This window comes from Quercus lobata, chromosome 3 (assembly GCF_001633185.2).
Source record: "Quercus lobata isolate SW786 chromosome 3, ValleyOak3.0 Primary Assembly, whole genome shotgun sequence".
Lineage (NCBI taxonomy): Eukaryota > Viridiplantae > Streptophyta > Magnoliopsida > Fagales > Fagaceae > Quercus > Quercus lobata.
This window is the reverse complement of record NC_044906.1, coordinates 70,366,265-70,438,353: the sequence shown is the minus strand read 5'-3', so window position 1 is coordinate 70,438,353 and position 72,089 is coordinate 70,366,265. Positions and strand designations below refer to the sequence as shown.

Genomic DNA, 72,089 nt, shown 5'->3' with positions numbered 1-72,089 from the left:
ATGAAATATGTGGTAGCCAAATCGAGACTCAACCTTGGGCTTGGAAATGCCACCCAAAGTCTTTTGGTATAATGATAGGCCTATCCAAGCGAGGAATGAAGGTTGCACCTTAGCAAGAACAACATTAAAGCCCAAGGAAACATTAATTGATACAAAAGTAGATCTATTAGAACAATGCAAACAAATAAATTTCTCCAACGGTAGGGTAAACTTAAACTGATGACCCACAGTCAATTATTGAACAAATTCAAGTAAGTGTTCACATCAAAAAATCCTTATGTGTCTCGATCAAAATGATCCAGGGTACTTTCTGCTACTACAACATCAATGTGAGGAAAAAACTCCATTATTACAAAAACATTATTTTTTTAAATGGAAAAGCAAAAATTAAAGACCAAAGGTTCCATGGTAAGAAAAATAGGTTATTTGGCATGATATATGGGGAGAGAGAGATTCCATCTCAGTGCAGTAAATGTTCAACCAAGATTCTTATGAAGTATATATACATAAGGGATATATATGGGATATTAAAGGCTACTTTCAGGTGAATGGGTGAGCAAGTTTGTGGTGAAATGGAGGAAAACAATGAGAAGACTCAACTATATTAAGTCTTTTGTAGGGGGGAAGGTCACTTATAACTGATTAGGGAACATTTATGGAGCTAGGATTTGTTGAAAAGGGAAAGGAATGTTTGAGGGAAGGTGAGCATGGCTTTTATGGATTGAGAGAGCTTATTCATGAGCTGGGGAACTGATTTACAGTTTGTGGCTTCTCTTTTATGAAATAAGGATCAAAATAACAAGAATGACATAATTTTTTAGGAGGGTTGGTGTGTATTGGTAGAGCTAATGGGATTTGATGTAGGGACATCTAATAAGGAAGGCACATTCTACGATAGCAATCTTCGAGATTTGGCACTTAGGGTATGTTTAGTTGGGTGGATTTTAGGGAGGATGGAAAGAAACAAAGGAGAGAACATTTTTTGTAACTGTTTGGTTGGAGGGAGGGGAGGGAAAAAAAATTAGTGGGGCTCAAGTGTTTTCTCCCTAGGCCCACCAAGAATATTTTCTCCCCAAAATGGGGAGAAAACTGGGTGGGGTTGCATTTTTGCTTGTTTGACAAAAATGCCTATGTGCTTCATCCAGTTGGCTCACCCTTTTTTTTTCCTAGGGCGGATAGTTGTTTTGTTTTTTGGTTTAACTGGACATGATTTTTTTTAGTACATAATTTTAATTTTTTTAATAAATTTGGGTGATTACTTTTTTTTTTTTTTGATAACTTTTTTGTTTTAATTTGGCATCATTTTTTAACAAGGGTATATGAATAAATTTATATAAACTCACTTTTTTCATCCCTCCACTTTTTCACTTCCAACCAAACAAAAAGGAGAGAAATTAAAATCTTTTCTATCCTCCCATTTTTCCATTCTCTCACCATTTTCTATCCTCTCACTTTGATGGGAACAACTATGCCTATTGGAAAGTAAGAATGAAAGCATTCCTGAAATCTATTGATGAGAGAGTGTGGAACTCCATTGAATACATATGGGAGAAATCGACTACTCCTGTTAATGAGTGGTCAACTTCTCAAAAAGAGGCAGCCACTTGTAATAGCAAAGCCATGAATGCTATTTTTAATGCTGGTTTTATGGAGGAATTCAAGAGAATCTTAAATGTTGAGGTTGCTCATATTGCATGGAATATTCTTCAAACTGTGCATGAAGGCACAAAGGTAGTTAAGATTAATAAGTTGCAGCAATTAAGTACTAGATTTGAAAGCATTAAAATGTCTAATGATGAGTGTTTTTATAAATTCTATGCTAAGCTTAATGATATTGTTAATTCTACTTATAATTTGGGTGAAATTTATGATCAACCTAAGATTCTTAGGAAGATTCTTAGATCCTTGACTGAAGACTTTAGACACAAAGTGACTGTCATTACTGAAAGTAAGGATATGGAATCCATTCCTGTTGATGAGCTTGTGGGATCTCTCTAGTCCTATGAGCTAGACCTACCCAAGACAAACAAATCCAAATCAATGGCTCTTAAGTCAGTTGATGATGTTGATGGGAATGGATTTGATGATGAACTTTCTTTTACAGAGATTGCATATCTTGCTAAGAACTTTAGAAACTTTCTTAGGAATAACAACAGAAGGGCAAGAGATAAAAACAATGTCGAACCTCTAGTAATTCACTAGGTCAACAATGTTTTGGTTGTCAAGGGTGGTCATGTGAAATCTGAATATCCTACATTCTTGAGGTCAAAGGGTAAAGTTATGACTGTAACCCTTAGTGATGATGAAGTTAATGATCACGAGTCTAGTAGTGATGAAGATGGAAACTTCATTGCTTTCACGGCTACTACTGTAGTTTAAGAAAATATTGTGGTTGAAGAGAACCCTTCTAATAGGGAACTCTCTGAGTGTGTTGATTTGCAAGAAGCTTTTAATAAGCTGTGTAAGGTTGCTGCAAAGGATGCAATGAGTATAGACTTAGGTTTAAAGAAGATTGCCTCCCTTGAAATTGAAAAGAAAAACTTATTGTTGAAATTGCTTGATGCTAATAATTTGATTGATAAGGTGAAGACTGAAAACATGATGTTGCTTGATAAGTTTAAGAATCTAGAACTAGAATTATCTATTCCTAGAGAACAAACTAATAGATCTGCTAGTTCTAAACTTAATCACATGTTGAATGTTTAGAAGTCTCCCTTAGAAAAAAACAAGTTTAGGTTTTGTTGATAACATCTCTGTGTCTGAAACTCATTCCACAAATTTTATTTCTTCTTCTGAGCCTTCCAAGATTGAGATTGTCAAATCAGTAGAAATTATACCACCTCCTAGAAAGATTAGGGTTGATCTTAAAGAATCTAAGCCCAAGACTCCTAACCTCCCTAAGGACAAGAAGCATGATAAACCTTTGTGGGTGTGTCATTTTTGTAGAAAGACCGGGCATAGTTGCCCAAACTGTTTCAAGTTGCAAGCTGCCAAGCGTGCAAATAAGCTAAGAGTACCTGTGCCTCAAGCACAAGATCTTATGGTACTTATTGGTGAATTGGTAAAGGCTTTAAACCTTTATACCAATTTTGGAGTTGCATATCATGCTAATATAAATAATGACTCCAAAGTTAGAGTTGCATCTAAGAAGTTTTGGATGCAAAAGGCTCAATTTTTTTGAGTCTTTCTGACATAGTCCTTGTGCTTCATCTCAAAATTCTTTGTAACCATTCTTTTCTTGATGTTTTGTTTCTTTTTGCTTTTAGGATTTGCATTGCATTACATTCATGCATTCCATATTAGGTTGTTTTTGTTTGTTTCTTTAAAATAAAAAATAGGAGATGTGAGAGTTCTATGATGTAACTCTTTTGGTGATAGTCGCTTTCAAACTTATGTGATGAATAATGTAGAAATTATGATTGATTACTATTTGCATATCATCTCACATGTATCTCGTGCTGTTACTAGTTGCACACACTACATAAGTTATTTTTTGCTAAACTTAGTACATGATATTATGTGTGAATTTGGTTTGGCCATCTAAGATTATATGTTCTTTGATTTTGATACAAAATATGTTCATTGATTGATATTTGGGGACAAAAAGTGTAACAATATTGTTTTTGGAAGATTTGGGTTGAAATCAAGTGTTTTTGAAAAACTTTTTAACTCATGCATTTCATTCATGAAATAAGTTGGTTTGAGTGTTTTTTGCATAAAACTTCTTTTGTTTTTCAAAATTTTTTTTCTAGATTTTATAGGGGGAGATTGTAGATTGCATCTAGGAGTTTTCTTGATATGTATTTTGGTTATTTTGGCTTTGATGTATTTATTTTGATTGGTTGTACAAGTTAGGGGGAGACATTATGTTTAATTGTTTTTATGTTTTTCTTGTTTCTTGTTTCATGTATGGTACATTGGTTATCGATTTATATTATGAGGTTATTCATGGTATATGTCTTTTTATGTTTTGTGAAATCAAGAAGTTAATTTTGTTTTACTTGTATTTTCCATACATGCGTTTATGTGTTTGTTGAGTGTTTCAGGAATTTACAAGTTAATTCAGTCATGGCTGCTGTTTACTTCAGCAACTGATAGATAGTGGTTTAGGTTGAATTGTAATTAGGGTTTTTTTAATTGAATGGGCTGTTTTACTTTGAGCATTTTTTTTGTAATGTGTTTTGTCACGGATTGCCAAAGGGGGAGTTTGTTAGGTTCTAAGACTTTAGGAACTAATGTATTAGAACTTCAATTTGTAATATGTTGGCAAACCAGGATCAAAACATAGAGTCTAGGTTTAGGCTTGCTCAAAGTGTGATTTATTGTAAAATTGGAATTGAGTGATTGCAGAAGTTATTGGACAAAATCTGCAAGGCTCGATCGATTAAAAATTAGACTCGATCGATCAAAACTTGTGCAGATTTATTTTTCTGTATAATTTCCAATTCAGCCCAAGCCCATATGACATGTAGGGTTAAGTGTTTTACTTCAAGTATAAAAGGAAAAACCCTAGCTATGTTTTAGAAGTCTTTTGGAGAGTTGAGTGTTGAATCTTCTGTGAGATCTAGAGGTGTTTACTTTTATACATACACAGAGTTATCAAGATCAAGATTCGCGTCAAGAACTTGATGATCTCTTCAGTTGCTGCTTAAAAAACTTTAAAGAAGATCTAAAATCTTTGAGTGGAGTCTCAAAGTCACAAGTAGGAGAACTTGTGGTTGCTGCAGATCAAGGAAAGAAGTAGTCCGTGGACTCGAAGCTGTCACGTGGTTGTGGTAGTAAGTTTTCTACTCGAGATAACAGTAGGATGTTAATGGTCTAAGTTCTATTGTAAAAACTTCATTTCTTTTATAATGGATTTGTTTTACCTTGAGGATAGCTAGGTTAAGTCCTCCACAGGTTTTTTACCGGTCAGGTTTTCCTAGGTTATCATATCGTTGTGTTCTTTATATTTCCGCATTATTTACATGATATGATTTTATTGTGTTAACCTAGAACTGAATAATTTATCTAAGTAATTACTTGGCTAAATAATTAGGTTAAACAACTTGTGTTAAGGGGTCTAAAAACGTACATAATCCAAACATTATAGAGAGATAAATCAAAATTATCCCAAACATTAACTGTGCATATATTGCAATATAATCTCCAATTATTATTTATGTAAATATATTAATTTATACATAGATAGTGGAAATATGCTTGCCAACTTATTAATAATAGAGATATGGTGGTACCAAGTACCAACTTATTAATCATAAAATGTTTTTTTTTTTTAATAGAAAAATTCTTAAAATGTATTGATATTATTCTTGTTCTCCTACTAATAATTGTGTTGCTTGACAAATGGTCTTGCAAGTAAAAAAATCTATGGTATGTTACACGATTGATTTATTTTTCATTGCGATGGCTTCTAGCCCGCTTGGAATTTTCAGTACGATGTTGAAAGTAGATTGGCCAATGAGAAAAAAGGCTTTTTCCCATTGATTGTAATTGGTTAATGGAGTTGTTGGGAGTTGATTTGGAACGACTTAAAACTAAAATCTCATCATTATCACCATATTCATTGGTTTTGATCCAAGACTTATTGCCCAAAAGATTAAGTAGAGAGAGAGAGAGAGAGAGAGAGAGAGAGAGATTGTTTGGTTGGAGTGATTTGAGGGGGGAGAGAAATCAAGGAAGAAAAAGAATGTTTGGATTGTTTGGTTGGCCTCCATAAACCAATCTTTTCAATTTAGAGAGAAAATTGGAGAGAAAAGAGAGCTTAAAAACAAATGAAAATTTTTGCCCCCATTTTAACATTGAGTTTGGCCTCTTTTATGATCTTAACAAAGTGAGCAAATTGAAAAATTAGAACTTTCATGAGATTATAAAATAAAAAACATACTTCAAACAAATAATTGTGTGCTATAAGTATGGCTTTAATAAAAAAATTAATGCTACTTAAATTCAAAAAAAAAACTTGATTATAATTGTTTTAAGCCCATTTAGTTATGACTAAAAGAGTTTGTTGATTAGAATTAAAAGATATTTGTTACCTCAACAATCAAAAAATGACGCTGTTAAAATTATTTTTAAATAAAATTGTCTTTTGATAAAAAATTTCTTCGGCATTCCTAATGTTATTAGGTCCACTTTTATTATTAAAAAAAAAAAAAAAATTGCTTGGGTCCATTACTTCTATTTATCAAGTGATTGGCCATTATTTATGGTGGTTGAATAAGAGATCTGAGATTTAATTCTTGCGTATATCAAAAATTGATTGGTGTTTTGGTTTGATGATATAAGAGCACAATCATTAGAAGCGAATATCATAGATTAAATCTCTATTAAAAAAAAGTGATTGGCCATTACTTCTGGAATATGTGCTAATATTAGTAACATTTTGTTAATATTTATCACCCAAAAATCTGTTATAGGTAATCATTGTTTATAAATATCGAATCAGTAAAAGAGGCCCAATACTATAGGCAATAAGCAATAGTAACAAAAAAATTTTAAATTTAATATTTAGAAATTATTAACACTTTATTAGTTTTCTATATGCTAGATATAAACACAAACACACACACACACACAAGAAAAAGAAGAAGAAGAAGATATGATAAAATGCACATTGCACTCTTTAAGTTTAGTTAAAATTTATTTTAGTTCTCTAACTTTACTCTTATTTAATGGAGTCTTCTAAGTTTCAAATTTATTCAGTTCAGATAAAAAAAATTGCCATTAAGTACGCAATTAACTAATAAAAAAAATGTTATGAAAAAAAATCTTACATAAAAAAAAAAAAAAAAAAAAAAAAAAAAAAAAAACTATAAAATATTTTTATTAATTTTATATTTTTTTATGCAAAAATAATATTTTTTTAAAGGAAATTTTTTAACAAAATTAGACATGATCCTGAATTGAATCAATTAGAATTTCAGAGACAATTAAACAAAATTAGACAAAATTAGACTAAAATCTTTTTTAAAAGCAATTAAATGAAAGTAAAATTAGATGATTGAGCTGAACTTCGGCTAAATTTTGAAGGTACAATTTGCATTTTAACCAATATTTATAATTGAGTGACCAAAATGCCACACAAAGAAAGCAATTTACCGACAAAAAAGGGAATTCATTTTATTTTTCCCCCTCCCTCACACAATTGTAATAAATCCAAAAACGATTGTCCTCTTCATAAACAAACATTCTAAATTTATTATTATGCTATGATAATTCCATCTAATGCAACAGTTAACTAGCTGTCCGTATTCTGCAATAGCTAGCTTAATCTGCACCATGGACATTCAAAAAAACATTTGTGGTAATAATAGTCTACTTGACAACATCAATAATTGAACGTTTCAAAACCTGTTAATGGACTATAGCATGTTAGGAATGAAATGAGCACCTTCACTATCACAACGGTGTATGGAAAAAAAATTCCAGTCAATACTGATAGTGATAGCATAGTATGAATCGATGAGCACGTTCACTATCAGACCTTTCAAATCAATACGGTGAAAGCACTTGAAATCCAAATTCAATTTAGATTTTCAACTACAAAAAATCATATACTATATAATAAAAGTTAAGTTTAAACACCGTAGTTGCACCATGTGACTTCACCAAATTGAAGAAATTTTATTAAATTTTTAGATTTTTAAAGAACTAAAAAAGAATAATATATTACCAGGACTCTAATTCATTCTTATCATTAAATAAAATTAGATTTTCTCTATAAAAAAATTAGATAAACATTATTTTTTTATTTGTTAGGATATATTTCTTAAATTAAGGGATAATATTTAACATACAAAAATTTAATTTAGATAATATTTATCATCTAATTAACATTATTTTTTTATTTGTTAGGATATAATTCTTAAATTAGGGGATAATATTTAACATACCAAAATTTAATTTAGATAATATTTATCATCTAAATTTTCAAAATTTTAATATTATTTTATTAGAATATCAAGCTACAAAACTTGATTATTAAGGGATAACCATAATCCAAATTCTTCAAGAGATGATTAATATAAATCTATCCCAAGAAACAGTATCTATCTCCAATAATTTGATAATCTCTATCTATTCCAAAAAATAGTATATATCTCCATTAATTTGATAATTTCTACGTTGATGACATTAATATATATATATATATATATCAAAATTCCTTATAGCTATCAACCACGTTTTCTTTCTCTCTCTCTCTCTCTCTCTCTCTCTCTCTCTCTCTCTTTTAATTTTTAATTTTTTATATGTTACGTTATGTTGAATCAACTCTCTTTTTTTTTTTTTCTTTTCTTTTTTTCATTCTATTCATATGACCTTTTTCTAATTCCAATTTTTATGGGATAAAAACAAACACATTGATTAAATATCTTTAATTTCAATAAGATTTAAATGAATTATATTTCAAATGGAACTCTACCAATATATATAACCCTATATATCCTTTTTGGAGTGAAGCTTATTTCAATATGTGAATGCCTAAATCCCATGACAATGCAGGTATGCATTCTTTCTTCTTTTAGTATTATTATTTTCATTTGTTTATTTTCTTTAGTGTTATTATTGGTTTTTTTTCTTCATGTGATTTTAATTAATGAATTCAAAACATATGAAAACATTGTCAAGTTTCTAAAGGCTCCTTCTTTGTTTTTGTATTTTGTTTTTATTAAATTGATTAGGTTTTGTGTATTGGTTGCCTTTTGTTTAAATTAATTTTCTTAGCTTTGATCTAATTTATATGCTTAGGGTTAGGGTCTTAGAATTAATGATTAAATATGGTTAGAATTAATAGATTAATTTTATCAATTTTCTTATTTGAATTTTATGTTACATCAAATTATCAAGATGTTCTACACGTTTATTCTTGAATTATCAACTTTAATTTTAATTTATAATATTATCAAGATTATATTAATTTTATATGTATCAATTGTTTAATACTTTTTTAAAATAATTATCGATTTAAAATTCAATTTGGAATTATCAATTTAATTTAGTTTTAGGAAGAAATCTTGCCCCTTATTTTAGTGAGATAATTATTTACACTTGATAATTTTTTTCTTTTATCTTTATTGAATATATTAAAATATATAATTATTTATATATTTATTTTATAAGTTTTTTCATAAAACCGTGCAACGCATAGGTCTATAACTAGTATAAATAAAAATTAAGATAAATATTCAATTACGTTAGTCCTTTCAACTTGGCTCCCATTATTCGCATTATTGTGCGTGTATAAATATCCTCACATATCATTGGTTCTTTATCGCTTATAACTTTTCCATTTACTTCATCTGTTGTAAAGATGTTCAGTATGGGGAAAATGAATCATAAATACCTGCCTTTATTCCTTGCCACTTGTTTGTTCTTCATTTCTCTTTCTCAAACTACCTCTAATACTTCCTCTCAACATCATTGCCTCCATGATCAAAGTGCTCATTTGCTGCAACTAAGGCAAGAATTTGTTGAAAAGAAAATGTATTTTGATTACAATGATTACTATAATGGTTCTTATCCAGAGATGATGTCTTGGAAGGTAGATAGTGATTGTTGTTCTTGGGATGGGGTCACATGTGATGCAGAGAATGGTGAGGTGATTGGCTTAGACCTGAGCAACAGTTGGCTTTATGGGCCTCTCAACTCTAACAGCAATCTCTTCAGTTTGCGTCACCTTCGGAAACTCAACCTTGACTCCAACAACTTCTCTTCCTCCACAATCCCATCTGAATTTGGCCAGCTTGTGAGGTTAACCCATCTCAACCTCTCTTTTTCCTTCTTACATGGCCCAATTCCATTGGAAATTTCATGGCTATCCAATTTGGTTTCACTTGATCTCTCCTTCAATTATTTTAAGTACTTTGTTGGTGGTGATTATTATTATAAATTGTTGGATCTCAGAAGAATTCATCTTGAAGCACTTTTCCAGAACATGACATATTTGAGAGCGCTTCATCTAAACAAAGTGAACATTTCATCGTCACTACCTTAATCCCTGCAAATTTGTCTTCCTTGACTTCTCTTTCTCTGTCTTGGTGCAAGTTGCAGGGTAAATTTCCCTCAGATATTTTCCTGTTGCCCAAGATACAAGTCATTAATCTATCATATAATCGAGAACTCGTTGGTTTTCTTCCCAAATTTTGGTCTTTTAGTTCCTTAAAGGAATTGCGTCTTTGGACAACAAATTTTTCTGGGGAATTTACCAATTCAATCGATAACCTTGGGTCCTTGAATGTTTTGGATCTTTCCGAAACAAATTTATTTGGGGAATTGCCCAATTCAATCAGCAACCTCAAGTCCTTGAATTATTTGGATCTTAGTTCAAGTAATATTTCAGGGGCAAGTCCCCCTTCTATTGGAAACCTATCACAACTTACTTACCTTTCCCTCTCATATAACAATTTACATGGCCAACTTCCTTCCACATCGGGAAACCTTGCAAAACTCACTCATTTGAGTCTTGACAATATCCTTTACTATCGGGAAGTACCATCTTTCTTGGGAAATCTTACACAACTAGAAGACTTAAGCCTTTCGAATAACAATTTTGACTGTGGCTTCCCAATTTGGCTAACAAATATTACTAAACACCGTTCGATAGTTTTCTTGAGAAATCAGTTGAAAGGGAAAATCCCATCCGAAATAAGTAGACTTCCTAATTTGTCAAGCCTTGACTTGTCTCAAAGCTCATTCATAGAGGCCATTCCCTCGGTTTTGTTTACAATCCCTTCATTGTATACACTAGTTCTAGATCAAAATCAGCTCATTCTCCCTCTCAAATTCCAAAATATCTCTTTATCACCACTATATTACCTTGGGTTGAGTGAAAACAAAATGAATGAATTGATGCTAGGGTCAATTGTCAATTTCACTAAGTTACAATACCTACGACTTTCTTCAATCAACCTAGAGGGCATGGTGGAATTGAACAATTTCTTCAAGCTTAAAGAGCTTCAGTCTCTTGATCTTTCAGGTAACGAAGTATTTGTTTCAAAAGCAAACATCAATTCAACCCTTCCCAAATTTTCATCTTTGTGGTTGTCTTCATTCAATTTGTCTAAATTTCCAACTTTTCTAGAAGCCCAGAATGAATTGCAAAATTTAGACCTTTCCAACAACGACATTGAGGGTAACATACTTTTGGAATGTTGGAAAAGAGACATTGGAATACCTAAATCTTTCCCATAACCTTTTACACAAATTTGAGCAACCTCTAGTAGTTCTTCCATGGAAAAATATGTACCTTTTAGACTTTAGTTCCAACATGTTGCAAGTGTCATTTCCTATTCCCCCATTGTCTGCACAATAGTTTTTGGCTTCAAAAAATAAATTGACCGGAAGTATCCCCCCAATGATATGTAAGGTGCATGCTCTAGAAGTCCTTGATGTGTCTAATAACCAATTGACTAGTCAGATTCCACAATGTTTGCTGAACTCAAGCAATTCTCTTGTAGTATTGGCTATGAAAAATAACCACTTTCAAGGAAACATGCCTGAAACATTCAAAAATGGATGTAGTTTGGTGACACTAGAGTTGAATCACAACCAAATACATGGGAAGATTCCATAATCACTTGTCAAATGTAAAATGCTAGAAGTTTTGAATCTTGGAAATAACAAACTGAATGATACATTCCCTTTCTGGTTGGAGTCTTTACCAGAGTTACGGATTCTTGTCTTGCGAGCAAATAGATTCCATGGTCCTATATGGGATCCTCATGTAAATTTTGGCTTATCCAAGCTACATGTCATTGACCTCAACAGCTAACAAGTCTCACATTTCTTGAGTATTTAAACCTCTCTCAAAATCAACTTTTTGGTCCAATTCCCCAAGGTGGGCAATTTTCGATGTTTCAAAGTTCCTCTTTCAAGGGAAACATTGGATTGTGTGGCTTTCAGTTGTCAAAGAAATGTGGAAATAATGAGATGCCAATTTCTGAAATGAGAAATGAATCATCATTGGGAAAAGGATCTGGCTGGAAAGTGGTAGTAATAGGATATGCTTGTGGATTGGTTATTGGACATGTTGTCATCTTAAGAAGGACACACTGGCTTGTGAGAAATTTTGGAGTGAACTTACATATGTGAAGATTAAGACTAGTAGAGGCAATTGCTATAGATTTATAGCGATTGTAATGATTGTATTCTAAGTGTGTAATTTTTTTTTTTTTGAGAGATAATTACAACATACTGCTAACCCTACAACTCCAATACTTTCCCCCCTAGACCCCCAAGTACTTTGTGCATAGGGAGATACCAATTCAGCTATAAGGCCTTTGGCATTTTAGTGTGTAATTAGTTAAGCCTTGTTGAGTGTAATGAAATAATTATAAGACTCTTAGAATTATATTTTATTATAATACAAAAAAAAAAAAAAAGAGCATGCGCACCAATATCATATAAGTATGTCACCATCTCGTTATAGCTTAATATAAATCACTACATCACTTCTCGAAATAAAAAAATATATATATATGGTTCAGGGGACAATCTAGAGTCGTGATTTGTGGTTAAAAAAAAGTTTTGAATATCATTGGTGTGATTAAGAGAGAAATGGAAGTAGTTTGTAATGGTGAAAGGCCACAAAAAATAAACAAAGTCACGTGGTGATGGAGAAATGTCCAAACAGAAAAGGAAAATGAATTGACCAACGTTGATTCGAATCTTAAGAAAAAAAATAAACAAACCTCTATGAGATTCCAATTGAACAAAAAAATCCAATATTGCCCCCACATTCTACGAAAAAACCAGAAACCATAATAGAATTTCACAGCCATTAGAGATAATGAATTTCCCCCCCTCCCCCCACCAAAAAAAAAAAAAAAAAAAAAAAAAAAAAAAAAAAAGAAAAAAAAAAAGAGAACTTTTGCTGAACTTTATTCCAAATTCGCTTAAAAAACTGGACTTGGTATTGTGAATAACAAATGGGCAGGTAGCATCTTGTACATAAATTATGAGGAAGTCAAAATCCCCAAATCCTTCACTTTCGTATATAACATAAACACCAAACCAAACACACAAAATTCTATAAAATCCTAGCCCAGAATCTCCAAATCAAGCTCACAAAATTCTCCTAAGTACTAACCCCTTTTTTTAAACAAGAACAAAAAAGGTGATCCAAAATAGAAACAGATTAAGACGGCTGTGGTGTCCGTCTCTGATGAGTCTGATCCCAGTCGCCGAACCTCAGCTACCATTGAACTCATTCATTGATCCCACCCCAACAACCCAATCGTAAACAACAAAGCCAAGTGTGCGTGTCTATGAGAGAGAGAGAGAGAGAGATATGAAAATTGAAAAGTCAGAGAAGGAACTAATATCTAACGTTTCTGTGTGGGAGAGATATATATTAAAAGTAAGAGGTGGATTAGCTGAACAACAGTGGTTACCAACGAAAGTACTCTAACCCAACCATATTACTCAATACTCAAATATTTTTAAATTTTACCAAAATAATATTATGTTTGTCCCTAAATTTTACAAAATCTTATTTTTATATCTTCTTTTTGTTTAATTTTTTTAGGAAAATGCCAATGGATGCTCTTAGGACATCGGTTAATAATCTATTTGAAAAAAGTTTTCATGGGAAAAGAAAAAAAAAAATTTAATAGTTTTTTTTATTTTCCATAAAAGTAAGTGTTAAAAATTTCTTAAAATGAATTATTAACTATTGCTCTAAGGGCACTTGTTAGCATGACCCTTTTATTTTCCCCTATGTTTTAAGAGAAGAGAGATATAAAAGGTAAGCAAAAATACATATTTACTCTTGTTTTTAACTGAGGTAGGGGTAGGTTATGAAGCCTTAAGAAAGTGAACCTCAGGTAGGTAAAGTGACATTTTTCAAACCACAGGTAGGCAATGTAAATTCGGGCCAAACTACAGGTGAGTTTCCTGTAATTACCCTCTTTTTTTTTTAATGTACAAGAATTTTAGTTGATAGTCTTGGTAAGGAAAGTCGCAAAACAAGTGTAGTTTGCTAAAATAAAAAGATAGAAGCTCGTGAACAAGCTGCGAGGAAGGGCTAATTAGAAGAGAGAAAAGAAAAGTAAACTTTGATGCTGCTATCATGGATGCTAGGGTGGTCTTAACAGTAACATGCAGGGATTGAAGATGGAAGATTCACTCATGCTTAGGACTAATTTTCTTCATCAGGGAGGTAGATGCATTATGGGAGAAGCCTAAGATATCAAGCCGACCTTGCTTGCTCTATCCAATGCCGCAAGTCCAAAGAGTCTAAACAATATTTTAGAAGGTGGTGTTGTGAAAGTTTTAAATCTTTTGAACTTTGAAGTCTTTTGAATTGTCGTCTCATTGGACTACTGTTTCAACAATTGATGATATGTTAATGTGATCAACCCAAACTAATTTTGTTGAGGATCTATTGTTGACATAAAATAATTTGGGACCTAAGATTTATTGATGTTGTTGGGATATTTCCATTGTAAGAAGAGATCTAATTATTCTTACCATTTAAAAAAAAAAAAAAAAAAAAATACAACTTGGCCCAATAAGCTTTTGAATGTAATAGGTTTGGACCTATTTGGCTATTTCCATCTCTGACCTAGGTTTCGGTATACTTTTGGATGGCAAAGATAGATAAATGCCCACTCATTCTAATAGAGAGCATAAGATATGTTGGTTTTTTTCTTTTAACTCAAACCCAGATAATCCTGTCTTTCATGGGATGTGCATAAAATATGTTGGTTTTTTTTTTTTTTTTTTTTTTTTTTTTTTGGGTGCATAAAATATGTGGTTATGCGCACAAAAAGTGTACAAATAAAATATTTGTCATACTAATAATATTGCCTCACTACGTTTCAGCTTACAGGACGCATTAGATTTGGATGTTATGTTGGTGGACTTAGGGGACCTATTTATTAACCAAAAACAAAATTTGATCTTAGCGTGGGTATTTGGTTCATATCTTTGACAAGTTTTAAATAATAAAATCATTCTATATAAACTTTAAATTATTTCAATAACATTTTGCTTCAACCAAGTGTTGTTCAATTTCTTCTCTAAAAAAAGTGCTGTTCAATTATGTGAAGAAAAATGCACTCTAACCCACGATCGACATTACATCACACTAATCATTTTAGACTAAGCAAAAAATGATTGATCATGATTGAGCTTTGATTGGGTATTTTGGATTCTCCATTTTTCTTCTTTTTAGGAGGGTTAAGCTATGATTTCTTTCTCTACTTCATGCTTTTCTAATGTAATTTGGCTGTTTCTTTTAAATCACTAGGAACAAATTATTTATGAAGCCATAGCTGCCTTATACTAAATAACAATTTATACTTTTGTTCTTCTTTCAAGCAAAAAATCTAACGAACTGGTTTTTATGTCCTAATAATAATAATAATAATAATAATAGGTGAAGCTGAGAAAAACTCAAATTAGAATTTCCAATTAGAGTTCCAATTTTGCCCCATGTGTCCTAAATTATTTATTCTTAAAGAATTTTATTTCTTAATTTTAGAATCAAATGTGGGACCACATCATATATATTTATCCAAGTGAGTTATTAAGTATAAAAACCAAAGAGTTTAAAATAAATGAATCGTAAAAAAAAAAAAAAATGAACAATTTACATTTTAAATATAATTAATTTTACCATAATGGGAAGCGCTTAGAGAAAACCTCGTACTTTTGGCTCAATGCTCACTAGTATCCTTATGGGACTAAGATAACAATTATAGCTTACTGATTCCCCTACTTGCATGCTTGGACTAGGAATTTACTTTGGTAACACCTAGGTAGAGAAGACACTCCAATCATTGCATTCTACTCTTTTTTAATTCATTAAAAAAAAGTGTAATGTTTACAATTTTTTCATAACACTTTTACAACAAATTTTAAATGGTAGATTGTTATTGGTTGATATAGATGGCAAAAAAGTAATTTAAGTTGTAGATTCAAATTAGAACCAATAACAACTTGCTATTTATGATTTATTATGAAAATATTGTAAAAATGTTATAGACATAGCATTTCTCTAAAATATATATATATATATATATATATATATATATTGTTTTATGTAATAAATTTGGTTGACAAGTTGAAACAATGGTGTAGTTCGAAGCTTATTTTTTTTGGTTTTGTTGTCAAATTCTTCATGGTTGCAAATAGGAAACACTTGGTAGACAAATCGAGTAACAAGCCAAAATCAAAAGAAATCAGCTGTGACAGTTCTCACAGACACTGACATTTTGACCATCAATAGCCGAACAGTACTGGACCTGACATTTGTACTGTTCTAGTGGACCCCATACCTCGACCCCCACAAAAGCCCATGGTGGAAAAAGTTCGGCCCGATCCGTGAAAACAGGAGACACACACAATGACTCGAATCAAAGAGACAACCCTCTTCTCATGTCCATTAGGCCCAAAATGTGAAATCCAACACATAGGCCCTAGCAATAGTATTCAGTGCGGGCGGGCTCACTGGAAATATCTTCCATAACTTCAATGATGGCTTCATCACCGTAAATTGCAATGTAGTCAAAATAATATCTTACAGTTACATGGATTTAATAAGGTTGAAAACAACGTAATTATGAATGAGCAAATGTCACTTACCTCATCACAACATAATAACAAAATGACTTAAATCCAAACATTATGGGGGTAAAATCAAAATTACCCCAAACAGTAACCATTTAAATATTGCAATATAATATCCAATTTATTTATTTATGAAAATATATTAATTTATATGTAGATCAGTAGAAATACGCTTGCCAACTCATTAATATTGGAGATATGGTGGTACCAACTTATTATTCATAAAATGTATTGATGTAGTTTTGTTCTCCCACGAATTGTGTTGCCCTAACAGATGGTCTTGCGGGTCAATTAATCCATAGTATGTTACATGATTGATTTATTGTCCAAAGTGGTGGGTCCTAGCCCCCTTGGAATTTTCAGTACAATGGTGAAAGTGGATTGGCCAATGAAAAAAAGGTTTTTTTCCCATTGATTGTAAATGGTTAATGGAGTTGTTAGGAGTTGATTTGGAAGGACTTAACACTGACATGGAAACTTGCCAAGAAAATTGAGCAAGGTGATAGAATCAATTAAAAGGTAATTGTGTTCAAGGGTTGTTTCGAGGCAACCAACCTCCAAGGAAAGGAAGAAAAAATGAAGAATAGGAAGAACAGAGGAAAATTGGGAGTTTAGGAAAGAATGAATTCAATAAAGTTGGTATAGTTTCTGCTTACCCCTCTCATACATCCCTCTCTACCTTATTTACAGTTTAGTCCACTCAACCCGGTAGTTACAATTAGTTACAGCACCAATTACCCTTAGCTGGCATTAGCTGGCATATAACCAACTACTAGCTCAGCACTAACATACCGACACACAGAAGTATAACACACACACACACACCCACTACATACTTCTATCAAGTCAATCAAATCAGTACAACTCTTATCACAAGGATTTCATTCCATTAACAAAAATTTTTGTCAAGAGGACTTGAAGAAAAGCTAGGTAATACTGTCTTTAAAGTCTATACATTATCTATCAAGATTAAGGCACTGAAATTTGTACATAGAGATAAAATTTGAATCATTCTTTCTATTATTGTTTGTTGACTCAAATTTTTTTGTTTTTTGTTTTTGTTTTTGTTTTTGTTTTGTTTTGTTTTTTTTTTTTTTTTTTTTTTTTTTTTTTTTTTTTTTTTTTTTTTTTTTTTTTTTTTTGTAGTGTTGTTCACGTTCCTCTAATATTATCTTCTTACAATTCACCATTTATTATTTTTAGATGAAATGATAAGACTATTGAAAGATTAGTATGACGAAATTTTCTAAGTTGATCTTCTTTTATAATAGGCTGTTTGCTTTTGCTAGGTTGAGATTTTCATAAATAATAGCATACATATGATGTTCCTCAATGTTTTTAACCTACCTTAGATGGGAATTTGGTAGATAAGGTGATTTAAGTAATAATTATGGTGCATGGAGTAGTTTACTAGGATATAAAACATACCAATTCCTTAATCAACATGTTGTCTTGGCAAACCATTAGCAGCTGAATCTTTTAAAATAAAAAAATTCTTAAAGATGGTTATAGGCTTATAGCTTAATAGGTTGGCATGTATTTAATGGTATGTCCACAACATTCATGGTTCTAATCCCTCCTTCCACTCCCCCGCTATAACTATTAAATTACTAGGAAAAAAAAAATCATAAAGATGGTTGTATTATAAGATTTTGTAATGCATCTTCATATATCATGTATAGTATGTAAGTTAAAACCCCAAAAAATATCATAAAATCTAAAACAAAAAATTCTAGAATAACTATATATTTATCATGTAAGGACTTAATTTGTGTCGATCCTAAACTCGTATTGGGTTCGAACGCTAAAGGCCCAAACAATAAATTTGTAGAGCGTGGATATAAAAGAACTAGATTAACTTCAAAAGAAAAACGATTAAACTTAACGCTTCTAGATGGATTAATACAGATATTACGACCAATTTATTCTTGAAACAAGCTAAGTTCTTTATTTCGTAAGATTTTCTTCTAAGCATCAATTGTTTAGAAGTTCCCATCCCTTCTCTTAATGCATTCTTCCATGTTATATACAGCCTTCTTGGTGTCATCTTCACCACACACATGTAGGTTGGATTCAGGGGATCCCTTCCTATCCCATCCAACACGTCCTAGAACCTCCAACCAGCAGCTGTAAGGCTGCTTCATCACTGTTCAGGCATCACCTCTACATTAATGCAGTCAGAGAGTTGGTTGAGAGGTAATTAATGCCGAGACAGTAGTTGTTAAAGATATTTGTTTATCTTTTCTTTCTTACCCTTGCCCTATGTCCCACCTTTAGTGGTAATGTAGCTTCGAAGTGTGTTTGTGACAATACAGCGTTCAGGTCGTCCTCGGACACATATTACCGAGAAGGATTTTGTCCTCGGACGAATATTGGACCCATCTCATGTGATATATACTTCTTTTTTCATTTGGTTCCCCTTATAACCTTATGTGGGCCTCCTCGGATGGTTTAACATCCTCGGATGGGCCACAGGCCCAGTTAACACGATTTTAATAATTATTGATTAACTGGCCCCCACAATAGCCCCTCAAAATCTTGCTTTTCGACTCCTCGGGAGAAAATGTTGATTTTGATGTCACAAGCACATACCCTTTTATGTTTTGGGTATGCTCCTGACGCTTCAGCGTCCCGAGCGTGGCAGCATTAAATTTTGGCGACGCACTTGTCCCCCACGTTCAACGGTAAGATGTAAATCGAATGATGGAGGGTCTGTCTCATTTTGAGAGTGGAAACTTTCCCGCTCATGACCTCTGCACGACTATAAAGGAATTTTCAAATCAATTCTCTTTCTTACCTTCAGCGATCACATAATTCTAGAACTCATACACTAAACCTGTCTTTCTCCTTTTTCGTCGTTTTCCTAGGCATCTACAAATACTAAAATCTTGTCCGAGGACCCTCTTTCAAACCTGTAATTCTTCTTAAAACCTTTTTAGCTTTCATCTTAAACTCGTTTATTTCTCTATGAAACCCTTTAGGAAAGTGGGGAAAGAGGGTAAGTTTGATGTCTAGTTGCGTCCAAGGAAGGTATGAGAAGTTTCTGCGCTAAGTATAGGATCCCCTCAATAGTGGGTATGAGGTATGCAGCCCAGGGGAAATGGGCCGGTGCTAGAAGAACAAGGGAAGTGGTTATTCCCATGATTGCCTTCATAGAAGGCGGGATGACCATCTCCATGGGTACTATTACTAGGAATTACCTTAGGTTCTTTAGGTTATCACCAACTCAGTGTGCCCCAAACATGTTTAGGGTCCTGGGAAGTATAGAAGCCTTGAATGAGAGAATGGACCTAAACCTGACCCATTATGACGTGAATTGTGTGTACAACCTCCACCATTTGAAGGGGTAGGGATATTATCTCAAGTCGAGGTATCCCGTGGTGAAGCTAATTTAGTGCCTTCCCACTTCAAACAAGAACTTAAAGGAGGATTTCCTTATCTTTTCTGGGGAATGGCATGATGGTCTACCATGCCCCATGGAGGAAGAAGAACTAGGTGGGAATGCAGACATGGATTCATAACGTTCGGTTTATACATACATATTTTCCCCTTCTTTTTTTTTTGTTTTTTTGTTTTAAGTCTCAGTATTCTTATCCCTAATGACGCTTCATTTCAATTCAATGATTTTGCAGATAGACGTTCTACCAAGCCCAAACTTAGTTTAGTCAACAAAGCAAGTTTGGACAGGGTGTTAAAAGCCGAGATATATGTGAACAAAGCAGACGGCCAACTCCGGGCAGCCCATTTGATCCTTGGCTACACCCCCCTCTCGTTTGCTTTCCAAGCACCGAAGTGCGTGATCAAAGCCCGCGATCCCCGGCTTCACCATATTAGCGTTGCCTACTAGGGGTTCATCATTCTAGAAGGTGTTCCACTTCCTAAGGACACCTCCCGCACTAAGCCCCTTTTTGTTGCCGCTATCTCAACAGGAGCCTCTTCATCCCAGCTTGCCCTCAGGGAAGAGGAAGTAGAAGAGAAAGAGGAAGAAGAAGAAAAAGAGGAAGAAGAAGAAGAAAATCCAGAGGAAGTTGTAGAACTATCAGACTCCTCGGACGATTTTGGGATTTTCAATCAAACTATACAATCCGAGGAAGATCTCGACGAGATGGGAATACAAAGGAAGCCCCAGAAAAGTCTAATGGAGCTGATAGAGAATCAGCCTGGGAAGAGTGCACTGGGAAAATCAACGCAATCCCAGATTCCTCATTTTCCCACCAGGTCTCCTCCTCCTGCTCCTCATCAACCTTCTCATCAACCTCCCCAGCCGGTTAGAGTTGATGCTGTCGAACTGAAAAGGCGTAGTGAGCAGAAAGGGAAAGATGTGGTAGATACAGGAAAGTCTCGTTCGACCCGCGAAGAAGATGCCCAACGAGTTGCCAAGTAGCAGAAGATTAGCCATACTCTTCAGCAAGGCCAGGAGAGGTCTAACACTCAACCTCTTGAGTCACAAGCCTGGCTGCCAGCACCCATGCATGGTGGGGAGCCCCTACGAGATGATGCATCTATTAGGGACTTCAACGGTGGCATTGGGTGCCACGTAGCCTCGGCTGTAGAGGAGGCTTTGTTACTCCCAAAGGACATGGCCAAAATAAAAAATGCAAGGAAGAATGAACTCATCCTTAACAATAAAAGATATTTGGGAATGGTATAGTGCTAACTCTTTTCTTTTTCTTTTTGCAATCATTACTCACTAATGTGTACTCTTTATTGACTATAGTGTTAATTTCTTCCTTTCAGGTTATCCAAAACACTTTTAGACTGGATGAGATGCTTAATAACTGCTACAATCAGTTAAAAGATGAAAGGAAAAGACGGGCGTCGGCTGTACAAACTTTAACAATATCCGAGCAAAACTTGGTGGACATGAAGAAAAAATTAATTGCTGAGGAGCAAGCTTGCAAAAGCTCTGACTCGGCCTTGGAAGGCTTCCAAAAGCAAGTTGAGGACTAGAGAAAGTGCTTGCGCGAGACAAATGAAGAATTGAAGGCTGCCCGGGAGCAAGTGGCAGTCCTTAAAAAGCACTTAGAGGAAACCCAAAAATTAAGGGAGCAAGCTAAAAAATCCAGAGAGGAAGCCGAGAGGGCAAAGGCTGAGACCGAACAGGTAACGAACGAGGTCGAACAGAAAGGTTACGACCTTGGCGTGGCTGAGACAGAGGAGACCCTAAGGGTAAAGGTGCCAATGGTGTGTCGCATTTATTGCGCCCAAACCTAGTATGAAGCCCTTAACCGAGCTGGGGTTGAGGCTTCATCCGAGTTAAGGAAGGCAGAGAATGTGTTCTATCCTACAGCAATCCGCGCCTCGGATCCTCCATCCACTCAAGCCGAAGACACTCCCTCAACCACTAATCCTAATCAGGAGGCTTTGCCTCAAAATCTTCCTCCCCCTGGCCAACCAGAACCAGCTAAAGAGACTAATGCCCCTCAAGAAGCCTCCTTGGACAAGACTGTAGCAGCTTCTGAGGCAGAGGTAGCCTCTCAAGGCTTTCAACAGGATTTGGCTTCCACAGTCATGCCAGTTAGGGGAGTCACTAAGGACAAGGAGGGAGTCATTACCTCGGAGGCAGATAAATCAGCCAACCAAGCTCCCAAGCTCCAAATTAAGTTGAAAAAATAGGCCTTATTTTACAATTTGATTAGGACTTTTGTAAGGATTTTCTGTCTATTTGCTTATTTTTGTTGCCATTTTATCTTATTTTTGTACTTGTTCGCTCTGTTATCTTAGCTTGAATGGATTCATCTTGACTATCTTTCGTTTGCAAGAGAAAAAATAACTTATACACATTAACAGTTGGCGGTTAAAATGGGTGATAAACATTAATACTATGAGATCTTAGGGAGACATTTTGGATACATATGCATTCCTTCTAATAAATTGAAACTTAAGGGAATTTTCAAAAGTTGGATAAAGTTGGGTCTAAAGTACTTCAGTTATACATTAGATGATGTTCATAGGCTTATTGGGGTTTATATCTTCAATAGATAATTAAAAACCCTGTGAACTTAGGACGATATTTGAGAATCTGTTATTCTGGAATGCATAAGCCCAAGTGGTACTAGCATTTTAATAGCGAGAGGCTGTATTAGTTTCTATGGAACCCACTTAGTGACCTAATAGATTTCACAAGGTATAAATTTCCACTAAGCTTGTGGTTCGAGGACCTGACATAACTTAATTTCTGTTTAATACTTCACAAAATGTCATAGGGTATTAATTTCCACTAAGCTTGTGGTCCAAGGACCTGATATAACTTAGTTTCTGTTTAATACTTCACAAGATGTCATAGGGTATTAATTTCCACTAAGCTTATGGTCCGAGGACCTGACATAACTTAGTTTCTATTTAATACTTCATAAGATGTCATTAGATGTGGAAACATAAGATGCATGATCAGCATAAATTAAAAGAAACCCAAACTAGATTACTTTTATTATTAATAATACCTCTTGAGATTGTTTACATTCCAAGGATGGAGTACAGCTTTTTCATCTAGGTCTTCCAGATAATAGGCTCCTATTCCGGTTACTGAAGTAATCCGATAAGGCCCTTCCTAATTAGACCCCAATTTTCCCCAAGCTGGATTCTTGGTGGTTCCCAGAACTTTCTTCAGCACCAGATCTCCTACCGCTAACGATCTCAGCTTTACATTAGTATCATAGCCTTGCTTGAGTTTATGCTGGTAGTAAGCCAATTGGATCATTGCATTCTCCCTTCGCTCTTCGATCATGTCTAAACTTTTTCCTAACAGCCTATCGTTACTGTCCGAGGAAAATGTACTAGTCCTTAACGTTGGGAATCCAATTTCTAGAGGGATGACGACCTCAGCTCCATAGGTCATAGAAAAAGAAGTCTCTCATGTTGATCGTCGAGGCGTTGTTCGATAGGTCCAAAGAACATGTGGCAATTCCTCCACCCATTTTCCTTTTGCATCATCCAGTCTCTTCTTAAGTCCATTGACTATTACTTTGTTAACAACCTCAGCTTGCCCATTCCCTTGAGGATAGGCAGGAGTGGAATATCTATTCTTTATACCTAAGTCTGAAGAGTATTGCCTGAAGGCCTTACTATCAAATTAAAGGCCGTTATCCGAGATAAGAATGCGCGGAGTTCCAAATCGCGTAACAATATTCTTCCAGATAAACCTCTTAACATCAATGTCTCTGATGTTCGCCAAAGGTTCAGTTTCGACCCATTTAGTAAAATAATCTGTGCCGACTAGCAGATACTTTTTGTTTCCTAAAACTTTAGGAAAAGGGCCGACAATATCTAGCCCCCATTGAGCAAAAGGCCAAGGACTGGACAGAGGGTTAAGAATTCCTCCAGGCTAGTGGATGTTTGGAGCGAATCTCTGACACTGGTCACATTTTCTAACATACTCCTACGCTTCCTTCTGCATATTTGGCCACCAATATCCTTGAGTAATGGCCCAATGTGATAGGGACCTTCCTCCCGTATGACTTCCACAAATACCTTCATGCAGCTCCTCTAGGAGTGACTTTGACATCTCGGGCTGTATACAAAGTAGGTACGGCCCAGAAAAAGACCATTTGTATAACTCTTTGTCCTTAGATAACCAAAACCGAGGAGCTTTCCTTCGTATTTTCTCAGCTTCTATTTTCTTTTCGGACAAGGTGTCACTTTCGAGGAATTTCAATATGGGATCCATCCAGCTCGGCGCTAGATTGACTTGATGAACCTGACGTACGTCCTTTCCTAATGGGGTGAGGGTATACAAATCTTTGACGATTATCACCCGAGGAAAACTCCGTGTTGAAGAGGTGGCAAGGGTTGCCAGGGAATGGGCGTGGGTATTTTCACCTCGGGGGATATGCGACAAGTTAAAAGATTCAAATTTCGTTTGCATAAGCCTAATTTGACTCAAATATCCCTGCATTCTTGGATCTCGGGCTTCCAGTTCTCCTTTCACTTGGCCGATCACCAATCTTGAATCCGAGAATAATTCTGCTACCTTTCCACCCATTTTCTGGACCATACTCATTCCCATCAACAAAACTTCGTATTCTGCTTCGTTGTTAGTAGCCGAGAATCCCAACTTCAAGGATTTCTCAATGATGATCTCTTCAGGGGATATCAAAACTAGCCCCAATCTTGCCCCCCGTTAGTTTGCTGCTCCGTCCACATATACTCTCTAAGAGGAATCGCTTTGTGTGGAGATCAGACCAACCGACTTTTCATCCATGTCACTTTGCTTTATGTTAGCTTCTTCTGGACACTCGACGAACTCAACTACCAGATCAGCAAGGACTTGGCCTTTCACAGAGGTGCAAGGCATATACTTGATGTCGAAAGCACCTAGGATTGTGCCCTACTTAGCAATTCTCCCAGTATAATCTTCACTTCTAAGTATGGACTTGAGAGGTAGCTGAGTTAAAATAACCACAGTATGGGCCTGAAAGTAATGTGGAAGTTTGCGTGTTGCATGGACCACCGCCAAGATGGCCTTTTCCAATGATAAGTATCTCACCTCAGTTCATGAAGGGACTTACTTAAGTAATAAACTGGTCTTTGGACGCCGCTGTCCTCTCGTATTAAGCAAAACTAATTGCATGAAGGGCAATTGCCAAATAAACAAACAGGACCTCATCCACCTCAGGACTAGACATGATAGGCGGCCTGGACAGGTATTCTTTCAACTGTTAAAATGCCACAGAACACTCCTCAGTCCATTCAAATCATTTCCACTTATGCAGTAGAAGGAAAAAGGGACGGCACCTCTCGGCCGACCTGGAGATAAATCGGTTCAAAACAGCAGTCATTCTAGTCAATTTCTGCATTTCTTTTGGATTCCGAGGTGCTTATAAATCGTTGATGGCCTTAATCTAATCTGGGTTCATCTCAATTCCTCTATGAGTCACCATGTACCCCAAGAACCTCCTAGAGCCTACACCAAAGGAACACTTTGAATCATTCAGACGTAGCTTATGCTTTCTCAGTATTCCAAAGATGTTCATAAGATCTTCCACATGCTCGGACACCACTTTACTCTTCACTACCATATCATCGATATAGACTTCAATGTTTCTTCCCAGTTATGGTTCGAACATTTTAGTCATCATCCATTGATAAGTCGATCCTGCATTTTTCAAACCAAAGGGCATCACTTTATAATGATAGTTTCCAATAAGGGTGACGAAAGTCGTCTTCTCTTGATCGTCCAATGCTAGCGGTATTTGGTGATATCCTTGAAAAGCATCCAAAAAACTCATCTGAGGATGACCAACGGTTGCATCCACCAACTGGTCTATCTTCAACATGGGAAAAGGATCCTTGGGATAAGCCTTATTGAGGTCCGTGAAATCCACGCACACTCGCCACTTTCCCGTCTTCTTCTTTACCACCATCGTATTGGCTAACCATTGAGGGTAAAAAACTTCTTTGATAGCCCCAGCCTGCTTGAGCTTGGCCACCCCACTTCTGATAGTTTCAGCGTGCTTTTTTTATGGTCTCCTAGGTGACTGTCTTTTCGGAATAACGGAAGGATTCACGTTGAGTCGATGACAAATGAAATTCGGATCTACACTTGGGGCTTCATATGGGCTCCATGCGAACACATCTACATTTTCTCTGAGGAATTCCAGCAATCGCTCATTCTCTTGCAAATGCAGTTTAGCCCCAACCTGGAAAAATCTTTCCGGATCATCAGTAACAATTACCCCTTCCAAATTTTCACACTTTACCTCGTTGGCTGGTCCATCTAAGGGTAATGCTGGGGGTTTTAGTTGCTATAATCTATTATCGGCGGTAGTCGAGGTCTCTGCCTCTCGCCGATGTTGTATAGCCGTTACCAGGCACTATCGAGCTGCAACCTGGCTTCCTACTATCTCCAATACTTGGCCTCCAGATAGGTACTTCACTTTCTGATGTAGAGTAGATGAGACTGCTCCTAGGGTATAAAGCCAAGGTCTGCCCATAATGGCCATGTATGGAGAGAAAACGTCTACAACAATGAAGTCCACCTCCACCACTTCCATACCGATTTGCACAAGTAGTCTGATCTGTCCCCTTGGAATGACCATCCTTCCCTCAAAACTCACCAGAGGGGAACTGTAGGCTACCAAGTCCTCATGCTTCAAACCTAGCCCTTTATACAAATCTAGGTACATTATATCAACAGTACTACCTTGATCAATCATCACCATTTTTACATCGTACCCACTAATTCTCAGCGTGACCACCAGAGCATCATCATGGGGCTATATGGTTCCAACCTTGTCCTCATCCGAAAAGCCCAAAATTAAGGGGATGTCCACCCTGGCTCTTTTCAACGCTTGGCTATGCTCCTCGGCCGGAGGTCAGAACACCGACAGTACCCTGGAAGCACAAGATCCAGTCTTCCCTAGGGCGGCAAAAATAACATTTATTGTGCCAAGGGGAAGTTTTGAAGAAGCGTCCCCACGCATCTCTAAGCCTGCCTGGCTTACCCTACCACTGGAATGATGCAAGAGTTGCTTCAATTTCCCCTCTCGAACCAGCTGCTCTAAATAGTCCCATAAATTCCTGCAATCTTCCGTCGTATGCCCATAATCCTGATGATAGTGGCAATAAAGGTTCGGGTTTTGTCTCTTAGGCTCTCCTGCCATCTTGTTTGGCCATTTAAAAAAGAGCTCGTTCTTTATCTTCTCCAATACCTGCTGCACTAGCTCCCGAAACACTGCATTAACCATCTGGGTGTCAACAAAACCTGATTGCCAACGAAGTCTTTCCGAGGTCGGTTACTATTGTAACGGTCCAACCTGAAATCCCTCCTCTCCTAAGGGATTACCTTAGTCTTTCCTTTTCCCTGAAGTTGGTCTTCTTCTACTTTTCTATACTTGTCAATCTTATCCATTAATTGGTGTACACTGGTAATAGGTTTACCAGTTAGAGATTTCCTTAAATCATGCTCGGCTAGAAAACCAGCCTTGAAAGTACTTATAGCCACATCATCATGCTCTCCCTCTATTTCGTTAAACATTTCCTAGTATCTATCTGAATAAGTTTTAAGAGTCTCGCCCTCTCGCATGGACATAGACAGCAAGGATCCCAAAGGCCGAGGAACCCTACTGCAAGTGATAAAGCGAACGCCAAAAGCCCGGGTAACCTTTTTGAAGGACTCAATAGAGTTGGCCCTTAAACTGTTAAACCATCTCATTGCCACCGGACCCAAACTTGATGAAAAGACCTTGCACATCAAGGCCTCATCCCTAGAGTAGATAGCCATCCTTTGGCTAAAATGGCTAACATGTTCTACTAGGTTTGTTCGACCATCATATAGGGTAAATGTAGGCTGGTGGAATCGTCGAGGAAGAATCGCATCTTCTATATTCCTTGTGAAGGGTGATTTTGAGACTTAGCTTAACGCTTTGTTCATGGCGTTGTTCCCCAAGCCCTTGCTAGGCAGGCTTTTGCACCTATGTCGATGGCTATGCTCCTCTTCAAAGGAAAAAGTCTCACTAGGTGGAGTTCTGGATCTCCGCCTATAACTAGCTCTATTCATCTCCTCGGATGATGGTTCGGAGCTAGGCCGGGAACGTCCTCGCCTGGCGTGGTGCAACTCTCTTTTTAACTCGTCAATTTCATGTTGCAGGTCCCTGTCATTCTTTGCATGGGAAACATGACTCTTCCCATGGGAGTGACTTTTGGTGGTATGAGTTGTGCACACACTCCCCTCACGGCCTTCTCTCCGTTCGAGACTCCGGTGTGGATTACCATGCTGGGAGCCTCTTAACTCTGCTTGGTGTGGGTTGGCATCTACCTGATGTGGTCCTACTGCGTAGTGATGTGGACCTACTTCCTCCATCATGAACGTTGAACCAAATTTCTTTTACTCTAAATCAAGCTCTTCCCACAGACGGTGCCAATTGTAAAGACTCAATTTGTGTCGATCCCAAACTCATATTGGGTTCGAACGCTAAAGACCCAAACAATAAATTTGTAGAGCGTGGATATAAAAGAACTAGATTAACTTGAAAAGAAAAACAATTAAACTTAACGTTTCTAGATGGATTAATACAGATATTACGACCAATTTATTCTTGAAACAAGCTAAGTTCTTTATTTCGTAAGATTTTCTTCTAAGCATCAATTGTTTAGAACTTCCCATCCCTTCTCTTAATGCATTCTTCCATATTATATACTGCCCTCTTGGTGTCATCTTCACCACACACGTGTAGGTTGGATTCAGGGGATCCCTTCCTGTCCCATCCAACACCTCCTGGAACCTCCAACCAGCAGCTGTAAGGCTGCTTCATCACTGTTCAGGCATCACCTCCACATTAATGCGGCCAAAGAGTTGGTTGAGAGATAATTAATGCAGAGACAGCAGTTGTTAAAGATATTTGTTTATCTTTTGTTTCTTACCTTTGACCCCATGTCCCACCTTTAGTGGTAATGTAGCTTTGAAGTGTGTTTGTGACAATACGGCGTTCAAGTCGTCCAAGGACACATATTGCCGAGAAGGATTTTGTCCTCGGACGAATATTGGACCCATCTCGTGTGATATCTACTCCTATTTTCATTTGGTTCCCCTTATAACCTTATGTGGGCCTCCTCAGATGGTTTAACGTCCTCGGATGGGTCACAGGCCCAGTTAACACGGTTTTAATAATTATTGATTAACTAGCCCCCACATATCACATGTAGCAAAAGTATTTCCATTAGCTAGCCATGTTTTAAAATTTTAAAAACTTTTATTAATTAAGCGATTACATTCAACCTAGTCAAACAAATTTAGGTTTTCTGTATTCTATCATATGATCTTGACAAGTGAGCAAATTCCAACAGTAGAACCTATGTGAAATGATAATTGTGTGTAAAGTATGGCTTTTAATCTATTTAGGTTTCATTAGTGCAAAAAATCTCAACTCTAACTACAGCAAGCCCCTTTAATTACTAAATTTTCAAAAAATCATTACTAGCAGAACTACTATCATTTTATTTGAGAAAACATTTTATTTTATATTCCTAATGCCTATTGTCATTGTCAAGAGTTTTGTAACTCGATAGTATAACTTTTTCTTCTTTACTAGGAAAACTATAGTCCAAATCTCATATCTCTAATTGTTATTCAAACTAGTATTTAACCCGCGCATTGCGCGGGATCATTTTATGAATTAGAAAACAATCAGCTTAAAATAGGGAAGGGGGTGGATGGTTAGTTGTTCAAATAATGATGTTCATGTGTAGGTGTTCTTCTAAAAGACAAACATAACTTAGCATCAACACATGATCTAGAGAAAATGTTAATTGAAATCTCATAAGTTCTAACTAATTGATTCAAGGTTTTTTTATACCCTCCTTATCAAGGATTAATAAATTAATAAGTCTTAAACTATCGAAATCTTGCAAATGTCCATAAAGCAATTGGTTTTATGGAAGATATGCTCAATCTGTTTGTTGGGAAAGGTCCTTAAAAGATATTCCTTCAATAATTTAAAAATATAAATATAAAAAAAAGAAAAAGGTTGTAATGTTTGGTTGCTAAGAGAATTAATCATAAATTCCAGAATTTTGTTGCTAATATGCCAAATTCATGACACATTAGTGTCTAGATTGGCATAGCAATCAAATTGGTTCATTTTGCAAACTTTAAAGATAACTATTACTTATGAAGCACTACTAATTAATACCACGTTTATGTCCCTTCTTCAACCTGAAATTTTGCCCAAAATATGGAGTTTGGACCATTCATTCAACACACAAAATATTATGTTCTCTCTAACAATACCCACATTTACTATTCCATACCATCCAACTAATTGCTTTCACGTGTTAAAAACATGGGGAAAATAGCACTAAGTTGAAAATTCCATAGGATCATTAACAGACAGATTTTAAAATGGTCTTTAACCGTGATTAGATGTCCATATTTTATTGGTGTAGCAGAATTTTTAGCAAATTTTTAGTCATTATTTCATTTTCATAATGACTAATAAAGTATCTATATATAAATAACTTTCTCAATAAAAATAAGTATCTGCAATCGGCCACATTGGTTGCTGCATACACTATCTACCATTAATATAAAAGTTTAAAGTATCTAACCCTAGTAATTATGCAGATAGAGTGGAATATTAACTAAAATCTAAGAGATAATCAACTTTGTATAAAAAACATTACACTTTCAGATTTCAAAGATCTACAATTTCAATCACTCTTCAAAAACAGCAAAACAGGTAGGATGGAAAACAGAAACTGAAAATTAAATTGAATTCTGTATTACACATTCTCTTTCTATTTCTTTGCTTCAAATTCAGGTCCCCAAAAAGAAAGTTATTGGAACCCAATCCACCACTCTTTTTGATCTGTATAACAAAAAAAGTAAATCGCAAGCACATTATGCTGTTAAAAATCAACTTCTCAATTTCATAATGTCTTCCTTTATTTTAACTCAATAAGAAACTTTGTAAGTGTACTATCTTACATAGGTCTAAAGCAAATTTGAGAGAAGCCAGGATGGATGGACAATAGAAAGAAAACATGAGTTCCATTTTGATCATTGAAGAAAATGCAATTCCTTTTATACCCAGTAAACTCTTCAGCCGAAATCAGTAAACAAAAATCATTACCCAAAACAAAAGTTCGATCACCCATGTTTTTTTTTCCAACTCCCATTGACTCCACTCTTCATCCAGCTTATACACTTTCAAAGTAACCACTTTGGGACCAAAGATAACAAAAATGGCAGAGTCATTTACATTAGTTCAAGGCTAATTGGGAAACATAACTACATTATTGGCAGACCCACATTCAATCTGAGTTTATGGTTTGGAACATTAAAAAATCTTATGGAGAAACAATAATCACAGAAAAATGTATCATTAAGATAAACAAACAAAGGGAAGAAAAATCTCTTCAAAAAACAAAGTAGAGAAACAAACAAACAAAGATGGCGTAAATCGAATGGACGCTGTTTCTTAGGAAGATACAAAGAGAGGTATTGTGCAAATGTTACACTGTTTCTTAGGAAGATACAGATTCTCACCAAAACTAAATGGAATCATAGATTCTCACCAATGTGTCTTATATTTATTTGATTTAGCACCTCTTGAAAGCAAGGAAAAGCTTTCAAATCACCATATTGAACGTATTATGTTCTTATAATACAACAAATAACCAAAACAAATAGGGCGAATTGCAATTGTATTCAATTTTCAAAATTACGAATTCTGCAACCCAAAACTACAAAACTTACATAGCAATCAGTGACTAAAATTATTTGAAACTTACACGAATCAACATGCTGCTTCCGCATAATACTGATCTTGGACAAAAATAATCTAGCATAACTGAATTCAGAGAGAGAAAGAAAGAATTGTATATCAAAACGGTGTGTGGGTATTCATAATCTTGCAAGTTTAATAAGAATTTGGAAACTTTCCCCTGTGCTCATCAAGCCAACAAAATATATAAAAAGCAAAAACAAATATATAGAATGTTTGACTATGGCAAAGAAATAAGGAACCAAGCCAACAAAAACTTAGGCATACACTGCCAAAAAATATATATATATATATATATGGCATACACTGCCAAAAAAAAAAAATATATATATATATATATATTGGCTTCTTCTAATTACCTTCCACGGCCTTAGGATGCTATCTTTTTTAAAAAGTGATGTGCAAAACTTTTCTTTTTTAAAAAGAGATGCAAATGATAAATAAAATAAAAAAGAATTCAACACAATATATAACTTTAACAAAAAACTCACTGAAACCTTGACCATTAGAAAGAAACAGATATTGGCAAACAAAGAATAGATGAAAAAAAATATTTTCAGAAACTAAGTAGGATAAAAATAAATGTATAAAAAGTTCTTAAGAAGCACTTTAATTTATCAATCACAGTACCTTATACCTTTTAGGTTGATGACACGAACAAAAGTGACAACATAACTAACAAAAATTTATTAGGTTATCAATATTTTGCATATTCAAACTTCCTAACAATGGGGAAAGAAATACCCTTTCTTTATCCCAGATTTAGGCCTCTTATAAACTTCATTTTCCTCTTTTTGTAACAATGACATCACCACCTTAACAAAAACAGTTCCCATGAATCAAAATTCTTAAGAAAATCTAAATATCCCCATAAAGTAATCTCCAAAAGGATTATAAGCAGAGCACTTACCTATAGGACTGCTATATTATCAGTGGTATACTTAGGCTTCCCAAGCATTAGTGGTATACTTTTTCCTTATTCCCATATCTACATCAGATTGGCTGAAATTACATACATGAATTCTACTTGATGCAAATGCACTACAAAAAATTATTGGGATTGGACCATGATTTCCCTAGCACAACAAATCCATATGAGTCACATAATTACAGGAGAGACATTAGTATATACATAAAGTGCAATATTACAAATAGAACTCAATTTAGAAGTTGCTTTTGGCTCATTTAAAAATTTTCCAAAAAGAATAACTTGCCTTGCTATCAGCCCCATCAGCCCTATCAGCCATATCTTCAGCTAAATAACATACTACATATCCTTTTGTCTTTCTCTATTAATATTTTTATGTGACTAAGCATTTGTAGTAGTTACATTACCTCAAATTCAAAATATATATGATAAATCATTGTTAGATACTTCTGCAACTTAAAACCATGTTATCACCCAACTAACCTGACATTCTAAATCCAATCATTAATAGAATTAATGATTGGCCAACCAACTGCAAAGGGGGAGGTTTCTCAACAAACAAAAAAATTAAACCTGCAAAGGGGGAGAGATTATTATCAAAAGCAAATATGTGTTGGCCATCTTTTTAAAATGGGCTGCTCAATTTATTTGTAATCTTCATCTCAATTGAACATAGATCATAATTTCCTTAAACACCTGGAAATGTAATGATTTGTAAACACAATTTGACTAATGGAATTGTAATGATTCATATATCATTATTTTCAGCCTCCTTGAAACTTTCAATATACATTCTCTATGGAAAGATGCACTTACTAATATATCCTTATTAATCTGTCAATATGATTATCTTCTCAAAAATTTAAAATATATACCTAAAGAAGTCATACCTTGAAAATGTACCTTTTTTGAACCTTCAATCCAAGTGATGCAAATGCATCAACAATTATTTAAGATTTCATCCAATAATTAGAATGCAACATACATATGAAAGCCATGAATCAGTGCTTTACTAAAATAGCAAACTATCAATATCACATCCAATATTGTTTATTTGTAAGAAAGATGAACAGTTTAATAACAAAATAAATAAACAATAAAATTGGTATATGGGAGAGTTAGAATTTCTATTAGACTTAGAATGTGCAATATTGTAAGTATCCAATAGTATTATACTCAAATGTAAAAATTGCCTACTCACTATCCATTTGTATGAGAGGAGGGAGAGCCATTGTCAGAAGATTACAAAAATACTAAGGAAGTAGAGATCTATCTCAATTTGATAGGAAAACACAAACCCAAGATTCACCTTTCAATCAAAAATATGAACACAAACAAAATATATAAATTTATGAACATAGTCAAAGGTATTTGGGCAAGTGATAGCTTAAGAACTAAAGAGAGATCACAGACCCCCTAAAAAACATATTATGAAGATCTAAATTTCTAATCTCTTCCACTCATTTATCCTGGTAATCAATCAGAAATAAATTTAAATAAAATACTTTGCATGAGCAACATTGGACATGCATCACTTCCAATGCTTTATCAACTAATTTGAAGATTTAATTGAAATAAACATAAAAGCAAAGCAAAGCAAGAGCAATAGCAAAATCAAAAACCAAACCCAACATACTGTATTGTCTTCCCAACAGTCAGATGATTCTGGCGAAATCCCATTAAGAGAAAATCACCGTAGCCTCTCTCCAACGGAACCATCTTAGTCCTTGAATCTTGATCTGTTCTAATATCCCATTTGTTGGCTTGCAAAAAAAGGAGAACACGACCTCTAAGCAAACATTGTAAATGCCCACCCAGACCTTGTAAATGCCATGAGAGGCAGTCTCCTAGATTTGAGTGGGGATTTCTGTGGTTTTGAAGTGTTTATTGAGATTGTGCAACGAAGAAGAAGAAATATGGGTTTTAAGAGACAGTGGTGTTTGAAGCAATGAATTGGTATTAACGCTTAAGGGAAGTTATTTAGCTTTGATTGAAGCGTTGTTAGTTTAGGCAGCATCTTTAGGGATGAAAAGTTATGTGGGTCTGAAACATATATACTGAAACTGTTCAATCCGCAAAATGAACAGGCACCATTGTTTGGAAACTAAATAAGTAAACGACTGAAAAAGGAACAATGAGAAATGAGAAAAAGTCACATGACGCAATGAGAAATAGTCAATAAAAAATCTAACCCAAAGTACCAATCCATTAAAACTACAAACTTTGAAACACAAATTGAAAGAGATTTCAATAAAGGGAAAAAAAGACCTAACTGTACCCATTCTTCTTAGACTTTGGGTTGCCTCAAAGGCTTGGCCTTTCCACCTACCAACCCAGAAATAAATAAAGAAACAAAAACAAAGAGTGCAGTTGAGATCGCATAGTGAATCTATACTTGAAAAAAATCAACAGAGAGTCAAAGGAACCTACCCAATAATAGCTCTGGCGGTACGACGGCAGAAGAAATAAAGTTTCCTTGTGGTTGGAGGCCGACGGTAGTACCGGCCCTGAGATGTCTGTCTTTCTTCCCTGTGCCTTAACAACGCATCACTATTAACAACGCATCCTTTCAGTAATTTCTCTCTTCTCTTTTAAAATCCAAACCAAATGTAACCCAAATACCTAAATAAAAATCAATCCAACCAAAATTCTCAAAACTAATTCAAATTTCATACCTAGATCTAAGAAAGAAAGGAAAAAAAAAAAAATTACCGGTGCTAGTTCTCTCTATCTCCGCATCTCAATTCCTGCATGCACCTTTAGGTTACCGGTGCCGGTTCCGGTGGTCTAAGTCTGGCAAGGGATGGTGATGGCCGGCCGCACGAACTCTGTCTCTCCCCTGTATCGCAAGCTTTTTTTTTTCTCTCCTTCCCTTTCTCTGTATCGCTCGTGTTTTTTTAGTTGCAAGCCTTTTTTTTTTTTTTTTAATTTTATTTTAACCGTTTTTTTTTATATACTCATAGAACATCAAACGGTGTCAAGTTGTCAAGCAATATAATTTTTCGCTTCTTATTTGTAAACGTGGCAGCATTTTAAGTTATCTTTTTTTTCTATACGTGTCAGTTTTTGAAGGGGGCATTTTTGCTAACGTGTCAACACCTGGTTAAAAGCTTCTGCTTTTATATATTGTACTAGTCGCTAACCCGTGCGATGCACGGGAAAACTATTGAAAATAAGATTTTAAAAAGAGAATTTTATTAATTTTAGTTTATATCAAATATTTATTTATGGTAGTTTAAAATATTATTTTAAATCTTCATTTCATTTTATTTTAGTTGGAATAACTTATATAATTAATTGAAATGCTTATAAATAAGAGATGACATTAATAATATACTATATATAGTTAGTGATTATTCAAGATATCATTCAAATATGACAATTTTTTGGTTTTAAAAAAAGAACAATATTAATGCATTTAAACACAAAATACTATATTGTTCAATAGATATTACAACTTTAAAACTAAAACATGAGTAGTAATTTTTAATGGATTGGGGTAATAGCACAACTTTTAATAGAAAAAAAAAATATTTGATTTAAAATTTTTTGGAGTATCACTATAGTAAAAATGCCGAAAGGAAGCAAGAAATTCCACTAAAAAATGCTACAAATACATTTGGGTTTTTTTTTTTTTTTTTTCAATGAGCAGGTACATTACTGTTTAGTAGAGTCTTAATACATGGGGGATACTCCTCCATCCAATACATCATTGTCTAGCAAACCCAGCTAGTTCTTTGCTTCAAATGCTATCTTCTCTGTTGGTCCGTTTGTTCAAGGAGCCACAAGAGAAAAATATATTCCTAATAGAAGAACCAACTACCAAGTAGTAACTACCAAGTAGTCTAACATCATTAAGGATGTGGCCAATGCTCAAATTGGTAGGTCCAGCTAACTTGCCTTTGGTTTCGATTTGACCATAATAGCCAACCTCCACCGCAACTAATACAATCAACTGGATTGGTTAAAACAATTATCAAATACTGGGAGTATAAAAATACAATCAACTGGATTGGTTAAAACAATATATCACATACTGGGAATATAAAAATACAAAACTTGGTATTATGTATATTTAAATATCATTGCAGGCTTCTTGAATTCCACCCATCACAAAAGCCACGGCTTACATCAAATTGGCCTTTGAAATTTTGATCTCCTTCATCCCTGGAACCTGGAAAATCAAATTTCTGGACTAATTGAAAATTTGTAAATATTTCCAACTATCTTCTAACGATGAAATTATTATATCTTTTCAAGAACAAAAAGGAAAACAAAGACCAAACGTACTATGTAGCAAATTTGAAACCTATCACCAAGAAAAAGAATTAAACCTATTGGAAATTCATTAATTGGTACCAATGCAAGTAATTGGTACGCTAAAATATATTGATGAGTAGATAATGGTGACGATGAGAGAATAAAACTTTATAGGAAAAAAATAATATGAATAAATTACTTGTGTATGCTTTGAAGTTACTACCATATCTATCAAAATTTTGAGGAGAAAAATAGAATGAAGTTACTTGTGTATGCTTTTATTATTGATGCAACGATTTCTCTAATGTTAAAGTGAAAAAATAATATTCACTCTCACAACAACTCAAAACATTTACTTAATATATTATATCATCCATACCATCTAGCCACCACTTCCATTCCGGGTGATCATCTCTAACCACCCTCTAAAATTTTGTGGTTGCCTATGTTTCCGGCCCAACACAAAATTCTACTCCCCACCTTTAAACAAAACTTCACAACTTCGCAAATAATTCTTGTCACATTTAGAGATCTCAAATCAACAATTTTCATTGTAGAAACCAAAATACACACTCAGTAGTTCCACCACTATAAATTATACAACAAATTGAGCTATAGCAAATATTGGTAACACAAAATCTCATAAAGGATTTAAAAGTATATTCCAAGAGGAAAAAAACAACAAATTTTTAATACAAATAGTTAGAGTCTACCTTTTAATTTGGAGTATGTACATGTTTTCTTAAAGAATATAATCGTGTGAAACTTGAAAGCAAGTTCAAAGAATAGGTGCAACACATAAAAGCCAGTCATTCATTTAAGTTGGAGAAAAAAAATCCATCCTAGTTCAATTGAAAAAGCATAAAAAAAAATGACAGTCATGTTTTTACATCACACAAAAAATGACATTGAGAAATAAGGCCAACAAATACATCTCACCCTGATTAAATCAACAACACATCATCACATTCCCTACTTATCTTCCTTCTTACCACTCTCCATGTATTATGACTTCTAGAACAACAACAAAAAATCACTTACAAATTTTATCAAACGGCTTGTGTACATGTAAGAAAAAAAAACTTAATGAAAAGAGAGAATTTTAAAAAGAAAAGAGAGTACCATGTTGCAGCAACACCAGCATCTAAGCATTCTATCAAACACATGTTCAGCAATCTCAAACAACTATACTAACCAACCCCAACCTTCAAAAAAAATTCCCACGAAATCCAAAATAGTGGCAGCCCCAACATAACATTCCATAGGCTATCATATAATAAGATCCAGAGATTATAATAATTTATAAAAAGGGAAAACCAATGTAAATGAAGACGACAGTAACACTACATATCAAACCAAAACAAAGCCAAAATTGAAATCAAATAGAAGAATCCCAGGAAACAAAAATCCAATAAAAATTGCATAACCAAAAAAAGGGAAAAAGAAAATCCAAACCAATGTAAAATGAAGATGAGAAAAACACTATATATCAACTAAAACAAACCCAAAATTAAAACCAAATAGAAGAATCCCAAGAAACCAAAAATCCAATAAAAATTGCACACAAAAAAAACGGAAAAAGAAAATCTAATTACAAAAATTTTGTGATTGTTCTTTGCCATAGATTTGACAACAAAGTAAGAAGAAGAAAACGTGGAAATCTGCAAAGAAAAAAAAAAAAAAACTTAAATCCAGAGCAACCCGCAACCCACAACCACAAACCAACAAAAATTCCATGAAAACAAAAACAAAAAAACTTAAATCCAGAGCAACCCACAACCACAAACTAACAAAATTCCATGAACAATTGAAGTGGATAGAAAGAGAGCAATATATAGAAATAAAGGAGAGTAAAAAACATGTTTTAATTACCTCAAAATAAAACATGATGGGCTAGATTGAGCGATGATGGAGAGGCAAAGAGAAATCGATGTAGTGGCGGTGATCCATGGCGGCATCAGCGGCGGGAGGATTGAGTTTTGGCATATATTAGAAAACAGAGAGGTTTTGGGGTTTAGACGTGAAGGCTGAAGAGGGAGTTGTAACTTGGATTAGGGTTATAATTTGATAATCTATAATATATATATATATATATATATATATATAAAGTTAAGAAGAATTAAAAAAAAAAAAACGTTAAGAAGAATTTAAAAAAAAAAAAAAAAAAGAAGAAGAGGTGACGTGAAAGGATTAGGGTTATAATTGATAATCTATATATATATATATATATATATAATTATTAAGAAGAATTAAAAAAAAAAAAAAAAAAAGAGTGACGTGGAAAATTGTGGAGCTAGCAGAGGCTTTGGTTTTATATATATATATAGATTAGATTAGATTAGATTAGATTAGATTAGATGACCCCTTGACTCGCTCTTTTTTTTTTTTTTTTCCCTAGGAAGTCAAGTAAACAAAATAAATAAAACTCTTCTGGGAGAATTTTAAATGACTAATATGCCCTCCATTGACTTGCCATTTTAGAAAATCTAGTAAACACAACTTTTATACATATGAACCCTTGACTTGCCTTTCTTTTTTTCTATTTTTTTTTTTTTTTTCTAGGAAGTCAAGTAAACAAAAGTTATAAGGATATATGGGCCAAAATGGCCAAATACCACAAATTTTTGAAATAATTTGTAAAAAAACAATATTTCGGAACTATATAGGGAAATATCACTTTTTATGGAACTCGAGTTTCTTAAACTCGAGTTCCTAGGAGTTTTGCCACCGTGGCGCTGCTGAGGTGGAAATTAGGCCATTAAAAAATGCTTCTTTTTTTGTTTCCTAAGGTACTCGAGACTGAGCTCGAGTACCTTGTAAGGAACTCGAGTTTAATAAACTCGAGTTCCTTATAACATTTTTTTTTTTTTTTGGTTGTTGTTGTTGTTGTTGTTGTTGTTGTTGTTGGGATTATTGACAAATAAACATAAACATAAAAATAAGTAGCTTTTTTTTATGTTTTTATTTATTTAAATAGAAGTATTGTAAAATATAGAGATTTTAATTTCAAAATATGAATTTAATTTCTACATTAAGTAAAACTGTTCATTGTTGTCCATGAGCGCTCCGACTTGGGCCTGTCGGCCCAAGCCTCCGCTCCATGGATTAAGCCTCCAAAAATCTCCCATTAAAAACCACACAATATTATTCGAGTAAGGTCGGGTCGTCAACATAAATCAAATGATACCCTTAAAGTGTGGATGAAATGTTTTATAATGCTTAAATTTATAAAAGATACTAGTGAAAGTTCCATGCATTGCATGGCTTTAATCCTGAATTTTCTTTATATATTTTTTTGAGAAATTATAACTAAATGAGTTATTATTACATAATTTTAGAATTATTTTCTAACTAAATGAATGATTATTATAATATAACATGCATAATTTTGTATATTTGTCCTTATATATAATATCTTTAATTAAGATTATCAATAAAAAACCTTTCTAATTTTTTTTTTATAACTCCTTATTTATTAATGAAGGAGATGATTTGAACTCAAGCAATTAAATCTTTTATAATACTTGCATATTATTGTTACTTGCATATGCGTAAGTTGCAACTAAAAAAAAACCACAATCTATTAGTTCTACTAAGGTGAGTTTGATTCAGCTTTTTCAAACAGTTCTTTTGGAAAAAGTGGAAGTTTTAAAAAGTAAAATATGAAACTGAGTTTTTTTTTTTTTTTTTAAGTAGCATGTTTGGTAAAAACTATCAAAAAATGCTTTTTGACAAAGTTGAGTGTTTGGCTAATACTTATAAAAGTGGCGGTTTGAGTTGTAAATTACCAAAAAAGACAAGATATATATAAATATATATGTTTTAATTACCTCTCTTTATGCAAGTTATGAACACAATATTTTTTCAAAAATTTCACAATAAAGTCTGCATGACAAGTTGTTAATGGTAGGGAAAAATATAATGTCACTAATAGGTCCAGATGAGAATTAATAACAACTTACTGTGTAAACTTTATAACAAGTTGTTCACTCTCTTTTCTGCGTAAATTATTTTCTGTTCACTATTTAAAAACTATTCACTGTTTTCTCATAAAACACCTAGTGAAATCGTGATTTCTAAATTTAAAAGCCAAATTTGAATGCTTTTTCATGTTTGAATTTCACAATAATCGAATCTCTTTTTCTGCATTGATAAAATATGTTTCTACATTAATAAAATTTCCTCTCTGCACATCATGTTTACTGTATATTCGAATCTGCTTACTGCATTCATAAAATCTGTTTTCTGCATAAACTATTTCTAGTATTCTGCATAAAATTATTTTCTGTTCAACATTATTTAAAAAATTGTTTACTCTCTTTTTTGTGTAAATTATTTAATAATGTGTTAAAGCTAACAAAATAACAAATACCTGAATATAAAACAGCTTCCTAGAGGGTAGTTGTCAATAATGATCATTCACCAGAATGTTATTGATATTACTCTGTTTATTCAAAATCAAGAACCCAAACAAAGAATTGTCATTTTGTAGTTTATATAAAGGCAGAAATCATTAGAATGAACAAATAAATGTGAATCATATCTAGAATGAAATTTGTATGCAAAGGGAAAAGAGAATGAAACACAAAACAAGATGATTACCTAAGCCATGGACTCGTTGTACTTGTTCCTAAGGTTCTGAACCAATTCAAATTCACATCAACATTGACTACCACAGTTACATAATTTCTTGATTCAGGACAGCCATTGCATCTTTAATGGCTTAGGTAGAACCACCGAAGATGGCATTCACCAGAAAAGAGAGTGAACAATTTTTTAAATAATGCTGAATAGAAAATAATTTTATGCAAAATCCTAGAAATAGTTTATGTAGAAAACAGTGAACAATTTTTATGAGAAAACAATGAACAGTTTTACTTAATGTAGAAATTAAATTATTTTGAAATTAAAATCTCTATATTTTACAATGCTTCTATTTAAATAAATAAAAACATAAAAAAAAAAAAAGCTACTCATTTTTATGTTTATGTTTATTTGTCAATAATCCCAACAACAACAACAACAACAACAACAAAAAAGTTATAAGGAACTCGAGTTTATTAAACTCGAGTTCCTTACAAGGTACCCAAGCTCACCAAGCACGAGTACCTTAGGGAAAAAAAAAAAAAAAAGCATTTTTTAATGGCCCAATTTCCACCTCAGTAACGCCACGGTGGCAAAACTCCTAGGAACTCGAGTTTAAGAAACTCGAGTTCCATAAAAAGTGGTATTTCCCTATATAGTTCTGAAACAGTGTTTTTTTACAAATTATTTCAAAAATTTGTGGTATTTGGCCATTTTGGCCAGGATATATGACCCCATCTGTCTTTCGATGTGTTTTATTTCCTGAATTAAAATAGTCTACTTCAACTTCTTGGAAATAAGTCTTAGATCAAAACCAATGAATATGGTGGACATTTTAGTGTTAAGTCATTCTAAATCAACTCCCAACAACTCCATCAACCAATTACAATCAGTGGAAAAAGGCCTTTTTCTCGTTGGCCTATCCACTTTCACCATCGCACTGAAAATTCCAAGCGGGCTACAACCCATTACTTTGAAAACAATAACGACAACAAATACCTCATCACAACATAGTAACGACATAACTATATTACTATAATCCAAACATTAAGATATAAAATCAAAATTAGCCCAAACATGAACTATGCAAATTTTGAAATATAATCTCCAATTTTTTATTTATGAAAATATATTAATTTATACATAGATCAGTACAAATATGCTTGCCAACTTAAAAAGATAGTGGTACCCATGGTTGTTAAAATCACCATCTGAATCGTAGGATTGCACAATTTTATGATTCCACCTTACCAAAACATTTAGGATTGCACTAGGATCATAAAAATGGTAGGATCGTATAGGATTGTATGGGATCTTACCGATTCTACCGATCCTACTAAAACATCAGTTTTGGATTTTTCTTAATGGGATAAATTTTTGGTTTTGATGAAGTTTTAAGAGTTTTTATTTTTCTATGTTGTGATGGTATGACTTTTTTTTTATATTTTTTTATATATAATTATGTTAACCTAAGCAAATGTTATCTACTTTCTAGTTCGCTTGTGTTAGGACATATGTGATTTAATGTTAGGAACATATGTCAACTTAGAATTGGCTAATCTTTTGACAAAACACACTGTATTTGTAATTGGGTAGATCTAGGATGTGTTTAATACTTCAAGGAACAATGTTTCAAGTTCAAATGTTAAAGCCATGAAAATCTGTCCAAGAAATAAGTGAAGAAGTGTTGGATTTTAAATCTTGACGGCTAGCTCGACAGCTAGTATCTATCGAGGTTTAAAAGGCTACTGAAACCTGATGCTCGACAGCTTCTTGACAGATAAGCTATCTATCAAGGTTTATGAAATTCAGTTTTTCAGAGTTGATTTCAATCCAATCCATGAATAGATGTTTGGGCTTTCTTTCCTCACAACCCTAAACATATGTAGGGATTGTTTTAAGGGCTGTCAAAGGTTGCACAAGTGTGAAGCAAAGTTGTGTTCATGCAAATTGTGATCATGCAAATTGTGATCGGAGACAGAATTTGCCCTAGTTCATCTTTTTCTTGCAGAAGTTGCTGTGTTTGTACATAGTAGGGTTTTGTAACCAAGGAGTTTCGTGATCTTTATCGTGTGATGAACTAAAAAACTTTGCAACTAACATCTTTCTCAAGTTGGTGAGTAAGTCGCATACTGGGATCCGCACATCGAATTGGTTAGTCATGTATTAGGAGCCGTGCATTGAAATGAGAGATTGTCACTACAATAAGTCCAATTGGGTATTGTAGTAAGAGTTCAACTATAGATTGGTATAAGGTACTGGGATCCCTTTACTTGTAACCGTTTTTTGTGATAATAGTGGATTCTCGGGAATGGTTACCTTAAAATCATCCGGTGGGGTTTTTGCCATGTAGGTTTTTCCTATTCATAAACAAATCATTGTATCTATTTATTTTTCACTGCACTTTAACTTATTTAGTGATTTGATTATGCTACCACACTTATTGCATGCTAATTGAATTAATTAATTAATTAACTTGGCTAATTAATTGGTTAATTCATCACAAGGGGTCAATACATTCTTGGCCTATTAGCTTTTAATCAAAATGTAAGAATGCTTCATCATTACTAAATGAAAATTATATATTGGCTTTGCTACCTTTTAAGCTATAATGTTGTTAAATTTGATTGATTAATATACTAATTTTCGTTCTAATATTACAAAAAAAAATTTCTTATATATAATTTTATTAGTATGCTTGTATTTGCATATTGATTGATTGAATTTTTTTGAACATTCTCTATAATTGTTGTTGAGTGGTACAACTTGAATAGTTGAGTGTGAAGTTGTATTTTAATTTCTTTTGCAGCTCTAGTATACAAATATGCAATATTTGCATAGATGATGAACTTGATGATGGTGATTAGGACAGTGGTTATAAGAACCCTAGATTAATTAAATGTTCGTTCCACCTTAATATTCATCTTGCTTTTGGATTTCATATTTCAGTTAGCTAGTTTCCATTTGATAACTTATTTTGGATTTTAAATTTGGAACTTGGAAAATATTTCCATATGTGATGATAAATATTTTGGTATTTGGTTGCTAATTAAACATTTATTTAACTTTTTAGGTACATTGGGTCAAAACTTAAATATATTTGTTCCATTAGTATAGACGTAGTGATCTTTCAAAAAAAAAAAAAAAAAAGTATAGACATTGTATGCAAATTGCATCATATGATGCAAATCTTTTTTTTTTTTTAATGGATAAATTCAAAATTTGCTTGATTATTCAACATACAAAGTTATTATCAATGTGTTTTTTTTCTTTAATTTGAAAATATGTAGGATCTTGTGATCCACTATTTGATCCTACGATTCACGATCCTACGATTCACGATCCCACTTACCTTCCACGATCCTACGTAGAATCTTGATTTTGACAACCTTGGTGGTACCAATTTTGTTTTTATTTTTTATTTTTCATAAAATGTTTTTTTATAGAAGAATTCATAAAATGTATTGATATAGTCTTGTTCTCCGACTAATTAATCCATGGCATGTTACACGATTGATTTATTTTCCAAAGTAATGGGTCCCGGCCTGCTTGGAATTTTTAGTGTGATGGTGGAAGTGGATAGGCCAACGAGAAAACGGCCTTTTCCCACTGATTGTAATTGGTTAATGGAGCTGTTGGGAATTGATTTGAAATGACTTAACACTAAAATGTCCACCATATTCATTGGTTTTGATCTAAGGCTTTTACCATAAAGTTGAAGTAGACTATCTTAATTCAGGAAAAAAAACACATCGAAATACAGATGGGATCATATATCCTTGTAACTTTTGTTTACTTGACTTCCTAGAAAAAGGCAAGTCAAGGGGAAGGGGTCATATTTATAAAGGTTGTGTTTACTAGACTTTCCAAAAATGCAAGTCAATAGGGGGCATAGTAGTCATTTAAAATTCTCCAAGAAGAGTTTTATTTATCAACTTTATAATGAATATATTACGGGTATAAATAAATGTTTGACAATTACTATCATTTTAAGTTCTATGAAACAACAATGACAATAATAAAGTAATAGTACCAAAATTTTAGAATTTGCTATGACTCCTTAATAGTTTTGTTAGTATCGGCCGCATATATTTGTTTCCTCCATTCTATATTGATTTGGACGGATTTGGAATACTATAATAATAATAATAATAATATTAATATTATAATAATAATAATTATTATTATTATTATTATAATACGTTTCTCACCATATTCATTAGTTTTGATTTAATTAGACTATTTTAATTCAGAGAAAATAGGGCTAGACTATATATATCCTTAAAACTTTTGTAGACCAGACTTTCTAGAAAAGCAAGTCAAGGGGTTAAATATATCCTTAAGACTTTTGCTTACTAGAATTTTAAGAAATAGAAAAGTTAACGAATGTTTTAAGGGCATTAGTTTAGGAAATATTTTTAAAAACTTTTTATGAAGAAAAAAAAAGACAGTTTTTTTGTATTTCTCATAAAATTAGCATCAAAACTTTCCTAAAATAGTTTATTATCTAATGCCTTAAGGGTACCCATTAACTGGACCCTTCTAGAAAAAACAATTTAGTCATTTAATATTTTCAAAGAAGATTTTTATTTATCAACTACAAAATGAATACATTACAGATATAAATAAATGTTTGGCTAGTATCATTTTGAGCATGGTTTTCAGACCCGGACCGTTCATTGAACCGTAAAAGAGAGAGGTTCAAGGGTTTCAAGGTCGAACCGAGGTCGGACCGGGGTCGAACCGTGATGACGTCATAATTAATTTAATAATTATTTTAAATATATATAAAAACATTAAATTAATAAAAAAAATTAACTAAATTAGTCTAATTTACTTTCAAGACAACCAACAGACATACACAAATGCAGTCACGCTGAGAAAAAGGCAAAACTTTGTAAATTATTAGTTTGAAGTATCTATATATAATATATTCACCTGCATAGCCCTAGCTAGATCTCAAGAGAGTGGACTTGCAATAAAATCTTCATCTAACTATCTAAGTACTTTCATGCACATGCATTACAGGTATATCCAAATTCCAGCTCAGACATGCACAAGCTACAAAGTACTATTCCTGCTTCTATTACAAAAGCACAAAAAGACATTACTCTTACTAATTAACTATACTAACACAAAGGTAAAACATATATAACTAATAATTAAGCAACCAACCATAGATAGAGTACTGCCGTACTGGTACTAGTACTGCTTCTATTACCAAAATTCACACCCCAATGTAGTCCAAACTAGTCAATGTAGTCCATAAAACTTAAAAGTACAAAGTAAAAATACATAAACAAGCCTCCAAGTTATAGTACATAACTACACATTGTTTCTTACAAAAATACATAAAACTTAGTTCTAAAAAACAATAAACTAACTTCAAACTCCAAGTCACACACTGTGTCTTACAAAAAGACATAGAAATTATCTCTAAAATACAAAATAAAACTTTAACGTTGAAACAGAATTATTATGATCATAAATCATCAATGTCATGAAAGTTATCATGCTCGTCATCATTCCCTGGAAATCCAGGAGGAGGGCCAATAGGTTGTCCAAATGTTCCCAAATCAATTCCTTCAACCTCACTGCTATCATCTATAGATTCTACACACAAGTTTGAACAAAATAAAAAGAAAAATTATTATAATGTTTATGTAAGTTTGAAAAAAATAAAAGAAAAATTACTATAGGTTATCAAATTGTTTACATATAAACTAACCTTCAATATTAGAAGAAGCCTCTACATTTGCTGGATATGCACCCTCTTCATAAATTGCATTCTCCAACTCTTCATAATTAAGATACGGGTCTTCCTCTTCCACAAATACCCAAAAATCAGTTTTGTCGATACTTGCATAATCAATGGGATCAAAATTAAGCTTTTTGTTGTAAAGCCTGCATAAAATGTCATGCTCATCATTGGAATTTGAACATAATTAATAACTAACAATTACATTATATAAATGACTTCTTAAAAATTAATATAATGACAAAATATAGCATTTAATTACCTATGTCTCAATCGCAAGTTATGATTAACAAATACAAGATCATTGAGCCTTTGATGCTCCAACCTATTCCTCCTCTTTGAATGTATTTGATCAAATAAACTCCAACAACGCTCACATCCAGAAGAGGCGGAAGTTTGGCTAAGGATTCTAATTGCCAATTTTTGCAAGTTTGGAGCATCAGCACCCCACAACTTCCACCATTCATCTGATTTTCATAACACAACATAATCTAATATTAATCAACATAAACAAACAAACTTTCAATTAAATAATCACTTTAGTTATTCTAATTATAGTGACAAAACTAACTTTTAACGTGAACAAAGAAACTAAGATTTGTTTATAGTACTAAAGTAAACTAATTACTTCTCACCTGGATGAGTGGTCTTGCTTGTTGACAATGCAAGATCTCTATCAAAGCTCCCAATACGGTCCCGAAAATATTGGGTTTCCCTAATTACCTTTTCTTGATCACCATCATATTTTGTCCCAATGTAGTCCAAAATAGCCATATTTACTGCTGGTTTCCGACAAAAATTCTCCTCATCATATTGAAAAGCGGGATTTAACCAATATGCAGCAGCATGAAGATCTTTACGCAAATGCTTGTCCCAACGGTTTTTTATAATTGAGGTGTATGGCTTGTACAAGTGCTTCTTCATTCGGAAGATCTTCTTGATTCCCAACCATGCTCTATGCATGCCCTCATACACATATCCTATTGCAGGCCTTTGATCAGAATCAACAATCCGTAACAAACGAATGAGTGGTGATGAAATCTTGACAAGAACATTAATATCATCCCAAAAAGAATTATCCAATATGTAGAAACTACTTCTTTTGTCTTTGACTCTCTTGCCAATCTATTGTCCACAAAGAACTTGCTAGTCACTAAGGCTTGCAAGTCATGCTTATGCACATGAAGGCTTCCAAATGAAAGGAAGGTAGTAGCAAATCTTGTTGCTCCTGCACGTACAATATCTGTCCAACCAGGTCTCTTCCTCAACCAAGCAATCAAAGCTACATGATTATAAACAAAAACTGTAACTTTGGTTGCACGATTTTTTAGTCTCTCCACATGAGACATCTCCCCCATATCCTGCAACACAAGATTCAGACAATGTGCTGCACAAGGAGACCAACTAATAGTTTTATACTTTTCACACAACAATTTACCAGCAGATACATAGTTGGAAGCATTATCAGTAACCAAGTGAACTATGTTTTTTGGACCAACCCATGTAACTACTTCATCAAACAATTTAAACAAGTTTCTGGTATTCTTCACAATATCTAAGGCATCAACTGATTTTACAAATACCATTCCCCTAGGACAATAAACAAGGAAATTAATCAATGACCTATGTCTAGTATCTGTCCAACCATCAGCCATAAGTGTACATCCAACTTCTGCCTAATGCCTACGTTGTGACTCAACCAACAACTGAACTTCTTTCTTATTATCCCTCAACAAAGGGACTCGTACAGCATGATAAGATGGACCTTTGTAACCAGGACCAGCAGCAGCTATGGCATCAATCATCATTTGGTAATACACTGAATTCACTACATTAAAGGGAATGCAATTGTCATACATAAACCTTGCAATAGCCATATCAGCTTGCCTCACCCTTTCTTTGCTTTGGAATACACTTTTAAGACCAGGCTGAGCTCCTGGAGTAGTTCTTGGAGCAAAGTAATTATCCACTAGCTTTGTACCCTTTCTTTTACCTAAAACAGGTTTTTTAGGCAACCCACTACTAAATACTTCTTGAACATCATCATCTTCTTGCAAATCACTATTTGTAGAAGGCACACTAAACATTTCTTCTTGACGTTGTTTCTCAGCTTTTTTCTTCAACTCAAACTCCTTCACATATTCCAACATTTGGTATCTCACATCATGAGAAACCTTTTTACACGATCCAATATCACCTTTTATCCCCGCAAGGTGTTTTTTCATCCTATTAATACCCCCACCTTTATATGTTTGCCTACAATACACACATGTAAAAGTATTCCGTCCCTTCTCATCCGACCCAAGGCTAAAATGTTCCCAAGCCGGATCAACCTTTTCCCTTACTCTAGAGCAAGATTCCACTACATTGGAATCAACTTCATGTGATGGAGTAGACCCGGTCTCTATTTCCATTTTAATCTAAAAGACTAAACAACAGTCAAACACGCATAGACCCATCAATTTTTGAAATATAGACATTCAAAGAACCACAACTTCATACACATTAAAACACTACCAACCGTAAAAAAGAGTAAAGACACTACAAATTAAAACATAACAACAGACTCTATCCACATAAATACACCAACTATATTCAGAAAGTTCCCATAATGCTGTCAAAGTTTCCACAGATAAATCTCAGTAAGCTTAAATAAAATAAATCAGCGGTATGTTACATAGACAACAAAGCTACGACTCCCAAACTGAAAACAACTCACAGTAGGATACATGACAGAAAATAAAATTTTATTGTAATTATTGATTGCTCTAAAATTAATAAATTCCCATTTTCAACAATGTTTTTAAATGCTAAAGACATCAAAGCAAGAATGCCAGAACTACAAAGACATCCTAATCTTGTGACGATACTGCATTAATAGTTAGGAAGCAACTCATACCGCTAAGATTATACAATGGAAGAATAAACCTTAATCAGATTATAATTTCTGCATTACTAAGAATACAGTTTCAGACAACACGAACACAAATTTGAACAAAAACATTTCTCATTAGTAAAACTGTGATCACAAACTCACCCAGATTCGGCTTTCAAGCCCCACAGTAACATAAACCCCCACTTTCAAAAGCAAAAAATCCCAGAATTTCTCATTTCTCATTAATCAAAGAATTATCCAATTTTATGAATGAAAAATAAAATGCAGTAATGGAATTAAAGAAGAAGAAAATGGAAATGACCTCTTCAACGGCCTTTTCTCAAGCGATGACCGTGCGATCTTGGCTGAGCTGCGATCTGGGCTGAGCTGCGACGTCGACGACAAAGAGAGGCAGAGACGAGAGAGCGATTGAAAGAGTGCGCTGATCTGAGCTGCGACGACGACGTCGGCGACAGAGAGAGGCAGAGACGAGAGAGCGATTGAGAGAGTGGGCTGGGCTGATCTGAGCGCGACGGCGACGTCAACGACGGAGAGAGGCAGAGACGAGAGAGTGATTGAGAGTGGGCTGAGCTGAGCAGATGGCGATGTCGACGACGGAGAGAGGCAGAGACGAGAGAGCGATTGAGAGTGGGCTGGCTCAGGCGCGACGGCGATGTCGACGATCGAGGGAGGCAGAGACGAGAGAGTGATGGAGAGAGTGAGGAAGAGGCAGAAGCGAAATAGCGAATGAGAGGGTTTCGTTTAGGCAAAGGGAATGAGGGTTTTCAATCAGGATTGAGAAAGCCCAAAACGACGCCGTATTAAGGAAAAAAAAAAAAAAAAAAGGGACGAAACGGCGCCGTTTTGAGACAAAACAAGGCAGCCCGTTTGAACCGTCCGAACCGTTCACGGTTCACAGAACCGGACGGTCGGACCGCGGTCCGTACGGTTCCATGCTTTTTTCGCATGGAACGGTTCTTCACCTTAAATGGACCGTAGATGTGAACGGTTCGAGGGTTTTACGGTCCAACCGTACGGTCCGGTCCGGGTCTAAGTTCCATGATTTTGAGTTCTATGATACAACAGAAATAATAAAAAAGTCTTAATCCCAAAATTTCAGAGTCGGCTATAATTCCTTAATAGATTTGTTAGAATTCATCATATGTATTCATTTTCTCCATTTTATTTTATTTATAATGATGATTTGGAAAATTTTAATTCACTTATTTCTAGTTGTGTCCAATCATGACTCAAACTTGACAAAATCATATGATCTAAAGGGGTCTGAACCAAAGTTTGATCGATTCAACCAAGGTAGCGGTTAATGGAGTGTCTTTGCCAAGAAAATCCAACAACCACAAGTCGAGTGGTGGGTCATTGTAATAAATTCAGACTCCAACTGATTTGATCGATTACCATTGTTAGACTTCACCATTTTCTACCATTTGTCATCTTGACCTTTCGATATGTTGGATCTTTGCCAGATGTGGCGAGAATACAGCTAGATCTGATGAGATCTTGACCACATTTTATGAGATCTCAACTAGATCCAACAAGATCTTTGACTAAATCTAACAAGATTAATCAAATCTCCACTGGAAGTAATAGCTTTGCCATGATCAACGATATCTCAACTAGATCCAATGGTTTCGAGTACAGACTAATTTGATTGCCAAAATAGTGTAATCGTGGCACAATCCTAAACCTGAGTTGATCACGTTAAGTGGCAGTTTGACCCTAAACTTGACCCCAACTGACCCATGGATACCCCTATTTATTTTATTATGGATAAAATTTTTTTTAGAAATTACATTTGGGAATCACTTTTTAAAACTCTGAAGAATCTTAATTCAACTACCAAAGCATGTTAAATTTGTTAAGTGTTATTCACGTGCAATTTTGCTTTTCATATATTTATTCTCTTTTGCTTGAGGTTGGGCAAAGAATTTTTATGATTTAGTTTAAACACTTATAATTGATAGTAGAATTTGCTGACTCTAGAGTCTGAATCTAAACTACCAAAGCGTGTTACAGTTGATAAGTGTTATTCACGTTGCAATTTTGCTTTTGATATGTCATATTCTGTTTTGCTTCATTAATGGGGTAAGAATGTTTATGGTAGAATGTGTTGATAGACATGCATAGTCTATTCTTTCTCGGAATTGCTACTCACTCTAAAGTCTAAGCGTCGCAGATTAATTGGACTATTCGGTATTTAGTTTAAACACATGGAATTTATGGTGGAATGTGTTGATAGACATGCATAGTCTATGCTTTCTCGGAATTGCTACTCACTCTAAAGTCTAAACGTCGCAGATTGGACTATTCGGTATTTAGTTTAAACACTTAGAATTGATGGTAGAATGTGTTGATAGTTGATAAGTGTTGTAAATTCTCTTTGTTTCTGTGATTTTGTACCATTGGAATAAAAATTATTCGCAAATGAGTACAACATTGTTTTGATTAGGTCCTCTCATTAAATATGGAGGCCCATTTTCCTTTAAAAGCTCTGTTTCTCATGTAATTATCTGCCATCAGTAATTTGGAAATTGGTTACCCATTTAAGTACCCATGGCTCAATTTTCCATCTCCTATACTCATCAAATTTCAGCTCATTCATGGTCACTGATTAGGGAAAGGAGCTTGTCATGTATGGTATGGATATAAGGCCGAGAGAGAATGAAACAAAATGGGTGGAAAATTGAGGATTTCAAATTTTAAATACTTTCATTAATCAATTACATTCAACCTGGTCAAACAAAATGGGTGGAAAATTGAACTGCTCTCTATTATGATCTTGACAAAGTGAGCAAAATTCCGAAGTGGAACTTACGTGAAATGATAATTGAGTGTGAAATTATGGCTTAAAAACAAATTTCAGTCCTTTCATATAGATGCTCCAAAGTCCAAACCCCACCAAGTACTACAACGGAAGAATCTCCTAAAGTGCCGAGAGGGTGAAAATTGACAGAGAAACTTACCAAGAAAATTGAGCAGGGGTTACAGTAAATTCACCAACTTTTGTCAAGCTGACATGTAGAAAAGCTAGTTAATACAGTCTTTAGCTTGGTGGAAAATTGTGTGTGAAAGTATGGCTTAAAAATTTTAGGCTTCATTACAAAAATCTCGACTCTAACTGTAGCAAATCCCTTTAATTACTAAATATGCAAATTCATTACTAAAAGGGTTTGTTGATATGGTGTTTGTCACCTACCAAAAAAAAAAAAAAATCCGCTACTAATATCACTTCAAATGAAAACGATATTCTTCTCCAAAAAAAAAAAAAAAAAACCAAAGAAGATATTTTTAAGTCATTTGTAAAAACATTTTATTTGACATTCCTGCTTTTGTTGTCAAAGGTCCTGTAACATGGTGGTATAACTTTTTCTTCTTCATTAGGAGAACTAGAGTTCAAATTCTCCAATTATTGTAACTATTGATTTTGTTAGGTTTGAAGTACTTAGGAACTAATGTATTAGAATTTTAATTTGTATTGTTGGCAAACCATGATCAAAACAGGTTTTTAGTCTTGTTTTAGACTTGTTCAAAGTATGTGTTTTATGTAAAGTTGGAATCAAGCTGCTACAGAATTCATTGTGCAATTCGGTCTGGCTCGATCGATGAGAATTAGACTCGATCGATTGAAAGTCGAGCAGAATATTTTTTTTGTAGAATTTCCAACTCAGCCCTAAGCCCATATGACGTGTAGGGTTTTATATTTTGCCCTAAGTATAAAAGGGAAACCCTAGTCACGTTTTTGTGGTTGCTTTATTTGCTGTGTGTGCAAATCTCTTATAAGATCTGAGAGGTGGTTGCCTTCACACATGCTTAGGATTATCAAGAAGGAGATTTCATTGAGAGCTTTATGATCATTCAGTTGCTGCACTAAAGAGCTTAAAGATACACAAGCAGGAGTGCTCGTACTTACTAAGAATCAAATAAAGAAATAGTTCATGGTCTTGGAGCTATCATGGGGTCGTGGTAGTAAGTTTTCTACTCGAGGTAGCAATAGGATGTTAGTGGTCTAAGTCGCTATTATATAAACTTCAATTCTTTCATAGTGGTTTTGCTTGTTTACCTTGAGGATAGCTAAATTAAATTCTCCCCAGATTTTTTATCGGTTTGGTTTTCCTAGGTCATCATATCTTTGTGTTCTTTATTTTCCACACTTTACATTGATATGATTATATGATTGTGTTAACCTAGATATGAAATTTGGACTAAGTAATCACTTGGTTAATTAACTAGGTTAATCCAATTGTGTTTTAAGGGGTCAAAAAACAAACAAGTGGTATTAGAGTGGGTAGCTCTTTTGTTTTAGATCTTTTGATCTAAGAGCTAATCCTTTACCCTTGTTGTCATGGATAATTTGAAGTGTCTTTCTGATCATGTTTTTGCTCATGCTTCTGTTGATTTTATTGATGCCTATGAAACTCTTCATAAGGAGTTATTGAAATCTATGAAAATTGCTAAAAAATTCAAGGAAGAGTTAAAATTGTCTAATCTTGAAAAAGAGGAATTGGTTGTTATATTAGATGAATCTAATAAAAAGAATGAATTTTTGAGAAATCAAATTTCCTCTCACGATGAAAAGATGAAAAGCTTGGAATAAGAGTTAGTTGAATCTAAAGCTAAAATTGAAAATTTGACTAGTACCAAGCCTACTGTTGATACAGAAGTGTTTCTATTTCTCTTTAGCCTAAAACTGAAAAAGTTTGTATCCCTCCTTTTAAGAGGAATAATAAAGAAAAAACTTATTTTGCTAGGTTAGACAAAGGTAAAAGTTCTAATGTAGACGCTGAAGTTTCTAAACCTAAGTCTAAACCTACTATTAGATAGCATAATAAATCTATTTTTGTGCCTACCTATCACCTTTACGATGTTGTTGGTCATATTAGACCAAATTGTTCTTTGTTGAGGCAAAAACCAAAATTGAGACTAGATTTATTGTTAGGAATACTAATGTTTCTAAATTTGTTCCTGTTTGTCACTTTTGTGGTGTCTCCGGTCACATTCGTCCTAATTGTCATAAATTGAAATTTAAGCATTCTGTGTTTTAGTCTAGAATTTGTGATGATATTTCTCCTGCCATAAGTCCATATAAATTTTTTTATATTCTTTTGAAAAGTTTAAGCTTGTTGGCTTGTGAAAGGAATTTGCAAGATTTGAATCTTTCTCAAAAGATTGGTGTAATCCCTCAAATACACTCTGCTTCACATGGATTTTCACCTACAAAGCCGAAGACTCGTGCTACATGGGTGAGAAAAGATTCTTTAAGGTAAGTGTTACTGACTTGTCCCTAATTTAATTCTTTCAATTAATTGTGGGCAAGTTTTCTTTTAGTTTTTGGTTCTTTTATTTTTTTCTTAGGTTGTTTTGATTATTCAAAAAATCCAAAAACATTGAAAATTTTCAAAAAGACAAAAATATTTTATTTTTTGTCTTGTTTTATTTTTCTTGAGGATTACATGAGTTATAATATCTCTCTCTTGATTTTGAACATGCTTGACATTGTGGAGAAACTTGAATAGTATGTGTTATATAAGTGCTAAGCTATTTATGATTTTGTGTGAGTATGTACTAATTTGTACATGTACTCAAGGGTTAATTAAGAAATTGATATTTCTTTTTTGTGTACCCTCTATAGTTTAGTTAAGCATTGTCATGCATTGCATTTACGTCGTTCATTTAGCATAAAGTGTGCTTTTCGTTTTTGGTCATAATTTTTTTACCAAAAAGATTTTTGTGTTTTGTATTTCACATCTTGGATTTATAATCAAGGATTCACTATATTATCTTCACATAACATGTTTATGTACCTTGTTTAGCTTGGATGAGCTTCTTTTATTGCATTTTACTAGTTGAAGCCTTGTAGTGCATGTTGTGTGGGATGATGTTTATAATTTTTGATCACATGATCTTGATCTTGAAGTCACATGCTTTTGATTGTTGGACTTGAACTTTTTGAGAAAAGCATAAATAATCATCTCACCACTGTTTACTAGCCAATCATGAACACCTTAGCACATATCGTAAGATTTTGTACAAGAGAAAGTATAACACATGCACAAAAAGAACATAAAGTGTAGCCTCGGTTTAAGTGTTAAAATTGGTGTGTACATTATTGGACTTAATGTTAAATCAAACAAATAAAATTGGTGTGTACATTATCCCAGCTATTTTAATAAGTTTCTGATCAAATAAAAATTAGTGTGTACAATATGAGGCAAATCAAGAAACTCACATGATTGCAAGCTTGTTTTCTAGGAGATGTGGGAGTTATATGATGTAACTCTTTAGGTGATAGTCTCTTTCAAATTCTATGTAATGAATTTTGTAGAAATTTGTGATTAATTGCTATTCACATATCACCTCACATGTATCTCAAGTTTTTGCAAGTTGCACACACTATGCAAGTTACTCTTTGCTAAATTTTGTACATGTTAATGTGTGTAATCTTGTTGTGGCCATCCAAGATGTATGTTTTTAGACCCCTTGAAACACAATTGGATTAACCTAGTTAATTAGCCAAGTTATTACTTAGTCCAATCTAAGTTATCACAATCAAACAATCATATCATGTATAGCAACAGAAATATAAATAGCACAATGATATGATGACCCAGGAAACCACACCAATAAAAACCTGGGGAGGATTTAACCTAGCTATCTTCTAGGTAAACCTGAATCCACTATAAAAGAATCAAAGTTTTACAATAGGACTTAGACCACTAACATCCTATTACTATTCACCAATAGAAACTTACAGATACGACCACGTGCAAGCTCCGAGACCACGGGCTCCTTCTTTCTTGGATTCTCCAGCAAGTACAAGCACACCCGCTTGTGTTTCTTTAAGCTCCTTAGTGCAGCAACTGAATGATCATCAAGCTCTCAATCAAATTTCCTTCTTGATAATCCTAAGCATGTATGAAGGCAACCACTTCTAGATCTCACAAGAGATTCACACACATTTGCCTTTTATACTTAGGGCAAAATATAAAACCTTACACGTTTTAATAGGCTAGGGCTGAGTTGGAAAAATTCTGCAGAAAAAACATTTTGCCCAAGATTCGATCGATCGAGTCTAAGCTTCGATCGATCGAGCCAGGCCGAAATGCACACTTAATTCTCCAGCAGCTCGATTCCAACTTTACATAAAAGACACAACTTTAAGCAAGTCTAAACAAAACTAAACAACCTGTTTTGATCATGGTTTGCTAATAATACACATTAGAGTTCTAATACATTAGTTCTAAGTACTTAGAACTTAACACAAGATTATATGTTCCTTGATTTAATGCAAAATATGTTTAACGATTGAGTTGTTGAGGACAAATTGATTCAAAAATATGTTTTTGGAAGATCTGGGTTGAATAGAAGTATTTTTGAAAAATATTTCATCTCATACTCATGCATTTTATTCATAAAACAATGTGCTTTAAGGAGTTTCTGCATTAACTTGCTCTGTTTTTCAAAATTTCACTTTTCCAGATTTTCGATTGATCAAAGTTGTTTCTCGACCGATCGAAATTGCGATAAATATTTTTGGTTTGAATCTACCTGACTCGAAACTGAAAAATTTCAGTTTTTAAGTATTTGACCAAATTTTTTTCATGCATCATTTATGTTTAGGATTCACATGCATTGCATTTTTTTCTGTATCTATCTTGCAGTTTTGCAGTCATATCTCTCATTATTTTCACACATACCATGCATACACATTGCTAAATTGGGTACTCAACTTGATTTAAAAATTGATTGATTAATTTTTGAGTTGTGCACTTTTTAGTATATGCTATTTTTTATGTGTGAATTGCAGAAAATATTTTTCTTAAGAGATATGATAGATAATCAATGTGCAAATATTTTCTCTACTCATACAACTATTTATGGGTCACATAGTGTCGTGTTTGCATTTATTGAAAGAGAGAATATTTTTCTTCATGTGTATCCTCAATTTAGTTTTTAAGTTTGGTTTGTGTCCTTTTATTTTCCCTACCTCCTAAATTTTCCCCAAAACTTGTGTTTTTCCTATTTTTATTAGGGGAGAAGTTTGTTTTTAACCTTTGCTCTTCATAGGGGGAGTTGTCTCTATTTTCTATAGAGTTAAATTGTTTTGTATTCCCTTAATTCTCTATTTTCTCTTGACTTTTGTATATATGTTGTCTATTTACTCTTTGTATGAGTTGTCTTTGTCAATACATGACAAAAAGGGGGATAAATAGTTGAAATGTGGGAATCATGTTTGCTTTGTTTAGAAGATGTTGTAATTGTTTTTGAGAGGGGAAGAATATAAAAACTTTTTGATGTATCTAACTTAGGGGGAGATAATATGTTTGTTTTTGGTAGGGGGAGATACTATGTTTCTTGTTTCACATTGCTTTTTGATTTATATTTATGAGTTATTCATAATATATGTCTTTATTGTGTGTTATGTGAAATCAAGAATTTATTTTTGTTTACTTGTATTTTCCACACATGCGTTTTATACGTTTGTTGAGTATTTCAAGAAATATATAGGTTGATTTAGTCGTGTTGCTATCTACACTTGCAATTGATGGATAGTAGTTAGGTTGTATTATTTTGTAATGGGCATTATTTTTGTAAAGGGCTTTTACTTGTAACTTTGAGCATTGTGTTTGTGCTTTGTCACGGATTGCCAAAGGGGGAGTTTGTTAGGTTCTAAGTACTTAGGAACTAATGGGACAAAATGGGCTTCTGCCTTTTTTGGACAAAGTAATTAGCCTTTTGCCCCTCTTCCCAAACTAAATAGGAAAATGCCCTTCTTTTGAAAATCAAGTTTCTCAAAATCGATTTAAGCCCTATAGTGACGTTTTCAAGGACCTATAGTGACGTTTATAAAGACCTATAGTGGCGTTTTGTAACTTAAATTGCCTATAACTCGATTTCATGGATATCAAGTTATAAAACGTCACTATAGGTTCTTAAAATGTCACTATAGGTCCTTAAAAACGTCACTCTAGGGCTCCATAATTTTATTTTTTTTTAACTCGATTTTGAGAAACTCGATTTTCAAAAGAGGGGCATTTCCCTATTTAGTTTGGAAAGAAGGGAAAAAGGGTAATTACTTTGCCCAAAAAAGGCAGAAGCCCATTTTGTCCAGAACTAATGTATTAGAACTCTAATTTGTATTGTTGGTAAACTATGATCAAAACAGGTTTTTAGTCTTGTTTGAGACTCAAGCTGCTGTAAAATTCATTGTGCAATTTGGTCTCGCTCGATCGATCGAGAATTAGACTCAACCGATCGAAAGTCAGGCAGAATGTTTTTTCTACAGAATTTCTAACTCAGCCCTAAGCCCATATGATGTGTAGGGTTTTTTGTTTTTCCTTAGGTATAAAAGGGAAACTCTAGCCACGTATGATGTGTAGGGTTTTTTGTTTTTCCTTAGGTATAAAAGGGAAACCCTAGCCACGTTTTTGTTGTTGCTTTATTTGCTGTGTGTGTGAATCTCTTGTGAGATCTGAGAGGTGGTTACCTTCACACATGCTTAGGATTATCAAGAAGGAGATTTCATTGAGAGCTTGATGATAATTTAGTTGCTGCACTAAAGATCTTAAAGATATACAAGCGAGAGTACTTGTACTTGCTGGGAATCAAAGAAAGAAATAGTCCGTGGACTTAGAGCTATCATGAGGTCGTGGTAGTAAGTTTCCTACTCGAGGTAGTAATAGGATGTTAGTGGTCTAAGTCGCTATTGTATAAACTTCAATTCTTTCATAGCGGTTTTGCTGGTTTACCTTCAGGATAGCTAGGTTAAATCCTCCCCAGGTTTTTTATCGATTTGGTTTTCTTGGGTCATCATATCTTTGTGTTCTTTATTTTCCGTACTTTACATTGATATGATTATATGATTGTGTTAACCTAGATCTGAAATTTGGACTAAGTAATCACTTGACTAATTAACTAGGTTAATCCAATTGTGTTTTAAAGGGTCTAAAAACAAACAGATTTATTGAAAAGAAAAAAAAAAAAAAAAGATAAGAAAAAAGAGTTTATATTCATTACTTCGATTTACCAAATGATAATAAGTTTTAACGTGGTGTCAAAGGCGTCAGGACTCAAATTTTTGTCTCCTACACTTCAGGATGACAAATTCCAGCCCATCCATTGGTCCCTCCAAAGAAGAAGTATGATCTATGAACAAGGACAAAGAGAGAGCAAGAAGATTAACAAAGGAGGAACTTACCAAGAAAATTAAGCAAGGTTACAACATCCTCAAAACTTTTGTTTTTACTTGGACTAAGTCAATATATTGTCTGCCAAGATTATTAAGGCACTGAAAAGAGCAGGCGTTTGGTAGGTGCTAGGCCTTGAAAAATCGTTGGAAGGGTCAAATTACCATGGTTGTGAGTAGAGATATAGCATTTGACTCATTTTGTTTATGGTTGATGACTAAAAATTGTATTGTTTTTGTGTAGTGTTTTCACTTTACTTCATTGTCTCATAAGTAAGTTTTGGTCCAAGGGAGAGGGAAAATGAGATTAATCCTCATGTTACTTATAATATTATCTTTTTTCACTCACTATTTATTCTTTTAAAATGAAACTAATGATGGGATTAGCCAAAGATTAATAAGAAGAAAACTTCCTATTCTATTAAATTTTTTTTGGCTCAAATATTATTTTTGTCCCTAAATTTTGTATGAATTTTGTTTTTGGTCCCAAAACTTTAAAAATTTCATTTGTTGCTCCAAATAAATTATTAAAAATATTATACTTCTGAATTTTGAGTTTTAGAAGTACATTTTTTAATTCCCAAACTATTGTAAAAAGTGTTTTTTTTTTTTTTTCATCCCTAAACTATTAATTTTTTTATAAAAAAAAAATTAAAGGATGAAAAGTGAACTTTTTAAAGTTTAGGAATGAAAAAGAAAATTATACAATCTTTACATTTGAAAATATTATTTTTGCCTTTTTTTTGTTTAATTCTTTCCCTATTATTGCTGAAGTGAGGTTTTCGTAAATTGTTCTTATATATGATGTTCCTCCAAAAGAGAAAAAAAAAAAAAAAATCATAGGCAAGCTAGCTTGAATAGGTCTTGGTAGAATGTGATTTACGTATTTTGGTGCATTACTGTCACACTCGAAAGCAATCTAAAATAATTAAGTCTTATTTAGGCGGAAGTTTTTTAAGACTAAAAATCTAAAATATTGCTTTATTATAAGCTTTTGTAATGCATCTTTATGTACCACGTACAATATGTTACAAAAAATGATTTTATAATGTAATTTAGCAGCTGTCTCTTTTAAATCACAGCCTAGCGTGTGAGCTTGCACCCTCCTAAACTAATGCTTCCCATGTCTCTTCCATAAGGTTGCAACCTCTCTCACCAAACACTTCTTCCATAGAAAGTTTTAAGTCAAGAAATCAGACATCAGATTGAGCAAAAGATTTACCAATGGTATTCAGTGCGGGTGAGCTCACTGGAAACATCTTCCATGACTTCAATGTTGGCTTCATCCCCCTCTACATCACCGTACATTGCAATGTAGTCAAAATAATATCTTGCATGGGTTTAATAGAATTTAAAACAAAGTAATTTTAGATGAACAAACATCGAGCCAAACATTCAAAATAGTAATTGTAAAACATTTATTTATACCCTTAATATATTCATTATAAAGTTGATAAATAAAACTCTTCTTGGAGAACTGCAAATGACTAATATGCCCTCCATTGACTTGCTGTTTTAGAAAGTCTAGTAAACACAACTTTTATATATATGACCCCTTGACTTGCTTTTCTAGGCAGTCTAGTAAACAAAAGTTATAAGGATATATTGACTCCATCTATCTTTCGATGTGTTTTTTTTTCCTGAATTAAAATAGTCTACGCTAACTTTTTGGAAATAAGTCTTAGATCAAAACCAACGAATACGGCGGACATTTTAGTGTTAAGTCATTCCAAATCAACTCCCAACAACTCCATTAACCAATTACAATCAGCGAGAAAAAAAGGCCTTTTTCTCATTGGCCTATCCACTTTCACCATCGCACTGAAAATTTCAAGCAGGCTAGGACCCATTACTTTGGAAAATAATAACGACAACAAATACCTCATCACAACATAATAACGACATAACTATATTACTATAATCCAAATATTAAGGTATAAAATCAAAATTACTCCAAACATTAACTAGGCAAATTTTGCAATATAATCTCTAATTTATTATTTATAAAAATATATTAATTTATACATAGATCAGTAGAAATATGCTTGCCAACTTATCAATATTAAAGAGATAATGGTACCCATGGTTGTTAGGATTGCACGATTTTACGATCCCACCTCACCAAAATATTTAGGATCGCACTAGGATTGTAAAAATGGTAGGATCGTATGTAGGATCATATAAGATTATATGGGATCCTATCGAAACTTACCCTCCTTTTTCCCCATTTTCCTAAAGGATTTAGTTGAGAAATTAACGAGTTTAAGATGAAAGCGGTAAAGGTTTTGAGAAAACTTACAGGTTTGAAAGAGGGTCCTCGGACAAGATTTAAGTATTTGTAGATGCCAGGAAAATGACGAAAAAGGAGAAAAGACAGGTTCAGTGTATGAGCTCTAGAATTGTATGATCGCTGAAGGTAAGAAAGAGAATTGATTTGAGAATTCCTTTATAGTCGTGCAGAAGTTATGAGCAGGAAAGTTCCCGCTCACGAAACGAGATAGATCCCCTACCGTTCAATTTACATTTTACCGTTGAACGAGGGAGACAGGGACGTCGCCAAAATTTAATGCTGCCACGCTCGGGATGCTGAAGCGTCAAGAGCATGCCCAAAACATAAAAGGGTATGGGCTTGTGACATCAAAATCAATCTTTTCTCCCGAGGATTCGAAAAGCAAGATTTTGAGGGGCTATTGTGGGGGCCGGTTAATCAATAAATTATTAAAATCGTGTTAACTGGGCCTGTGGCCCATCCGAGGACGTAAAACTGTCTGAGGAGGCCCATATCAGGTTATAAGGATAACCAAATGAAAATGAGAGTAGATATCACGTGAGGTGAGTTCAGTATTTGTCCGAGGACAAAATCCTTCTCGGCAGTATGAGTCTGAGGACGACCTGAATGCCACATTGTTGCAAACACACTTCAGAGCTACATTACCACTGAAGGTGGGACATGGGATCAAGGGTAAGAAAGAAAAGGTAAACAAATATCTTTAATAACAGCTGCCTCCACATTAATTGCCTCTCAACCAACTCTCTGGCCGCATTAATGTGGAGGTGATGCTTGAACAGTGATGAGGCAGCCTTACAGCTGCTGGTTGGAGGTTCCAGAAGGTGTTGGATGGGGGCCGGTTAATCAATAAATTATTAAAATCATGTTAACTGAGCCTGTGGCCCATCCGAGGACGTAAAACTATCCGAGGAGGCCCATATCAGGTTATAAGGGTAACCAAATGAAAATGAGAGTAGATATCACGTGAGGTGAGTTCAGTATTCGTCTGAGGACAAAATCCTTCTCGGCAGTATGAGTTTGAGGATGACCTGAATGGCACATTGTTGCAAACACACTTCAGAGCTACATTACCACTGAAGGTGGGACATGGGACCAAGGGTGAGAAAGAAAAGGTAAACAAATATCTTTAACAACAGCTGCCTCCGCATTAATTGCCTCTCAACCAACTCTCTGGCCGCATTAATGTGGAGGTGATGCTTGAACAGTGATGAGGCAGCCTTACAGCTGCTGGTTGGAGGTTCTAGAAGATGTTGGATGGGACAGGAAGGGATCACCCGAACCCAACCTACACGTGTGTGGTGAAGATGACACCAAGAGGGCAGTATATAACATGGAAGAATGCATTGAGAAAGGGAGATCGGAACTTCTAAACGAGTAGTACTTAGAAGAAAACCTTATGAAATAAAGAACAGAACTTGTTTCAAGAAGAAATTGATCGTTATATTAGTGTTAATCCATCTATAAACGTTAAGTTTAATCGTTTTTCTTTTGGAGTTAAACCTAGTTCTTTGACATCCACGCTTTACAAATTTATTATTTGGGTCTTTAACGTTCGAACCCAATACGAATTTGGGATCGTTACAAATTGAGTCCTTACAGCAATATAATCTCCAATTTATTTATTTATAAAAATATATTAATTTATATGTTGATGAGTGGAAATATGCTTGCCAACTCATTAATACTGGAGATATGGTGGTACCAACTTATTATTCATAAAATGGTTTTTTTTTTTTTTTTTTAATAGAAGAATTCATAAAATGTGTTGATATAGTTTCGTTTTCCCATGAATTGTGTTGCCCTAACAGATGGTCTTGCGGGTCAATTAATCCATGGTATGTTACATGATTGATTTATTGTCCAAAGTGGTGGGTCCTAGCCCCCTTGGAATTTTCGTACGATGGTGAAAGTGGATTAGCCAACGAAAAAAAGGTTTTTTGCTCATTGATTGTAAATGGTTAATGGAGTTGTTGAAAGTTGATTTGGAAGGACTTAATACTGACATGGAAATTTTCCAAGAAAATTGTGTAGGGGTTTCATTACATTCACAAAAACTTTTGTCAAGAGAACTTGTAGAAAAGCTAGGTAATACTGTCTTTAAAGTCTATATATTATCTGTCAAGATTAAGGCATTGAAATTTGTAGATAGAGATAGAATTTGAATCATTCTTTCTATTATTGTTTGTTGACTCAAATTTGTATTTTTTTTTTTTTTTGGTAGTGTTGTTCACGTTCCTCCAATATCATTTTCTTACAGTTTACCATTTATTATTTTTAGATGAAATGATAAGACTGCTGAAAGATTAGTAAGACTAAATTTTCTAAGCTGATCTTCTTTTTTAATACACTGTTTGTTTTTGCTGGATTGAAATTTTCATAAATAATAGCTTACATATGATGTTCCTCAACATTTTTAACTTGCCTTAGATGGGAATTTGGTATATAAGGTGTTTACTGGGATATAAAACATACCAGTTCCTTAATCAACATGTTGTCTTGGCAAACCATCAGCAGCAGAATTTTTTTAAAATAAAAAATCTTAAAGATGGTTGCAGGCTTGTAGCTTAATAGGTTGGCATGTATCTACTGGTATGTCCATAACATTCATGATTCTAATCCCTCCTACCTCTCCCCCGCTGTAATTATCAAATTACCAAGAAAAAAAAATCATAAAGATGGTTGTATTATAAGATTTTGTAATGCATCTTCATATATCATGTATATATATAAGTTAAAACCCTGAAAATATCATAAAATCTAAAACAAAAAATTCTAGAATAATTATGTATTTATCACATGTAGCAAAAGTATTTTCCATTAGCTAGCTATGTTTTAAAATTTTAAAAAAATTTATTAATTAAGCAATTACATTCAACCTAGTCAAACAAATTTAGGTGTTTTGTATTCTATCATATGATCTTGACAAAGTGAGCAAATTGCAAAAGTAGAACCTATGTGAAATGATAATTGTGTGTAAAAGTATGGCTTTTAATCTATTTAGGTTTCATTAGTACAAAAAATCTCAACTCTAACTATAGCAAGCCCTTGAATTACTAAATTTTCAAAAAATCATTACTAGGAGAACTACTATCATTTTATTTGAGAAAACATTTTATTTGATATTTCTAATGCCTATTGTCATTGTCAAGAGTTTTGTAACTCAATGGTATAACTTTTTCTTCTTTACTAGTAGAACTATAGTTCAAATCTCTCACCTCTGATTGTTGTAACTTTCAAATTGTTTATAATAAAAAAAGGAAAAAAAAAAAAAGAGTTTACATTCATTTCTTCGATTTACCAAATGTAATGATCTTTAATGTGGTAATTTCGCCAAATTTTCACCAATTTTTTTGCATTGTCTCGAATTTCAAATTGCAAATGCAACTACATTCATTGATTAACGACTTGGTCCTCTTGTAAAATATGAGGAACTGTCTTCGTTTGAATATTTTTCTCTTGTAATTATTTGATAACAAGAATTCGGAAAGGTCCTCTAATAGAATACAAGGGACCATCTCCATTTTAATGTTTGGATTCTCATGTAATTATTTCCTAATGGTTACGTTTTAAAAACTTTAATTCAGATAAGGTTTTTTTTTTTTTTTTGAGTTCCAACTTATGATGTCCGTCTAAAACACACTAAATGATTTTTGGTGTAGGTAGGAAACTTCAGATCTCTTATTCAATTACAATAGACTTTACTAATTAAGCTAAATGGAACCCACATTTTGAGCTAATTAGAACCCAATAGCTAAAAATAAATAAATAATAACCGAATAAGTTACTTTATGGTAGACAATGACATAGGTCCTGCAACTTTTGACTACAATTCAGTCATAAATAGTGGTAATAAAAAAAGGGCATTCTATCTCTCACAAACATTGAAGCACCTTACCCCCAAGCAAGTTCCACATTGTGTCCGAGTTTCTATGATTTTGTACCATTGGAACCAAAACTATTCTGTAAATTAATACAACATTGTTTTAAATCTTTTGATTAGGTCCTCTCATTAAATATGAGGGCCCCTTTTCCGTTGAAAGCTGTGTGTCTCATGTAATTATCTGCTATCAACAATTTGGAAATTGGTTACCAATTTTAACTACCCCTGACTCAATTTTCCATCTCCCACACCTGACAAATCTCTGTCCATTCATAGTCCCTCCAAACCGATTACGACAATGGAAGAATCTCCTAAAGTGCAAGCAGGTTGTCATTGGAGGTATGGAAATTAGTGGGGAAACTTACCAAGAAAAATGAGGATTTCTAGAGGAGTTGTAGAAAAGTTGATTGATACGGTCTTTAGCTTGATAAAAAATTGTGGATTTCAAATTTTAAATACTTTTCTTAATCAATGACATTCAATCTGGTCAAACAAAATGGGAGGAAAATTTAGCTGCTCTCTAAAATGATCTTGACAAAGTAAGCAAATTGCAAAAGTAAAACTTACGTGAAATGATAATTGAGTGTAAGAGTATGGCTTAAAAATTAAGTTTTAGGCTTCATTAGTGCTAAAAATCTCGACTCGAACTACAACAAACCCCTTTAATTACTAAATATGCAAATTCATTACTAAAAGGGTGTGTTGGTATGGTGTTTGTCACTTGAAAAAAAATAAAAAATAAAAAATAAGTCGCCATTAATATCACTTCGAATAAAAATGAGATTGTTTAAGTCTTTTCTAAAAAAATTTTATTTGGCATTTCTAATACTCACCTTTGTTGTCAAAGGTATTGTAACTCAGTGGCATAACTTTTTCTTCTTTATTAGGAGAACTAGAGTTTAAATCTCTCTTCCCCCATTTTTGTAACCATTGAATTGTTAAAAAGAAAAAGGGGAAAAAAAAAGAGTCTGCATTTGTTACTTTGATTTACCAAATGATAATGACCTTCAACACAATATCAAATATTGCATTGTCTCAAATATCTAATTGCGAATATGACATTCATTGATTCACGACTAGGTCCTCTCATAGAATATGAGGAACCATCTTCATTTGAATATTCTTCTCGTGAGATTATTTGCTAACAAAAATTAGAGTCTACAATCGTTACATTGATTTACCAAATGATAATGACCTTTAACGCGGTATCAAATTTTGCATTTTCTCAAATGTCTAATTGTGAATACAATGACATTCATTGATTCACAACTAGGTCCTCTCATAGAATATGAGGAACCATCTTCGTTTGAATATTCTTCTCTTCAAATTATTTGCTAACAAGAATTCAGAAAGGTCCTCTGATTCTCATGTAATAATTTCCTAACAAGAATTTGGAAAATTGGTGCGGGAGTTTATATCAAATTAAAGGACTTAGGTCTCAAATTTCCATCTTCTACACTTCAAGATGACAAATTCCAGCCCATCCATTGGTCCTTCCAAACGCAAAGTATGATCTATGGATAAGGACAAAGAGAGAGGAAGAAGATTGACAAGGGAGGAACTTACCAAGAAATTAAGCAAGGTTTCAACATCCTTAAAATTTTTGTGTTTACTTAAACCTAGTCAATTTATTTTCTGCCAAGATTATTAAGGTACTGAAAATTGTAGATAGAGATATAGCATTTGACTCATTTTGTCTATGGTTGATGACTAAAAATTGTATTATTTTTGTGTAGTGTTTTTCACTTTATTGTCTCGTAAGTAAGTTTTGGTCCAAGGGAGAGGAGAAGAGGAGATTAATCTTCATGTTACTTCTAATATTATCTTCTTACAGTCACTATTTATTCTTTTAAAATGAAATTAATGATGGGATTATGAAAAGATTAATAAGAAGAAAACTTCCTATTCTATTAAATTTTTTTGGCTAAAATATTATTTTTATCTCTAAATTTTACGTGGATTTTTTTTTCTTCTCTGAACTTTAAACAGTTCATTTCCCACTCCTCCTAAACTATTAAAAATATTATACTTGTCAATTTTCAGTTTTAGAAGTTCATTTTTAATTCAAAAATTATTGTAAAAAGTTTTTTTTTCCTCCCTAAACTATTGATTTTTTTTTTTTTTAAATTTATACGAAATTTAGGTTCAAAAACAATATTTTAGCCATTTTATTTATATATGAACAAAGTTTAGCTACAAAATTGTTTGTAGCTTAAAGTTACAACCTTTCTCAATAAAATAAACATTATTACATATTTTTAAAATCTAATCGTTGAATTGTATGTTATTTATGCTCTTAGTACACATGTCAAATTTTGTGTCAATCAAATTTTATTTATTATATGATCTACAAACTTATAGTTTATGCATAATTTTAAACTACAAAACTTGCAATTTAAACAATTTATTGATGACATAGCTATTGATATTTAATTTTCAAGAAATTTTGTAAGCATGAAAAATATGAGAAGAAGATGTAATCAAATGGTAAATTTGTCTTTTACTTATTCGTTGTTTGTCATTGCTAAAGTGAGGTTTCCGTAAGTTGTTCTCATATATGATGTTCCTCAAACTTCTTTTTTTTGGAAGCCAAGCCAGTTTGAATAGCGGTTGGTAGAATGTGATTTAAGAATTTTAGTTGCACCAGATATCCTCCACTTTGTTGATAAGATATTTGTTACCTCAACAACCAAAAAATATCACTGCTAAATTATATTTCAATAAAAATTTCCTTTTGAGAAAACATTTATTCGGCATTCCTAATGTTATTAGGTCCTCTATTATTCTTCCTCAAAAAAAAAAAAAAAAAAAAAAAAAGGTCCTCTATTATTATTTTTAATATATATATATATATATAGATGCTTGGGTCCATTACTTCGATTTATCAAGTGATTGGCCATTATCTCGAAAAAGAAAAAAGGAAAAGTGATTGGCCATTACATCTGGAATATGTGCTAATATTAGTAACATTTTATTAATGTTTATCACCCAAACAATTGTTACAGATAATCATTGTTTGTAAATATGAAATTAGTAAAAGAGACCCAAACCCATAACAAATAAAACAGTAACACAACGGGGTATGGAAAGATGAGCACCTTCACTATCACAACTGCGTATTATGGAAAGAAAATTCCAGTCAATACTGATAGCTCTTAAGATTCTAATTATATCAGACGGTCCTTTCAAATCAATATGGTGAAATCCAATTCGATTTTGACCACAAAAAATAATAAATAAAAATAAAGATAAATATCCAGTTACTTTAGTACTTTCAACTTGGCTCCCATTCCCATTATCTGCATTATTGTGTGTATAAATATCCACTCATCATCGGTTCTTTGTCGCTTATAACACTTGCCACCCAATTCTCCATTTACTTCCTCTGCTGTAAAGATGTTCAGTATGGGGAAAATGAATCATCAATACTTGCCTTTATTCCTTGCCTCTTGTTTCTTCTTCATTTCTCATTCTCAAACTTTCTCTAATACTTCCTCTCAACATCATTGCCTCCCTGACCAAAGTGCTCATTTGCTGCAACTAAGGCAAGAATTTGTTGAAAAGAGAATGTATACTGAATATCCTGAGTACTATAATTACTATTATTACTATGATTACCCTGATTACTATAATGGTTCTTATCCAAAGGTGAAGTCTTGGAAGGCAGATACTGATTGCTGTTCCTGGGATGGGGTCACATGCGATACACAGAATGGTGAGGTTATTGGCTTAGATCTGAGCAATAGTTGGCTTTATGGGTCTCTCAACTCTAACAGCACCCTCTTTAGTTTTCGTCACCTTCGAAAACTCAAACTTGCCCTCAACAACTTCACTTTCTCCACAATCCCATCTGAATTTGGTCAGCTTGTAAGGTTGACCCATCTCAACCTCTCTCGTTCCTTCTTACATGGCCGAATCCCGTCGGAAATTTCATGGCTATCCAATTTGGTTTCACTTGATCTCTCTTTCAATTATTTTGAATACTTTGTTGGTGGTGATTATTATGAGAAATTGTTGGATCTCAGAAGAATTGATCTTGAAGCACTTGTCCAGAACATGACATGTTTGAGAGAACTTCATCTAGAGGACGTGAACATTTCATCCTCACTACCTCAATCACTGGCAAATTTGTCTTCCTTGACTTCTCTTTCTCTATCTTCGTGCTATTTGCAGGGTGAATTTCCCTCAGATATTTTCCTATTTCCCAAGATACAAGCCATTGATCTGTCATATAACCCAAAACTCGTTGGTTTTCTTCCCAAATTTCAATATCGTAGTTCCTTGAAGAAATTATGTCTTTTTGATACAATTATTTTCGGGGAATTGCCCAGTTCAATCAGCAACCTCAAGTCCTTGAATCATTTGGATCTTGGTTTCAGTAATTTTTCAGGAGCAATTCCCCCTTCTATTGGAAACCTATCACAGCTTACTTATCTTTCCCTCTCATATAACAATTTCCATGGCCAGCTTCCATCTACATTAGAAAACCTCAAGTCTTTGAAATATTTGAATCTTGGTTCAAGTAATTTTTCAGGGGCAATTCCCCCTTTTATTGGAAACTTATCACAGCTTACTTATCTTTCCCTCTCATATAACAATTTTCATGGTCAGCTTCCATCTACATTGGGAAACCTTGCAAAACTCACTGCTCTGAAACTTAACAACATCCTTTACTCTCAGGAAGTACCATCTTTCTTGGGAAATCTTACACAACTAGAATTCTTAAGCCTTTCACAAAACAATTTTAGCTGTGGCTTCCCAATTTGGCTAACAAATAATACTAAACTCCGTTCAATAGATTTCTCGGGAAGTCAATTGAAAGGGCCAATCCCATCCGAAATATGTAGGCTTCCTAATTTGTCTGTCCTTGACTTGTCATATAACTCACTGACAAAGACCATTCCCTCGGCTTTGTTTACAACCCCGTCATTGTCTATACTACATCTAGATTACAATCAGCTCACTGGCCCTCTCAAATTCCAAAACATCTCTACATCACCATTAAAGGTCCTGAGTTTGGGTGAAAACAAATTGAATGAATCAATTCCAAGGTCAATTGCCAATTTCACTAAGCTACAGGAGCTAGATCTTTTTTCGGTCAACCTAAAGGGCAAGGTGGAGCTAGACATTTTCTTCGAGCTCAAAGAGCTTCGAGATCTCGATCTTTCAGGTAACAAAGTAATGGTTTCAAAAACAAATATCCCTTCAACCATCCCCAAATTTTCATATTTGTATTTGTCTTCTTGCGATTTGCTTGAATTTCCTAAATTTCTAGAAGCCCAAAATGAATTGCAATTTTTAGACCTTTCCAACAACAAAATTGAAGGTGAATTACCTAAATGGTTTTGGAATGTTGGAAAAGAGACATTGGGTTACTTAAATCTTTCTTTTAACCTTTTAAGCAAATTTGAGCATCCACCAATAGTTCTTCCATGGAAAAAATTGTACCTTTTAGACTTGAGTTCCAACATGTTGCAAGAGTCATTTCCTATTCCCCCATTGTCTACAAATTATTTT

At 33.8% G+C, this 72,089-nt stretch overlaps 4 protein-coding genes and 3 long non-coding RNA genes across 8 annotated transcripts in view; 2 read left to right on the top strand and 5 right to left on the bottom strand.

The window, feature by feature from the left end:
* The first annotated feature begins 9,484 nt into the window (after window positions 1-9,484).
* Window positions 9,485-11,193, top strand: LOC115981375 (receptor-like protein 7). The gene is made up of 2 exons (XM_031103519.1): window positions 9,485-9,970; window positions 10,054-11,193. The coding sequence occupies exons 1-2, from the start codon at window positions 9,485-9,487 to the stop codon at window positions 11,191-11,193; spliced, it is 1,626 nt and encodes a 541-aa protein (XP_030959379.1).
* A 15,695-nt stretch (window positions 11,194-26,888) lies between these two features.
* Window positions 26,889-27,550, bottom strand: LOC115981374. The gene is made up of 2 exons (XM_031103518.1): window positions 27,359-27,550; window positions 26,889-27,260 (listed from the first exon to the last, which is right to left on the bottom strand). Exons 1-2 carry the CDS (start codon window positions 27,548-27,550, stop codon window positions 26,889-26,891), a joined length of 564 nt encoding a protein of 187 aa, XP_030959378.1.
* A 3,090-nt stretch (window positions 27,551-30,640) lies between these two features.
* On the bottom strand, window positions 30,641-35,829 carry LOC115978837. 2 transcript variants are annotated; one of them, XR_004088881.1, is made up of 6 exons: window positions 35,437-35,829; window positions 35,155-35,346; window positions 35,003-35,049; window positions 34,361-34,844; window positions 31,804-31,862; window positions 30,641-30,878 (listed from the first exon to the last, which is right to left on the bottom strand). It is a non-coding gene; the product is annotated as an uncharacterized LOC115978837 (long non-coding RNA). The 2 variants fall into 2 exon arrangements; XR_004088882.1 differs by having other exon boundaries at window positions 35,155-35,274.
* LOC115978838 lies at window positions 32,603-34,129 on the bottom strand. Its single transcript, XR_004088883.1, has 2 exons — window positions 33,208-34,129; window positions 32,603-32,837 (listed from the first exon to the last, which is right to left on the bottom strand). It is a non-coding gene; the product is annotated as an uncharacterized LOC115978838 (long non-coding RNA).
* A 519-nt stretch (window positions 35,830-36,348) lies between the features above and the next one.
* LOC115982459 lies at window positions 36,349-39,040 on the bottom strand. The gene is made up of 2 exons (XR_004089625.1): window positions 38,857-39,040; window positions 36,349-36,898 (listed from the first exon to the last, which is right to left on the bottom strand). It is a non-coding gene; the product is annotated as an uncharacterized LOC115982459 (long non-coding RNA).
* An 8,005-nt stretch (window positions 39,041-47,045) lies between these two features.
* LOC115982846 lies at window positions 47,046-48,268 on the bottom strand. Its single transcript, XM_031105567.1, has 4 exons — window positions 47,962-48,268; window positions 47,589-47,793; window positions 47,297-47,472; window positions 47,046-47,181 (listed from the first exon to the last, which is right to left on the bottom strand). The coding sequence occupies exons 1-4, from the start codon at window positions 48,248-48,250 to the stop codon at window positions 47,051-47,053; spliced, it is 801 nt and encodes a 266-aa protein (XP_030961427.1). The 5' UTR covers window positions 48,251-48,268; the 3' UTR covers window positions 47,046-47,050.
* Window positions 48,269-69,977: 21,709 nt separating this feature from the next.
* Window positions 69,978-72,089, top strand: part of LOC115981373 (receptor-like protein 35) — a 3,276-nt gene continuing 1,164 nt past the window's right edge. The window contains exon 1 of the mRNA XM_031103517.1: window positions 69,978-72,089. This exon is cut by the window's right edge and continues 1,164 nt beyond it. Within this exon, the coding sequence (XP_030959377.1) occupies window positions 69,978-72,089 (2,112 nt within the window).

Excerpts from the sequence above, each read along its gene's own strand:
- LOC115981375 (XM_031103519.1), top strand. The coding sequence starts at position 9,485 with ATGTATTTTGATTACAATGATTACTATAATGGTTCTTATCCAGAGATG. Across the intron at positions 9,971-10,053 it reads GAGCGCTTCATCTAAACAAA|GGTAAATTTCCCTCAGATAT; the intron begins GTGAACATTTCA and ends TGCAAGTTGCAG.
- LOC115982846 (XM_031105567.1), bottom strand. The coding sequence starts at position 48,250 with ATGAAGAAGCACTTGTACAAGCCATACACCTCAATTATAAAAAACCGT. Across the intron at positions 47,794-47,961 it reads AAGCAAGACCACTCATCCAG|ATGAATGGTGGAAGTTGTGG; the intron begins GTGAGAAGTAAT and ends TATGAAAATCAG. Across the intron at positions 47,182-47,296 it reads GGCTTCTTCTAATATTGAAG|AATCTATAGATGATAGCAGT; the intron begins GTTAGTTTATAT and ends ACTTGTGTGTAG.
- LOC115981374 (XM_031103518.1), bottom strand. The coding sequence starts at position 27,550 with ATGTTTAACGAAATAGAGGGAGAGCATGATGATGTGGCTATAAGTACT. Across the intron at positions 27,261-27,358 it reads AGGGAAAAGGAAAGACTAAG|ATGGTTAATGCAGTGTTTCG; the intron begins GTAATCCCTTAG and ends GTTGACACCCAG.